The 72089-nt window shown below is 46.8% G+C and overlaps 2 long non-coding RNA genes across 3 annotated transcripts; one reads left to right on the forward strand and one right to left on the reverse strand.

Annotated features, from left to right (window-relative positions):
• Nucleotides 1–11447: 11447 nt before the first annotated feature.
• LOC109284730 (uncharacterized) lies at nucleotides 11448–26842 on the reverse strand. 2 transcript variants are annotated; one of them, XR_002092305.2, is made up of 3 exons: nucleotides 26676–26842; nucleotides 19604–19742; nucleotides 11448–18785 (listed from the first exon to the last, which is right to left on the reverse strand). It is a non-coding gene; the product is annotated as an uncharacterized LOC109284730 (long non-coding RNA). The 2 variants fall into 2 exon arrangements; XR_002092304.2 differs by having other exon boundaries at nucleotides 11448–18189; nucleotides 26676–26839.
• A 7291-nt stretch (nucleotides 26843–34133) lies between these two features.
• Nucleotides 34134–35997, forward strand: LOC132244647 (uncharacterized). Its single transcript, XR_009456343.1, has 2 exons — nucleotides 34134–34365; nucleotides 35635–35997. It is a non-coding gene; the product is annotated as an uncharacterized LOC132244647 (long non-coding RNA).
• The last annotated feature ends 36092 nt before the right edge of the window (nucleotides 35998–72089 follow it).

Genomic DNA, 72089 nt, shown 5'->3' on the forward strand with positions numbered 1-72089 from the left:
ATAGAAGACTTCAGTCTCCAGAGCTGCCAATATGGTTCCTTTCAACAGCACTAAAGTTTGCACAAAGAATTAATAGAAAAATTTGAAACAGACCTCACATTCTGGTGCCACCTGTCAAACCCATCTTTGTGTGAAGCTGTTGAATAAGGCAACACTCCCCAGTTTTTGTTTTGACAGCAAGACATACTGCAGTGCTCTCTATGCAGGGCTACACCTTAAATCTATCTGGAAATGGATGGTGGTTCAGAATTTGGCAGTCTGCTTATTAAGTGGCTCCCAGCACCTTGGGATCTGCACTGTCAACCTATTGACCTATAATGACTTGAGCAGCTTTGGAGATATCTGCTTGGGAGACTCAGTCTCTCCGTGCCACACCATCAACTGTTATGGGCACCTTGGGGGTTGACATTCCCCTTTGGGACGTTTTACCCTGCTCAGAGGTCCAGAACAACCTTTTCTGCTTGAGCTTCTGGACACAAAAAGACTTTGGTAGTGAACAGGATTTAAGCAGTCATGTGACAGATGACTGGATGGCAGAGTGAGAGAAACCAGTGCAGAAATTTGGTATCTTTTATGTTCTTGTGTTTTAAAACGTAAGTCAAAGGTGCCAAGAGCTTGGTGTGGAGAGGAGCTAGTATATCCTGCATTCGGTCCAACCCCAGGAATGTAACCCAACCAGGGATGCAGCTTCCTGGAGGGGGAGACATTAACAGCACAGGAAAAATTTTGTATGGGTTGAGAAAAATAAGACTAATCCCTCTTCAAGACCTCCAACCTTCATAAAAGAGCAGCATTCAATACTTATTAGGAAGATAACAAAAAAATAGCAGGATACCTGAAGAAGGGTAGTCAATGCCTGAAAGCATGTCCAACAGCACTCCAAACTATACAGTTGGTCCAATAAAAGATATCACAAAAAATCCTTGCCTCCGGGATAACAAAGAGCTGCTGGTGGCATGCCTACACAAAACTGCACAAATTCTTCTAAATAAGCCTCTGTAATTTTTGCAAAGGAAATGGGAATGTGCTTATATCCTTAGTCCTGCTACTGACTGTTGCTGTTGCTGGAGGATGTTAAGACAAATGAGTAAACAGAAAAGCCCTGAGAGTTTCACAGTAATTTAAAATACATGAACCTTCAAAGCACTACCTGTGCCAAAGAGCAATGTCTCCTTTGTTAAATTCAGGTAGCAGCTTTCATTCTTTAATATAATTTGCACACAATTATGACTCACAGTGAATAATTTCTCTCTCTCCATCCCCCCTCCCCAATTTTTGCATGCCTGGTCATGTGGTTGAGTGAAGAATGTGCTTTTTCTTTTGCTGCATTATCTTTGTGTCTCCCCATGACAGCCATTCAACTGCAACTGCAGTGTCTTTCACCTGACCAGCATAAGAAACAAATATTTGATGTGGGGTTCCCATCTAAGAGGGTGGTTAAGCAGACTAAGCTGATTTGGTTGAAGTCTTGCTATGTGTGTGATATATGTTTGGCCTCTTATGCTTTGCATTTCCTAAAAATACTCTTTTCCCTCCAGTAAGAGAAAGTTAGGTGACTCACAGCTGCACAAACTACTCACAAGCAATCAACACAACTGCAGCAGAATTAATACTCAATGGGTGCACTATATGTGACGTCTACTGAAGAGCTAAGCAGTAAAGGCCAGCTTTGGTGCTAGCATCTTGCCCTGAGGGTCACTGGTCAGACACTGATGGTTTGCTGACATGCAATACGATTTTTAACCTCAGGCTAGATTTACCTGATCTGCTAATGTCACACTGCTTCTGCCTCTCTGAATGCTAGGAGTTTCACCAGGGCAATTCTTCTCGTGAGTGGAAGCTGGAACAGTATCCAGAAAACAGATCCCGCTATTCTGGATTGCTACAGAGCTGTTACTCATGTAGGGAGCGTGTGGCAAAATTAGCAAGTGAACTCAGCTCTCCACAATTCCAGTCATGTGCACAGCCCACAAAATGATCTTTTCTCCAAACCCAAGCATGTTTGTCACATTAGTTATCAAAAATAAAAGAGGTTTCATAGCATTATCTGCTTTTCCGTCAAACTACACAGAAACATCATACATGCATAGGCAGACAAGGTTCTTTCGGTAAATCTGATATCTTTTATTAGACCAACTAAAATAGTTGGAACAAACACCATTCTTCAGGCTGAGGATGCTTCCTATTTTAGTTGGTCTAATACAAGGGTGGGCAAAATGCGGCCCGCAGGCCAGATGCGGTCCACCAGGCCATGCTATCCGGCCTGTGGGGCCCCTAAAAAATTTAGAAAATTAAAATTTTTCTGCTCCTGGCTGCCTGACATGTGGCCCTCAATGGCTTGGCAAAACTCAGTAAGCAGCCCTCTGCCCAAAATAATTGCCCGCCCCGGTCTAATAAAAGATATCAGATTTACCCAAAGAACCTTGTCTGCCTTTGTCCTTAGACCAACACGGCTACAACCAATACCCTTCCGACACACGTACACACACTGCTCACTCCTACAGAAGTAAAAGGTAGATTCCAGGCAAGCATTAGTTTCAAGGTTGTATACTGTCGCTGAAAAGCCTCGCTAGATTTACTGCCTGGAGCTTAGTCTTGGGTGGGGTTTGTTTTCTGCATTTACTGTTCTGAGCAGAGTAATATAGGCTTTTTGGCAGACCTTAGCCAGCTCACAGTGCAGGAAACTGCAGGAAACTATGTTTTGTGTAAAGCAGATTTAATCTATTCCCTGCAGATTGAGGGAAATCCTGAGAGTCCTTCACTGTGTGGAATCCACCTCTCCAACTGTCTCCTACGGGAGTTTTATCTTCAATAAGGCTGGCTGAGTTCCTGCTAATTCAACTTTACAGAAAAAAAAATCCACTTCTACTACTGAAGAACTGCTGGTAAAATTCTCTGGCCTGTGTTAAGCATGAAATCAGATCACAATGGATCCATGTGATTGAATCCATGCATTTATGTATTTCTTTGACTCATAGAAAAGTTGGATTGGAAAGAAACTCCCTAAGTCACTGAGTCCAACCCCCTTCATGAGGCAGGATCATCCCTATCCAAACCACCCTATACAAATCCAGGGCATTTTTACACATGTAAGCACCACAGCACCAGGCACTTTGAAAAGCACCCAGCGCTGCAACGCTTGCAGTGAAGAAAATGCTTTAGTTCAAAACTGCGCTGCTGCCATATTCTCTGTGCTGACACGCATTTCGCTGCTTATACAACTGCAAGCAGTGCTGCATGGCGCATATCAGCTCCTGCGCAGATTAATCGAGTCTGCTCCAAAGTGGCGGATCTCTGGTGCATCCGAGAACTAAAAGGTACGTGTATAAATGCCTCCATTGTCTAACCTGCTAGCACAACTAGAGCCAATCCCAATGCAAACACAAGACATAACACGGTCCCATAACATGAAGTTATGTAGTAACTGCTACTTCTAACTATTTCTGCGGTACCCCACCCTAAATCCTAAACTAGTAGAATTCATGGTAAAATAAAGAAATGCAGCAAATTCAAATGCTATTATACTATTTGAAACTCCTACTTTTAAATCTGGAAACTTTTACAAAAAGTTCTGTTCCTTTTGTTTTACCCTTTACTTTCCCAGTTTTTAATCAAAACTGAGAATTCAGGATTTCATCCTACCCTCCTCACCTCTGAATGCAACTGAATGATTTCCCAAGCTACTATACTAATCTTTCCATTTCTCTTTGTCTCGTTTTGTAATGCTTCCAAACTTCCCTGATTTTTTTAGAAGAAAGTTTCAAAGGGAAACATGAAGGAAGAAAAGGAAAACATTATTCTATTACAGTTAGCAGCAAAAAGAGAAAATCCCCCAAAAAGAAAGTTTTGTTTTTTTTCTCAAAATTTGTTTAAATAGTTGAAATTTTATTAAATATATTTTCATTTGCGGACAAAAATTACTTTAAAGATTTGAAATTTTCCACTTAGCTGTTTCTCTTCTTGCCAAGCAGCTCTAGTTCACAACAGGTTTGGATGAAAGACATTGAAATTTCGGTGAAAAATACAAACAAGTTAAAAATAAGTCAATGATTTTCTCCCATTCCCCATTAGGCAACCATCTCTAGCTTTCATTTCTTACTGCCAGGTCTCTTGGAGTAGTAAGACCAGTCTTAGCCCAGACTCTCATAGGGGACTATCAGCCAGAAAGAATGGGCAACTAGTCCAGAAAAGAGGTCTTTCACTCAACTATAGATGCCAAATCAAAACTCTGTCCATTTTCAGGTTGTGAACTGGCTGGGATGCATTTACTTTCTCCTGGTTTCTGGCTGAGAAGTGCTTAAAACCTATGAAAAATGCAGGTGTCTCAGTATTTTTGAGAAACAAACACTGACAAACTCTCAGGGGGTGGATCTACACATGCACTTTGCTGCGGAGCTGATAATTAGCTCTGCAGTAAACTGTCACTATCTACACATGCACCCACATTAGGTTGAAGTAAATTAATTAACTCCACTGTAGGATAGTACTGTCTTGTCTGGGACAAGTACTATCTTACAGTGGAGTAGTTATATGCACCGAAACATGTATAGATGATGACCAGGGCTGGCTGGGGCATGAGGGTGCTACAGTGTGGGGGCTGCCTGTTGGCTAGCCCAACACTGTAGCACCCAGATGCCCCCGACAGTCCCTCTGCAGCATGTTGAGCTAGGGTAGAGCAGCCCCAGGCTGGCAGGTTGGCCCTCCACTGGGTTCCCTGCTGCTCTGCTTTGGCTCAACGTGCTATGGTTCCAGATGCATGTGTAAACACTGCAGCTGGGAGCAATAAACTCTGACACAAGTTGTGCTGGAGTTTATTGCTGAATGCTAATTGCACGTGTAATGCACCCAAGGAGAACTAGGTTGGAACTCTTACATAAGTGAATCTGGGAAAACTACACCCTGGCCACATCTACATGAGATGCTAACAGCACCGTAGCCTAATAATACTGCGCAGTAGTCGGTCACAGCACATACAGTACTAATATACTACTGCAAAGTCTTAGTAGGCTACTGTGCAGCAGTGTCACTTAAAAGGTGTTTGCCGGTGCTACTCTGCAGTAACTCTGGTTACTGCGCATTTATTTAGTACTTGATTGTGTTGTTACATCTCTGATGATATTAGGAGTGCAGACATTTACAGCAGTAAATCAGGACATCACTAAAGTCAGTAGGCTTACATGTGCGTGAAGCTGGTATGAGATCAGAATCAGGCCGAGAACCTGCTGAGCTTCATCCATCACCAGTGTACAGACACTTCTTGCACATTCCCTCCATCCATATGTAGGTACAATTGCATCCTCAACCAGATGCACATTACACTATACTCAAATATGACCCAAATTGTCAAACACATACCACACAAATACATACCAAAATGTATGCTTTTTCCTCCCTCTAAAACAGTCACTCCCCACAAAGACCTAAACCAAAGTTTACAGGAGTGTACTTAATTTTAAGGGGGAAAATGCATTACAGATGGGAAAGAAAAAAAATCACATTCTTTCCTGTCATTCCTGTGAGAGATATTTATCTATGGGAAAAGCTTTACACACTCTACGAAAGGGGAAAAAAAGTGATATTTTCATAACATTTGGGAGGAAATGCATCTTAGTGGAAAATAGCTAAAGAAAAATAATAGCAGGCAGTGAGTTGAAGGAACTGTATTCACATTGACATAGCGCAACAATAGAAGCTAATGCGAGTCATTTGTAGAAGGAAAAGTGAATAGCTGTGGCATATTTGCAAAGAATATATGGCAGGTTACCAAAGGCAAAGCTCCAAGGAATACCAGCTGGGGCATGAGAAGGGAGCTATCAAAGGAGGAGGGAGGTATAACAGCATCATGGAATGGTTGGCACCATTTCCTTAAAGTGGTTCATGAAATGAGACATAGCTGCTAGGAGACAGTAAATCAAGGTGTTGGCGTCACTAGCTATGGCTCATGGCAGCTGGCCAAGGAGTATACAAAACAGAAATGCATTAGTAAGTAAAATTTCTGTATGTGTGCGTACGTGTGCATATGCATGCATGTGTTGTTTTTATCATGCCTGAAGCTTGCAAAATCCACATAATAAATTAGAGCTTATTAAGAGCTAGTTTCTCACTTCGAACTGGGGGGAGACTTCTTTAATGTTATGCTTAAAAAAAATGAAATGATATTTCAAGCTGCTCTTCCTAAGTAGAATGCATTCCATGAATGGAAAATGACATCCTGCCTGCATTGCACATTGACCTTATTACTGCAAGTCTAGGGCAGGCTATAGTTTTGTACCTCAGCCTTGCATCTTAGCAACATGCAGGGTCAAAAAGCTTAGTAAATAGGAAGGCATCCAAAATACCATAGTAACATACCATTTATCCTGATGTTTGCGAAAGGTTAATTTTCATGTTTGGATCTTTTACCACTTTGAAAACAGCCGCTGGAATAAAAAAGCATTGCCCTACATGATAATAATGAAAAAAAAAGGACAAAATCTATTTCTAACTAGATGCAGGTTTTAAACAAAGCCAAATAAATTGAATGTATTTTAATGCCCTCAGAAAGAATGACATTTGAATTCTTTACTATCCTTTTTTGCAGTGAGGTTTTTCTAAAGATACTGTAAGTTATGTGAGAATACAGAAGGGGAAGAAAGTCTCCCCAGTTGCATTTGTGGCAGTCAGAACAGACTGATACCAGGCTCTTTAATATGCAAATCGTGGAGCTGTTCGTTCACATTTCTTCTGTCTACACTGTTCTGCTCAGTGGAGGTCTTAGTTTACCATTATAATGCATGCATAAAGTTCTATTATGAGGTATTGAATTCTTTAAAAGGCTGTATGACCTTGTGCAAACTAAGTCACCTCTTTGCTTCAGCTTATTCCACCTGTGAAACAGTGATGCTGACATCTATGCTCCTTTGTGAGTAAAGCTGTTCAAGTCTCATAGTTTGTGTCATCTGCAAAATTTTCCCGGGTTCTCCTGAGCCCTTAAAGGGGCAGACAGTAGGGCTGTGCGAAATTTTGGCAGCCGTTTCATTTCAGAGGTGTTTCAGCCCATTTTGGTGCCCGAAACACCGAATCCAAAATGAAATGAAAGGCTCCGAAGCATCTCCAAAACTAAACAAAACCATCTGAAACGTTTCAGAATGTTTTGGATGTTTTGGAATGTTTCAGAGGCAGGCTTGCGGGGAAACAGAAACTCAGAAGAGGGAGAGGGAGGAGAGGGGGGCAAGGACTGCTCTGATATTGACATCTGTAGCTGGTCAGTGTCTGCAATCTGTCCCTGAGGTTCCTTCCAATCCCGGTGCTCTGGAGGAGGGATGGAGAAACAGCATATAAGGCTCTGTGTGAAGCCTTTCTCTGCCTTTTGTGAGCTGTCTGGAAGCAACAATGTGTGGAAGGTATTGGCTGGCTGCAGTGGCTGGCTTCCCAGTAGTCAGTCTCTTGCTAGTCTCTCTTCTTGGAAAGGATTGGATACACCTTTTCATGGGCAACTGGTGTCACTTTAGTCAGGAGGGACACATGCCTCCCCCAGTGACTAGTCAGCAACCTGTGGGAGGGAGGGTCCCCCGACAGCTGATTGCAAGGCAGCCGATCACTATGGCCACTTCAGCCTGAGGAAGCATTTGCAGTTAGTGTGTGTGCTCTTCCTGGATGGAAGGAATAGTAAAAAAGCCAGAGGCTGGCATGCAATGCAGGCAAGAAAGCCACTGCGTAAAAATGTAAATTGAGGTGTCAGGGGGTGAGGGACAGGTTGGGAGGGGGGGAAAGGGGATGTAGCAGGTAAAAGTGGAGAGGTACCTGGGGAGTGAGATGTTGGGCAAATTATAGTGTGTCATAAATCCAATGTCTATATTGAGTCCATGAGTTTCTGTATCTAGGAGTTTGATAAAGTGAAGTTCATAGGCTTGTCTGTGAAAAGTGGTTTGTAAATTCCCTTTGAGTACCAGGCCTGAGAGACTGGAGACAGAGTGGCTTTCTTGTGAGAAATGTGCCCCTGCAGGTAGTTGGGTATTCTTGTCCGTAATAGATTTCTGGTGTTCATTCATTCTGGTGCGCAGCTGTTGCTTGGTGTCTCCTACATATTTTCCATCAGGGCATTTGGTGCACTGGATAAAATATATAACGTTTCTGGAGGTGCAGCTGTAAGATCCAGGAGTGGTGATGGTTCTGTTGTGGGATGTAGTAATTGTGGGGGTACTGGAGATATGTTGGCTGGTTTTGCATTTCTTGTCATGGCATGGTCTGGATCCAATCAGTGTGTTTTGGGCTGTAGGAAGTTTGCTTCTGGTGATGAGTTTAGCGAGGTTTGGTGCTTGTTTGAATTTGCAAACGACTTTTCACAGACAAGCCTATGAATTTCACTTCATCAACCTCCTGGATACAAAAACTCATGGACTCAATATAGACTTTGGATTTATGACACACTATAACCTGCCTGACATCTGACTCCCCAGGTACCTCTTCACTTTTACCTGGTACATCCCCCTTCCCACCCTCCCAACCTGTCCCCTCACCCCCTGACACCTCAATTTACATTTTCACTGACTGGCTTTCTTGCCTGCATTGCATGCCAGCCTCTGGCTTCTTTACTATTCCTTCCATCCAGGAAGAGCACATACCGACTACAGATGCTTCCTAAGACTGACAAAGGGTTTTTAAACCTGAAAACTTCCCAAGATATATTTCTCCAACTATTCAGTTGATCTAATAAAAGATATCAGAGGTACCCTCTATTGGTCCATGCTGGGGCCAGGACCCAAAGTGGGGGTCAAAGGACCAGGGGCCCACCGCGAGGAATGCCCAGTGCAAGAGACTCGGGATTCCAACTGGACTGAAGACAGGGCCCAGCACCTAAGGGGGAACCAAAAGTCCCAGAGAGAGGACCACAGCTAGAGAAGTGAAAGATGCAATATGCAAAGCATGGGTCACAGTGTAGGCAAGGTACAGAGCTGTGGAATGGATGTTGCCCCAAGAAACCTAAATGGGCAGCCTCCTGCCTAGGAAACATCTGAATCAATTTTTTGTTAAGGCATGGTAGGAAAAAGAGATGTGGGCAGTTGGCCCAGAAACAGGTGGGAGGGCGGAGATCTAACCAGCACCAGGAAGGCCCCCTGTTACAAGCTACCATCTCTGCTGGTTTCATCCTTCTCTGCCTACACACACACAAGTGTCATGAGTTTGCTTTGAACAGTTTGAGGTGCAGTTTCACAGAAACCCCTGCATCTATCTCCTTGAAACCTGGCAGGCTTCACGAGTCAGGGTTTGTTTTTTGATTTTTTTTTAAAGAGCCGTGAGCTAGGGTGGGTAGGACAGCAATGGGAGGGGGGGCAGCTAGGAGAGTGGGTGAAGGTCAGGGGGCTCGTGGAAGAGCCCCCCCATGCAGTGTGGGGCAATGGCGGGGAGGGGGGACAGAGGGGATGGCTTCCTGCTTGGCAGCAGCCAGTGAGTGGGAGCTTTGTTTTTCAAAGAGCTGGGAGCTGGGGCTAGGCGGGGCTGGGAGAGCGGGCGTGGGGGATGGAGCCTGTGTGATTCAGAGATTCGGCTGATTTGGCAGCAACCGACTCTCCAAATCAGATTCAGCCAAATTGATTCAGGACAGTGATTCGAATCACCAAATTGAATCACTATCCCCTGAATCGGCCGAATCTGAATCCGAAGCAAATACTAGCCACTTTGCACAGGCCTAATAGCTGTTTCACAAAGCCTTGCAGACAGTTGTGTTACAGTCCCTTGAGGAATCTGTGGATGCCTGCTACCAAACTCTCTTCTTCTGCTTTCATAAGTGCCTGTCCAGTGGTTTCCTGCTGCAACACCTTCCCATTTTACCTTTTAAAGTGCCATATGGAAGCCCACTCTCCCTTCAACCCAGACCTGTGAGCCACCTAGTCATCACTACTCGCTGCATCTCCCTGCCACATGCCTCCAGGACATGAAGCAGCCACACTGACCCTGAAACAATGTTCCCCTTTGTGAAGAATGTATGGCAGAGGACCTCATCCTTCCTGCCAGAGGCAACAGACTATTACAGGTCACCCCCCCATACTGCACATAAAATGCTATATAGGAGATGGAGCCATTGAGTGACAAATTTATTTGTAATTGGAGAAAGCAAGCTAACTGGCATGAGGATGATGGAATGGGAATGAACTGAAAGACAGGCTGAAGGGAAAATTTTGTCCATCTGTAAGGCCTCTCTGTGCCACTGGGTGGGACAAAGGGTGCTAAGAGGACAAAATGGTGACATGTGGGTGGTAAAAGCTGCTCTGTATTCTGGATTGCTTCAAATTTGGTGCTGGGAAGATGTGCACTGCTGCTTGCTTCCCACCACCACAACCCCTCAAATGGCCACAAAGGCACGCAGCAGCACTGCGCTCCAACCATGGGGCTGGAAAGCAGGGATCCCTACATGCCTCTCTCCTACTGTGTAGAATAGGGTGGGAGTGGCAGGCTCTGATACACTGGAATGTACAGGTATTTTAGGATATTCTTCATTTCCCAAGGAGCATTTTTGAAGTGCTTCTTTGGCTGTGCACATCTGTACCCTCACTGTTCTGAGTGCTGCAAGGCACTCAGAGCACTTCAAACAGCACACCTGTCCAGGAGAGCGCAGTACCTACTGGCACTGTGTTCAGTCATGTATGCGGCTAGACTTCTTTGCATTACAGTAAGATGAGCTGCTATATGATTCTTTCTCTGTAAACTGTAGAACTTCTCTGTCCTTCTAGATACACAGAGGGTGTTGCATAAACCCTTCCTGTGCTGCAGCTTCAGTTCAATATGGCACAGAATCTGACCCTGAGACAACAGTTATCCGATGTAAAATAACAAATAAATAAAATAAATAACCCATCTCTCAACACCTCATCACATCAGCAGCAAGGGGGCGGATTTTATAGTCCATGACTTCAACTGTACATACACAGTATGTCTTACCACTTCTTAAAGAGCTTTTGACTATAGCTCTGTTGTGTTTTTTGGGTTGGTTTTTTTTAAAGTTTCATTAAGGTCTAAAACAATGCAACAACTGGTTTAGAACCGATAAAAAAGAATTGAGTCTCCCCATTTGTAGTAATTATGGATGCAGTTCAGTATAATGTGATAATTAGTCTCCAGGAAATCATTCCTCAAGTTCATACTGTGATATAGCGTGAAATAAATCTGAGCCAACCATACAGTTCTAATTCTAGTGTGTGGCAGTCAACTGGTACGTTAATTCAATTAAAACAAGCTTGTTGGTAAGAACAGAAGTTTTAATGGTGGGGGGAGAAGGAGGGGTAAATTCCATCAATATTAGTGGAATCCACTCCACATCCGCAGCTCTCTAAATTACAGATACAAGATCTTTGTTCAAATTACTGACAAGGTTACCAGCTGGGACTTTACACTCAATTCAATTATTTTATATTGTACCTTCAGGCTCCATTCCAAAGTGACTCTTAAAGAATAATCAGACTTACTCAATAGGCAATCAAAATGAAATTACTTTATGTAAGTACAACAAGGTTACAGACTTGGTTGCAGTCTATAAGTTATGTATTTCTGATCTTCAAGCCTTTAAAATTTATACTCTGAGGCCCTAAGATGTACAGCCTATAGCAGCCAAGTAGAATTGCCTTACATTTCCAGTTTAACCCTTTAATTAGCACCATGGGGTGCATCCAGATAAGCGTGCACATGAAGCTTGCAGCACTGCAGACCCGTCTGCGGCACTGCAAACCACATGCACCGCATATGCAGACGTTTGCTGCACTGCTAATATGCAGCACAGAGAGGGGTTTTGCCACTGGGAGATCCCGATGTCAAAAAAACTCATGCTAGAAAAAAGTGGGGTAGTGCACCTAGTGGTAGCATGCACTGCCCTGAAACCAGAGCCCCAGCCTCCCCTACCCCACCCATAGTAACTTGCCGCACACTAGGGTGCGCATGGAGGGACATTCCCCAGGGACAACTACCAACAGCACAAATATGTTGTTCCCGGGGAATGCACAGTCCCACTTGTCTGCACGTGCCCACAGTGCCTCTGGAAAGCAGGTGGAAGCGAGTAATGAACACAAAGTAAAAAACTATTACATGGCAGTTGGAAAGCACAATCTACACCACACTAACTCCTAGAAGACCCGCATAGTGAAACCCTGCTGTGTTAGGTACTGCACAACAGCATTACCAGCCCACCAATTGCTTTGCAAGTGTTAATGTCATTGCTACTTGAAGTCCCAACTGCTGGAGTCCCAAGAATACATAAGAAATTCTGCTTATAAAATTATCTTCCTAGGCGTCATGGTTGTGGGAAAAGGCATGAAATTGTGACCCCAATACATTCCATAAGTGCAAAAACCAGCAAGCAAATAAAAATAGTGTTCAAGTTAATAAAGTTTTAAAATAATATGATATGGGGACTTGACATTATTTAACATTTGAGGTTGGCAATATAGTAGAAGCAGATAACAAGAGAATTCCTTGAATTTGCAAGGGTCTTTTTTATAAGCTCTATGTAACTAATACGTTTGGGACCATTCTCCTTCTCTAAGAGGCTTTCAGTATTAAACTATGGGCGTCTCAGTGTTGCTAATTCTTTCCATTTAATCACAAGTCTTGGTGTATTTTGTACTTTTCTACTACAGTCTCCTACAGCAGGGGTGGGCAGCCTATCCCCTGAGGGCTGGGTTTGCCCACAAGGAGTTTGGATATGGCCTGGGGCAACTGGAGGGTCTGTGGCCTTTTGTTCAGTATTTGAACAAGAGGCTTAAACATAGAAGGTGAATAAAAACAACCCCCACATCTATTTTTTTTAAACCTCATGATTTTAAAAACTATGTTATGATTTTTTGGGGCCTGACTCATCGTTTTTGAATGCCAGAGTTTGGAAATAAGAACATAAGGCCATACTGGGTCAGGCTAATGGTCCATTTAGACCACTGTACTGTCTCTGACTTCTTCCAAATTGAAGAGTCCTAGCCTTTTTAATCTCTCATGGTATGATAACTACTCCATGCCCCTGATCATTTTGGTTACGATCACTTAGCCCTACTCTTTGTTTTTTTATGTTTTAACCAGCTCTCAGTCCACAAAAGAACCTTCTTTCCAATTCTGTGGCAATATAGTTTTTTAAAAGCCTTTGGTGAGACACTTTGTTGAATGCTTTCTGGAAGTCCAGAGATATTATGTGAATTGGATCCCCCTTGTCCATGTGCTTGTTAAAACACTCAGAGAACTCCAGCAGATTTGTGAGGTAGGATTTCCCTTTACAAAAATTATGTTGACTTTTCCCCAGAAGATCACATTTGTCCATGTGACTGCTGATTTTATTCTTTACTAGAGATTCTACAAAACTTGTCAGGGATGGAAGTGAGACTCTCTGGCCTGTAGTTCCCAGGATCACCTCTGGAGCTCTTTTTGAAGATGGGTATGATGTCACCCGTCCTCTATAACAGAGGCCATTTGTAACACTAAAGTTACGTGCTGTTGTCAGCAGTTCTGCAATTTCAGCTTTGAGTTCTTTCAAACCTCTCAGGTGAACGCCATCTGGTCCTGATGACTTATTAGTATTTAATTTATTGATTTGTTCTAAAACTTCTTCTGCTGTCATTTCAGTGTGGTTCAACTCTTTAGACCCATCTACCAGAAAGGATTAACCTGGCATGGGCATTTCCCCAGTAATCTTTTGCGGTAAATACCAGTGCAAAGAATTAGTTTAGCTTCTCTGCTGTAGCCTTATCATCTCTGAATGCACCTTTTACACCTTGGTCATGTAATAATGGTCCCATGTATTGTCTTTTTGGCTTCCTGTTTCCTCTACTTTAAAATGTTTTCATTATTAACTTTAGCATCGTTTGCTAAAAGCTTCACAAATTCTTTTTTGGCCTGTCTTATTTTGGTTTTACACTAGACCTGCCAGAGCTTGTGAACTTTGATGTTTTCCTCATTTGGGCACACCTTCCATTTTTTAAAGGATGTCTTTTTGCCTTGAATGGCCTTTTTTACCCTGGTCTTACACCATGAAGGGTTTTATTGATTTCCTTGGTACCCTTCTTGATTTGTGGTATGTACTTTTCCTAAGCCTCTAAGGCCTCTGGTACATGTTATGTTTCTGGTGTTATTAAGGAGTGGCCTTAATTCACAGAATTTATGGCACCATAAAATCACAAACGTCTCAAATATATTACTTGAAAAATATGTAATATCCTTGTGGCTGGTTTGTATAGTGCCACAACTTGAACATATGGCATGCCCCAGGGCTTGAGCCTGGGATCATGAGCCTTGGCTCCCCCTGCACCAGCAATATGGTGTGACTAGGATCTGATTCTTTATCCCACAAATGCACCTCCTGGCATGCACCTCTGGCATGGCAGGAGATGCGATTGTTGGGATTGGGAATCAGATTCCATTGTGCCTGTAAGTGAATGTCTGTCAGGTGCCTAATATGGTATTTTAAAACGGCTTCCAAGCTGTCCGCAGGCTTTTTACATTTTTGACTGTTTGTTTAAACTTCTTTCTAACTAACTTCCTCATTTTTGTCTAATATCCTTTCCCTTAAGTTATATATTGCCACAGTGGCCTTTTTTTTAAAGCTTACTCCCTTCTACTAGAATACTGAATATGATTGTGTATTTCCTATATTCTGATATCCAATAGTCTGATACCAAACCTACTGAAGTACATGGTAAAGCTGTTGCTAACTACAGGGTTTTCAATAATTTTCTCAAAGAAATCACCCTGAATAAGTTTCTGTGATAAAAAGATGCCTCTCTCAGTTCTGATCCTCAGAGGAAACTTACACAACACTTCCCAGAGACGAGCCTATGAACTCCATTTCATCAACCTCCTGGATACTAAAAATCATGGACTAAATATGGACATTGGATTTTTGACACATTATAATCTGCCTGACAACTGACTCCCCAGCCCAGCCCCTGGCTTCTTTACTTTTCATTCCATCCATGAAGAGCACGCACCAACTGCTGAAACTTCCTTAGCCTGACGAAGGGTTACTGAACCCGAAAGCTTGCTTAATAACTATTCTCCAACTATTTGGGTTGGTCTAATAAAAGATATCAGATTCACCCAAGGAAACCTTGTCTGCCTATCTCCACACCTATGGCATTATGTTACAAACAAAACATTTCTGATTTGATTTTTTATATCAAACCAAGTGCTATTCACAGACAGCGGAGGAGGGAAAGCCTCAAGGCTTGAATTCACTCTGTGAAATTTAGAGGCAATAAAGAAACATGAGAAAGAAAAGGTAATATGAGACTAGGAGGTAATACACTGATAGTAGCAACACTTGAGTCTGAACTGGATAAAAACTAATACAATAACCTGTCTGGATGTGCTTAATTCTAAACAGCTTCCAAAACCCCACTTCCCATCCCACTTATTTTAAAGTTAATGTTCATTTTTTCTAAGGGCAGTTATTGCAAGGAACAGCATGACCTAAAACATTATCTTCCTAGCCTTGACATACCTGGTTATTGGAAAGATGGCAAGATTAAATGAAGTACATTGATGTGGCGTTGGTGACTAATGTAGCTTTGTAGCTGTATGCCAGCTCAGGTTCTACCCTTTTTATCATATCTGTATCAGCCTGTGCTTGAGCCCAAGGCATCCCATTCTGCTGTGCATGCGCTAACCTGCCGCGAAGCTTTTGCTGTTCCCAACAGGAAGAAGAGTGTTTGGAAGACCATGGGTTGGGCCAAACAGGAGGCCGGCTTCTCGGCACAGAGGCACAGCATTGCCTTGAGCCACTCCCAGTAAAGCCTGATACCCATAGCTATGGCTAGGAAACATATGATCTGAGACAGCAGTTCCCAAACTGTAGGTCGTGACCCTAAATGGGGTTGCAACATCTGCAGAAGAAGTTCTGGGGGTGAGGAGTTGTGGGTTGGGAGTGAGGGGCCATGCTGAGGAAATGGGGCCCTAAATGGGGTCATGTCGAGGAAAAATTTGGGAAGCACTGATCTAAGAGCTGTTAAGGGTGGCTCACCAGGCAATTTACACTGAGAATAAAAAGGCATTTAGCCAGGCTGAGAAAACAGAACTTTTTACTTTTTATTCAAAGCAACACACTCAGCCATTCTCCATGAGACCCTATGAGACACTGAAGATTAGTAAGTCCTTGTGAAGTTCCTCATTCTGTGATTTCGTAGCCCAGGAACATGTCTATTGAAAATGCATCGGTTCCCACTCTGGATCAGAATTTCACCGGTGATTTCTTTGGCTAAAATGGGTCATACTAAAATCCTGAGTCTGAACAACTCCGGTCTATTATAGAAGAACTGAAAATCTGGCAACCTTCCCAATATCCAGATCCCAAACAAAGCACAGACTTCTGTTCTAATGCAGGGCTCCCATGAAGTTGCCTCGTAAAGCTGTGGCACATTATACCCTGCCTAACATCTGACTCCCCAGGTATCTCTCCACTATTTACCAACTACATTCCTTCCCCCTCCCCCTCAAACCTGTCTCTCCCACACTGACTCCTCAACTTATATCTTCACTGACTGCCTTTCCTGCATACATACCAGCCTCTGGCTGCTTCACTATTCCTTTCATCCAGGAAGCACGTGCACACACCAGCTGCAGATGCTTCCTCAGCCCGAAGAAGGATATTTAAACCCAAAAGCTTGCTAAGAAGAATTTTTCCAACTATTTGAGTTGGTCTAATAAAAGATATCAAATTTCCCCAAAGAACCTTGTCTGCTCATAAAGCTATACTTTTCAGGTCTGTCAGAACCAGAGACAGGCATTCCTCTGCTGATGACATGTCTTCTTCCTGCCAGTCTGAAGTGCAAAATATATACAGAAATACAATTAAGTGCTTAAGATCATTACAGCTTCCACTGGCTTTCATCTGAAGACACTTCTTTTGGTTTAGGTGGCTCCATCTCTGGAAGAGACAGATCCAAGGTGCAAAGCCTGATCCAAGGCCCACCAAACATGGAGCATGTTGGGACTGAGGATGTTGGTTTGGGCCCACTTTTAACTGTTGTAGGCATAGCCTAGGCTACGGGTTTTGAGTCAAGAGCATGCAAACATCACACCTAATGGACATGATGAATGCATTAAACAGACAGGACAAAATCTAAAGCTTGTGAGCTTTCAAGTGTCTTGCTCCAGGGAGATTGCGGTCCTGGCAGTTTTTGCTGCAGCTCTTTACAGGAATGTAAACAGTTCTATTTGCAATGTCTATGTTATGTCTTCAGTTTGGTATAATTTCCTAAACAGTATTGCTGCCAAGAGCACAAAGTGTGAAGCTCTCGTAGAGGAGTGGCTCTGTTTGCAGGAGCTGAGCAGGCTCCACTGGAGGCCAGGATCCTGAAGCTCTCAGGGCTCAAGTGCTAGGGGACACACAATTACCTTTTTCTGTTTTTTATTTCCACTGCAAATTATGCAACAAATGAGGTGGTGGCTTTTTAGACTGCTGATTTTAGATGCATCCTAGGCTATCAGAAACTTCCTCTAATGAGCATCACTATGCATGCTCTATTAGTCATTTATTCACATGGGAGTGTCTGCCTGCCTTGCTAGGACACACTTCATGGGGCATTCCTCTCCATCGGCTTTGGCTGCTGAGTAAGGCAGAGCAAAACTAGCAGGTTTGCTCCATAGCGCTTGACACAGATAACTTGCTCTGATTCTCTCCTGCCTTGTACTTTGTCTCATCATTTGCACCTATGCAAGAGGAATAGAAAATGCTATTAATATCATTTTGCATTTTTCCTTCTTTCAGTGCCATGTCCTTTTGTTCAAATTTGAGTCCAATAATAGGCACATACTATTGCTCCATCTGAAGCCTTAGTGAGGTCTTTATTGGTGCATGGTTCTTTCAGATGTGGGCAGGCCAGTAGTTTTTTTTTTTATAGTCTGAAGGTTTCCTCCACCTTTGCACATTGTGAGGATCTGGCTGAGACTTAGGCAGCTGGGTCTGCAGATAGGAGGCAAATAGGAGGTCACCAGGGCAGGGGCACAGGTTACCAAGCCGCTGAAAATCAGGTTGGGATGGCCCCACTGATTGGTGCAGTTCTTTAGCATGGGAGCCATCTATCAGGGCTGTTTGGATGGATGAGAGGAGGCTTTGTTGAGTATTTCCCCAAATGAAGTTCTTAGTCTTCACGGTAGAAGGTGGCAATGGGTCCAGTGCAGAGGGTTCATCATTACAAGATGGGGCATCTGCCTTCTGGTTCTTGGCTTCTGTGTCTAAGAGGGCTGGAACAGAGATGCCCACACAAGTCAGGTGCTGTAGGTGAAGGGTGACTAGCAAGGGGGGCTTCGTAGCACTCAAACGTTTACTACAAATTAGAGGGGCTGGCTGTATAGTCAGCAGTGGGCCTGGACAACCCCTGATGCCAGGCCAGGAAATGAGGGGGGCATTTCTTTCCTCAGGCAGATCCAGGCAAAATGCCTGGACTCCCCACAGTACAGACTGAGGCCCTTGACATGACAATGAGCCTTCTTCTCTAGGGGGAGCCTTTTCCTAGCCATGTCTAACTGCATGGCCTCCACTGGGGTGGTGTTGGCTCTTTCGGGGACCTAGTTGGCCCCAAGGGCTGAGATTCGCCTAACCCTCCTGTTGTCGCTTGGACAGATGGGCATCAATATGGATACTAAGGTCTGGAAAGCTTGTTCTGAAGTATAGATCTTATACAGGGCTGCCAAAAATTTTAGCCGTGGCCTGGATAAAGCCTTCAGTGTTGTCAAGGAGAGGGTCTGCTGATTCCAAAAGTAGGGAACCCAAGGTCTGGGCATTGCCACTCAATAGACTGATGATCAATCCCACCTTGGCTGTATATGATGGATAGGTTCTGGGACAGAGACAAAAAGCATGGCAGCACTGATTAATGAACCTGCAAAAGCAGTAAAGGGCTCTGTCGAATATGGCAGGCAGTGGGACCTAGGGTTTGGGGTGAGCCGAGTGGGTTGGCTCCCCAAGTGGGCATGGAAGTGGGGTACATTGGGTTTGCAGAGTTATACTCTGGGCTTGCTGCCTCTTTAAAGCAGCCATCAGCTCACCCCCAGAAACCCGCCCTGGTGATAGATCCACACCCCTGTGCCATTGCAGGTCTGTGAGATACACATTGCTGTGAGGGTTTGGCTGGGACATAGGCGGCCAGACTTGTGGGTAGGTCCTGGAGGACAACTAGGAGGTCAGCAGGGCAGAGGCACAGGTTAGTTGAGTGCTGGGTTGGGGTCTGGGTTGGTGGAGCAGAGAGCGTGGGACCAAGTTCCAGGAGAGCCGAAAGGGGGCAGCCAAGAGGTGTAGTCCAAGACATAAGCTGGTGCCAGGAGCCAAGGGTCAGAAAACTGGTGTTGAGTTCCAGAGAGAATCTGAGGTCAGGGTCAAAGAAGCCAAGCCAGATCAGGATGCCAGGATAACCAGAGAAAGCAGATCTAACACTGAGTTTCAGGGGAGATCCAAAGCCAAAGCTGGGGTCAGAAGTCAGGAGAACCAGAGAGAGCTGTGAATGTGAGGCTTGTCAGAAAAGACTGTGTCAAGGTGTGCCTGCAGCCTCAAGTTGCAAGTATGTTTAAAAGGGTGAGTGGTGCTTTCAGCAGCCAATCTGGTTGCAGGGAACTGGGTCAGTCACATTAGCCAGGACTGGGGGCAGGTGTGGTAACTCACGTTCTTGGCCCAGTCAGAGTCCCTGACATGGTATTTATGTCATTCGAGTATACCCACAGTTGCACATTAACTTTAGCCTTATCTGACCCTGTTCAGAGATGGTTCGAACTTCTCCATGGTGGCCAGTCAAGCTGTGTGCCTGCAGGGAGACATAAGACAGTTTTGACATTTGTCCTAACTCCCTCTTGGGTCATCTGTAGCCATGATTGCCACATTTTTATTTATGTGGCTGTCAGTGTTTCATTTAGCAGCTGTGTTGTAGAGAGGAAACTTCTCTGTGATTTTAGTCCACTGGGAGATGCAATGTGGCCATGTAGTAGGTACCTCTTATCTTTCATCTGCTGAATGACTTCTATTTTGCTTGCTACAGTTCACCAGATATATGACAGGGCAATTCTGACAAGTAAGTGGAGGCTATTGACATCAATTGGTTTAAAACTGTTTTCCACCAGCCCAAGGGGAGCACACTGCCTGACACTACACTTGACTACCAGGGTAAGGGTGATCATATGTCTATAATTGGTAAAGATCTTGTGAAGGAACAGCTTGAGAGACTGGACATTCACAAGTCAGGTGACCCGGATGGAATGCACCCAAGAGCGCTAAAAGAGTTGGCTGACATCACAGCACGACCAATGGCAAGGATCTTTGAGAACTCGTGGGGCTCGGAAGAGGTTCCTGAAGATTGGAAAAGGGCCAATGTGGGGCCTATCTTCAAGAAAGGAAGGAAAGAAGATCCAGGGAACTATAGGCCAATCAGTTTGACTTCAATGCCTGGAAAGTTCTTGGGAAAGAAAAAAAAAAAAAAAAAAAATCAATGAAACCATCAACAGCAGGCTAACAGAAAGCAACATTCTGAGAGATAGCCAACATGGTAGGTCTTTCCTGACCAACCTCATTTCCTTCTATGACCAGATGACACATCACTTGGACAAAGGAGAAGAGGTTGATGTCATATATCTAGATTTCAAAAAGGCCTTTGACTTGGTCTCCCATGATGTCCTCATGGTAAAATGGTGGAACTGCAGCCTCGACAACCTTATGATCCGATAGCTGGGGAACTGGCTCCATGGTCAGACCCAGAGAGTGATAGTTGATGGAACAAGTCAACACGGTGCACGGTGACACCTTTCAGCAGGCACTGGAGAAAAGATTGTAAATGCCTGATGAAGGGTTTGTGCCCAAAAGCTTGCAATTAAAGATTTTTTTTTTTTTGCAAAAATCTTCTTGGTTTAATAAATGATATCTCCTCTACAGATCAGTAATGTACCTGAAACTTTCATACGGAATAGTGTCTAACTTCTTCGCATGTGCTGATCTTTCCCAAACTGCAAATGCATATTCAGCTGCTGAATAACAAAGCACAAGCACAGTAGTTTGTAACTTTGTTGGATTGGTCCATCATGTGGAGTTGATAGGCTTCTTTAATATGTTGTTTCAGGAACAAACTTTGTACTTCATCATTTCTACATGTGCTTTATATGAAAGTGTACAGTCTGGTGTCCCTCTGTGGCGAAGTGGGGCTCCCTGTCTAGCCACAGTGCTAGGTTCCCCACTTGCCTTTGGACATGCCACCCACCTGACCTCGCCTGCCATGCCTTCTTCTTAATTAATATGATATGAATTAAGTGGGAGGCTGCCCATTTTATGCCCCGATGCCAGGGGGCGCTATCTGTGGCTCCGAACCTCCCCTACACCACAGCCCATGCCTCACAGATGGCATCCAGATGTTAGTCACATGAGCCCCACATGGGCTCCAGAATCCTCCTGTCAGAACCCCGCTTTGATCCCTCCACTCAGGTGGCCTACTCTGTCATCATTCAGGCTGCCAAGCTCCCTGTAGCTATTCCCCTCTTGGGTGTGGTCCCCTCGGGACCTTTGGCCACACAGGCCCTGGCCTCACCTCCAAGGCCAGGCAGGACCCCAGGCCCCCAGCTCTGGGCGTCCCTCGTGGTGGGCCCCTGGCCCTTTTGACCTCTCTGGTCCTGGCCCCAGCACTGACCAGTCGAGGGGGCACTCTACTTCCGGCCTCACTAGCCCCACACTCTCTCTGGGTCCACCTTCCTGGATGTGGGAGCTGGGGTGACTCATACCACGACTGGTGCTCCAGGGTCTCACAGGGGACTCTCACTCCCTTCGTGGAGCAGCAGGTCATGGTGCTACCCTAAGATCTTACATTCAACCCACACACAGCTTCCCAGCAGTGGATGACTTACCGGGGTCAGGATTCGCCTCTCCCACTCTGGGGCTGAGCCCCCTTCACTTGGCCTCTGGCCCAAACCTCAGCCTCAGGCATCTGAAGACCTACCTGGGCATACTCCCTTTACTTGGGGCTCCATACTGCCCCCTCACTTGGGGCTCTAGATTTCTACCCACTTCACTCAGGGCTCCACACCGCCCCCTTCACTCAGGGCCACAGGGCTTTCCTTCCCAGCAGGCTCAGGTGGCCACTGCCATGCCTGGCCCCCACTCTTCTCCTTGGGGTTTGCACCCCCACGGGGCTTAGGTGGCCACAGCCATGCCTGGCCCCAACTGCCTTCTTGGGGTCTCTCACCCCACAGGGCTCAGGTAGCTGTAGCCATGCCTGGCCCCAACTGCCTCCGGTATGACACAAACCCACCCGAAGGTGAGGGCTAGGGTTAAGGCACTCCTATCTGCCTTTCACCGGGATGATAACTGGCTTGGCATTTCCTGGGGGCTCCTGTGCCACTGAGAGCCCCACCAGGCCACCCACTCCTGGCAGGGTGCAGTTTTAGGTCATGCCCAGGACCATGAGCCTCTTAACCATCCCCTACAGCTCCTGCCCTTACCTCCAGGATGATACACAAAGCCTCACTGCCTTCCCAGCCAGCAGGGAACTGAGTTCTTTATATAGGCAGCCAGAGATCTAAAATGGCTGCCTTAATCAAGCACCTGCTGGCTGCTTTGCTTCGGTCTTAAAGTGGCTGGCACCAACAGTGCCCTGCCACACACCGTCCCCCTTTAAATGGTACTTAGGGGGTTTCTCCTGCTGCTCCTCCAAAGCAGGCTCCCACCGGAGCCTGTGGGAGCCCCCAGGTGGCGAGCACCCTCAAAGGTGCTCTGCCACACCCTTCCAATTAGATAGGCTTAGGGTAGCAGGCAAGAACTATTCCATTCCAGGTTAGATTGGGTTGAAAGTAGAAAAGATTCACCTGTGTTTTATTTGGACTTGCATGCAGTTGATTGTTGATGTAACAGTCTGACAACCCATTTAGCGGTGATACCTGTGTGGCCTGGACCTAGGCCAAGATCTTAGTTTGGATGGTGGTACACAAATCATCTGCATAAATAAAACTTTTTGTGCCTGAGCATTTACATGAATGGCAGCACTTTGCATGCATTTTGCATGTAAAGGTGCAGCACACAAGTAGGCCTGTAACCTCTGTGGATCCATATTCTCAGAGCTAAAGTGAGCAGGGTACGGGGCCCAGGTCAAATCAGCCCATGCAGGGCTCCGCCCCCACTCCGATCCGGGCCCTGGATCCGATGAAGCTGCCACTGCTGCTCCGCCCCACTCCATAGTCACTTGATCCCCACCCTCCCCTCTGACCTAACAGTGAATGTTTGTTAGGTTGGATGGGGGGAGGGATGGCAGGGCACCAGTGGTGCCTGCCACTTTAAGGGCTAGATCAGGCAGCCAGCAGGTGTTTGACTACAGTGGCCATTTTAGAACTCTGGCCACCTGTATAAACAAGAGCAGTTTGCTGCTGGGAGCCAGGCAAGAAACACTGCCTGGCTGAGCTGCTGCATGGGAACATATTACAGGTAGGAGCAGGATGCTCTGGTCCTGGGCATGACCTAAAACTGCACCCTGCCTGGAATGGATGGTCTGGTGGGGCTCCCAGTGGTGCAGGAACCCCAGGAAAATGCCAGGCCAGTTACCACCCTGGTGAAAGGCAGGTAGGGGTGCCTTAACCCCAGCCCTCATCTTCGGGTGGGTTATATGATCCATCTAATCCAGGGAAGGTCAGGTAAGTTTCTTGAAGTGCCTGAGCCTCCTGGGGTGAGTGACCCTGTGGGGCCAGGCACGCTTTGTGAAGCACCTAAGCTGGGAATGGGGGACCCCAATCCCTGAGTGCAGGCAGAAGGCTTAGACTGAACCTGAGGGACCCAACTGGTCAATGCTGGGGCCAGGACCAAGATAGGGGTCAAAAGGGCCAGGGGCCCACCACACAGGATACACATATAGAGCAGAGAAGCTCGAGGTCCTGACTGGCCTGAGACGGGGCCAGGGCTTAAAGGGAAGCTGAAGGTCCCAGGGAAGGGGCCACAGCTAATGGGCAAAGGGGATGGTTGAATTGGCTGCCTGAGATGCCATCTGAGACGCTTGGGCTGTGATGTAGGGGTAGAATGAAGCCGCGAATATCCCTCCAATATTGGGGTGTATAATGGGCAGCCTCCCAACTAATTATCACATCAATATTATTACATCAAGGTGCAGCAGGTGAGTGAGGTGGGTGGCTGACCTGTAGATAGGGGGCAGGCTGGTGCTTGCACCGGGCATGAAAGCTTGCCCCTGTCACAGGGGGGAGGGGGACTGTCAGAAGTGCCAAGAGTTACAGCAGGGAACTGCACATCTGTCAGTGCCCGCACTGCCTCTGTCTAACAAGTGCTGCTGTCTTTTATCAATAGCTGAGAACGGCCAAGGTGAAAATGACCTTTGGAGAGCAGAAGTAGGGCATTTCCAGTTATGGATCACATTCTGCCTGTTGGGCTACTGGCATTCGGGTTTGTTGACTTTGCAAGGGCTCATCTGTTAATCCAAGTGGTGGCTTGCAGGTGCGTAGATGAGGATGGGCAGGTGGGCTTTACTAATAAATGTCTTATGTAGCACTCCAGAGCCATGCTTCCAAATTTGTATCTTACAACACTGACAGAGCAGTGCTTGTGGTGACTTTGGAGAGAAGGTTGGGATTTTAAATCAGAATGGAGCTTGGGATGTCACTCTGACCCAGTGTTGTGAGTGACATACTAGGTAAATCAATATTTTCTTTCCACAAACAGTCATCTTAAAAGGAGAGGAAGGGTTAATTTATAGTTAAAGCAAGGGTAGTCAGGAATTTTGGCTTCCATTCCCAGCTCCAGGGCATCACTGGGGCTAGCAGGGGATTGAGACTCTGGAGTCCTCTGGATTATAGTCAAGCCCAGCTCAGTTTCACTTTCTGACCTTGGTTAAACCACCCCTTGTATGTAGCCTTACCCATCTGTGAATGCCTTGCACAGCATTTATATGGTATGATAATCAGGGATCCTGGCTTTCACTGATAAAAAATTGCAAATTCTCTGATAAAGCCACCAAAATCTATGATTAAAATGAAAGGCCCCTCATTCCTTTCTCCACAGCCCCCTGGCTCTGCTGGTGCCCCTCACTTCCCACAGACCCCTGGCCCTGTTCATGCCCCTCACTCTCCCCCACAGCCCCCTGGCCCTGTTGGTGCTCCCCCAGCCCTGCTGGAGGGGGGCCCCAGCTGCCCAGTTTACAGGGTCAGGGACCCGGGTCCACAGTCCCCTGCCCCTAGCAAGAGGTGGAGGCTGTTGCAGTGGAGCAGAGCATGGAGCCTGGCTCCCCCCCCCCCCCCCCCCCCCCCCCGGCAGCTGCTTGCCTGCTGCAGGCTCAGGTCGTGGGGTGGCACCCTGCCACTGTATGCATTTGTAGGGGGGTGGGAGGACCTGCTGCCCTCCCCCAAGGCCTCTACAACCCAGCAGGTGTGACCTGGTGCTACAGGGCACAGCAGGGCTGCGCAGGAAAGCTGTTTGCTGCTGCGAGCTCCACACTGCCCTGGCAATGAGTCCCCTGTGCATGCGGCGGTAGCAAGGGGTACTACCCCATGCCACCACCCTTGCTGCTGCCATGCACACAGGGGATGCCTCACCAGGGCAGTGCAGAGCCCGCAGCAGCAACAAGTTTCCCTGAGCAGCCCCTCTGTGTCCTGCAGCACTGGGCCACACCCCCTAGGCTATGGAGGCCCTGGGAGAGGGCAGCAGGACAGGGAACCCAAGCCTGCAGCGGGCAGTCCATGCCTACCCCTGTCCCGTGCATAGATCTGGGGGGTGTGGGTCCCCCCTACCCTCCCAGGAGTGAGCACAGTGGCAGGGAGCTGACCCCACCAACCTGCCCCCCAGATGAGCCACCTGCGGCCCCATCCCACTACCCACTGGGGCCCTGGGGTGGTACATTGCAACCCCATGCCCCAAACCCCATGCACTACCTGGCTGCGCAGCAGCCTCAGCCCCAGCCTCAGCCCTGCCCAATTCCCTGCCTCCCTCCCTATGGGGGCCTCAATCCCTCCCCACCACACTTACCTATGGGAGCTGCTCTCCAGGCTGCCCGGCAGCCACGTCCATATACATGCACATAGCAACCCCCGCCTGACCGCCCCCGTCCCGTTCCTTCCCAGTCTCCTGCAGCCTGGAACTCTGCCCATCTGCAGAGAGCTCTTTGCAAAAATGCAAAATCCATGGGTTTCTCGGGCAAAATGAGAGATCTGCATTTTCCTTCAGCAAAGGGGAAAATCCATGGTTTTCTCCATTTTTTCTGTGAGAAGAGGAAAACCCGAATCCTGATAATAATCAAATTACTTTTCTCACAAGAGTTTGTGTGAGGCTCTGTTAACTGAAATGCACAAAGTGCTTAAACATTTGCTAATAAAAGCTGTCTTCTAAATGCAAAGTTAGTAATTTACAAGTAAAAAAATCTGTAAAAAATATGCTGAGACTTTTGTATTTGTTTGCAAGAGTTAAATGCAGGCAGCCTGCTTCTGTAAATGAAGAGATGTGCTTGCTGCTGGATAAACAACACTCTCTGAGCCAAATCACGTTATTCATGTGCACAACAGTAATGCAATTCCCAAGGGGAGCAGAGACATTCCTACTCATTTGGAATGAGCCCTTGCTGCTCTGAAACATGTAAAGCATAAATCCTGCAAAGTACCTTTAAACTCCCTAGCACTTTGCAAATTGCTGCTGCTGTAGTAGCTAGGTGTAGAAGGTGCTTCCCTACAAAGCCTTGGAGAGTCTGGCTCTTTATGGGAGAAAAACAAATAGCACTTACATGAGTGATGGTGGATGCTGCTGTTGGAGGCAAGATGGGGCATGCATGGTGGGAGGGTGTGAATTCCTGGGCAGTCAGAAGGGGAAAACAAATCATGCAGTGGGCAGAAGTGTGCTGTCTCACACAGCTCCAGAGTGCAGTTTACAGTACAACTGGGAATCAGAAGAGTGAAAAAAATATCCCAGTGTGCTCCAAGAGCAGTGTTGCTCCTCAGGCACTTAACAGCACGACCCTTGGCTGCACATTCATAGGGTGTGTGTAAGTTATGCAGCAGGAGGTCAACTGGAAAGGGGAGAGAGTAATAACTGCCATTTCCCCTATAATCAAGGAGCACAAGTGGCTTAGAGGGAGAAGGGAACTACTGTACTTACTTGAATCCAAGATGAGTTTTTTTTCCACCAGTTAGCTTGGGGCTAAAGCCTGTGCTGAGCCACCACCAACCCTGGGCCAGAATGGTTCATTTGCTAGGGGATGGAGCATGTGCCTGGGGGAAACACAGGGGAGACTTCAAGGTTGGGGGAGAGAACGTGCAGCCTACTCCCCCAACAAATTTATAATTTTCCATGTAAGGAATCCAATTGTCTTAAATTCAAAGTCATCTTGGATTTGGGTAAATACAGTATATACAGGATGGAGATGGTTGGTTTATGCAAATACATACACTCTGGTCCTCATTCTCATCTCTCCTGGAGTGGTGTAACTTCACTAACTATAGAAGTCTTGATTTATACCACTGCAAAAGTTTACTCAGACTTCTGGGTTTTCCAGTTTCCACAAGTCTAAAATGGCCTCTTTTTAACAACGTTCTCTGAATTCTCTCCTTTGCACCATAGCTACTTGCACAAAACAAAAGTTAATGGCAGCAAACTGTTAAAACAATAGTTTTGTTTTCCGTTTTAAATCTACCCATCCATAATCAACACAAGCTGAGCTAGCAGGGGAATAGGAACACACAAGAAATGGCAATGAATGCGCACAGAAAGCCTGCGATTTCTCTTTCTCCTCAACCCGCCCCTTCTAGGCAAAACTCTTTCAGTATGGAGGCAGCTGATTCTAGCAGCCAAGGCTATACAGTTTACAATTCCACTCCATTGCTCTCATGAAAACAAAAATATGCAGGAAGAATATTTTGGCTTTGTTAATTAGCAGCCTGTGCATCCTCACCCTTGTCATCAATTCAAGAGCTGTGTATCAACCACTCTTTTGGGAGGGGTTCTGTTACTGCTTTCCTATCCATCCAACTTGGAGCCCAGGCACCTCCTTTTCAGTCATTTAGGAAAAAGAGTGCCTGTGAACCAGAGCAAGGCCTCAATACCTGGGTGTTCCTTGAGAGATTGAAATACTTCTCCACACAGACCCAGCATGTAACCCAAATTATAGGGCAGTGTGTAAAGCGTTCTGTAAAGTCTGTAAAGAAATTCCCCTCCTCTTATACCATAGAGAAGTATCAAATCCCAAATTCACTTGCTGCAAAAGTGTTGCCTCTGGTAGCAGTAGCTCCTGCACACCAAGAGTGGCAGAGTACTACAAAGACAGACAGCCGAACTACCTGCAGTTCTCTTGACTGCTCTTTACTACGTTACATCACTGCCCTGTGCAGTGAAGCCATGTGGAGCAAAGCTATGCGGGAAATGAGTACTCAGCCTAGAATCCTGATCGCCTATCCGCAAAGAGGATCAGCAGGACCCCTGGCAGCTGAGAAGAATGGGATGAGCACTGGAAAGGGATTTCAGACCTTCATTTCATATCACTGGCCTCACCACCAAAGGTCCTCCACCTTTCTCTCTGGAGCTGGGGAGGGGAAGGTATATCACACTTGGGAAGAGGAACCATCCCTGGAGGTTTCAAAACAAGATATGCAGCCTTGGAGGGTGTTGCTGAATTCACAAGTTACTCCTGTTTATTAGGAGGACCTAAAACAGGAACCAGGCTTGTAAACAAGCCGATGAAGCATTTCTCCCATCTGCTACGTAAATATATTAAAGCTCTTGGATGACGCAGCTAGATTTAGCACTTACTGATTAATAAATTAGATGCAAATCATGCACAATTCACTTGCTTATATACATTAAATTTGGAGGCATGTAAACTTCATTTTGTATGCAGTTTTATTATTTATTTTATTCCCTAATTCTGGGAAAGGACCTTAAAGTAACTTCACTGGTAAGCCTTCAATACGGACTTCAAGCTGAACACTGAAACTAAACAGAAATGGCAAGAATTTCTCAAACTAAGTGTGTATCATTTTAAACTTCAAAGTCCCCTGCTATCCCCCCCCACCCCCCAAAATAGACTGGAACAAAAGAAAAAGACAGGAGGCTTTCTAAAAGTGTTTTCATTTGCAGTTGTTCTTACTGGAACAGTCTGTTTTTTAAATGGTGAGGCTTTTTCTTTGTTAAAGCTGAGAAAAATTTCAATCCAAGAAAAAAATTGCCACAAAAATGTATCGACAAGATTTTTGACCAGTCACACTGAACATGAAACTGTCTGGGAGATTAAGCAATTAAACTGATAGGCTTTTGATGTACAAGTTGCAGGACCCTTTGGAAACTATTGTGACTCAGTGAAAACACAATTAACATAAAAATAAATGGAGAAGCTGCAAAATCTCTGAATCCCTTTTAATGAGTAGAGAATATGGATTTTTTCTGCCAGCCAAGGCTACTTACCACTCTGAGTTGGTTTTCCACTCTGCTGCCTTCACATAAACAGAATCCTGCAAAATAATGGGAAGCATAATTAGTGGGCTGCTTTCCTTCATTTCTTTATTAATTTACCCAAATGGTTGTGTTTAAGAGAGGACATCTTTGAGCCCCAATTTAGATTCCTCAGGTGCAGTAGAAAGAGGTAATCTTTGTTACACGGGTGTGCAAAGTGGGCCCTACTGAATTTGGATTCGGCCCAAATCAGGGACAGTGATTCGATTTGTTGATTCGGATCACTGTCCCTGATTCAATTCAGCTGAATCTGAATCTGAAGATTTGATGCTGATTTGGAGAATCAGCAATTCAGGCATAGACACAGTTTTAAATGTTTTTTCTACAAACCTTGAGGTTCCAGCGCGGCTTATGAACGCTGCAATGCTAGGGTGCATGGAGCATCCCACAGGAGTACGGCGGGGAGAGAGGGGGCCCTCCACGTGCTCGGTGGCGATCTTGGAAGTGGACCAGAAGTACTTGCAGTCCAATTCCGGGTCTGCCGGGGAGCGTGCAGCCCCCCCCCCCCCCCCCCCCCCCGCTTGGCATTCAGCTGTAGGGGGACCGTGGGTGCCCCCCCCGACCCAGAAGGCACCGGTCGTTGAGCCAGGGGAGTATGGGGGGGGCCCCCCTGCATGGTCCCCAGTGGATCTGGAAGTGGACTGAAAGTGCTCCTGTGGGATGCTCCATGCCCCCCAGCATCGCAGCATTCCCAAGCCTCCTGTTACCTAGAGGTGTATGGAAAAAACATTTAAAGTTGTGTCTATGTCCGAATTGCTGAATTGTTCTGAATCTCTCCGAATTGATTCAGAGGGTTCCAATTCAATTTGGAGAGATTAAGGGTCTCCTGATTAAATTCGGATTTGGAGGTTCGGCCACTGAATTGGGCTAAATCTCTGCTGAATCGAATCAGGGACCAAAGCTTCATGCAGCCCTACTTTGTTAGTGTAGCAAGTAAAGAGCTCTCCCCAACAGGCAACAATGGCCCCCAAATACAGATGAGTATCATATTAGCCCTAATAGCATCACTGTTCTATTACATTCTTGGTGTCTGTGCGACACTAGTGAAACAAACAACTTGGCTGCCCCAAAAAGTCAAAGTAGCAGTCTAGAATGAATGCTGCCTGACTCAGGACCACTAGAAGTACAAAAACTGTTCGACTACCTGTTGCCAGGCCAGATGGGAACTGGGTTTGGGTTTGTTGGGTTAATAGGCCAAGCCCTAAAACAAGATATTCCATTTATATAGAAGAACACTTGAGATACAACTGAAGACACGGCTCTCCATAGCACACATAGCCCATTTGCTCCTGGAACAGTTAGAGAGAAAACTTTAATTTAAGCTTTAACTTCTTTTAAATTTTAATTTCTTCGATGAGCTCTGCTCTGCAGGGCGCTGGGTGGGACAGTACGAGAAGGCTATGTTATCAGTGTCATGCTTCAGATCTCTCTGAGAAGCTGTAATGCACATAATACTGCTTCTAAACTATCCCTGGCATCAAATGATCCTGTCAACCACACCTGTACAAGTGACTACCCTGTTGCAATTTCTGATTAATTAGCTGCCTAACAATGTGAGGATTCTAGTGCCAAAGAATGCTCCTACCAAAGATGAAGCAAGTGAACTTGCAGAAGGTGAAGAAGAGTTTCAGATCCTGGTTCAACTTCAGCAAAGCCACCAAAATCCTGGAGTCTGTGAGGAGACCCTCCTCTTGCAGTACACGGGCTGTAGTGAGACGCACCATGGTCCAGTGTACAGAGCATTAAATTAGCATTTAAAGAAATGTGTGTGTGTGGGGGGGGGGAGTTAAAATTATCCTCAAATGTGTGTGTGCAGCAGCAAGCACAAAAGAACCCAGCTTTTGGCCAGAGCTTTTAGTACTATGCACACTGCTTACTAATTACCAGGGCCAGGGGGGTGAAGATCATAAAACCATAGAATCATAGAAAATTAGGGTTGAGCCCTCAAGAGATCATTTAGTCCAACTCCCCGCTCAAAGCAGGACTATTCCCAACTATATCATCCCAGCCAAGGTTTGGTCTACCCAGGTCGTGAAAACCTCTAAGGCCGGGTACAGACAGTATACTTTTACTGGTTGTAACAGGGGGCCTGCTCGGGGCCGACTTCCCAGTGGCCTGCCCACCTGTTTCTGGGCTAACCGCCCGCCTTGCCTTGTTGGTAATTATTCAATTGATCTAGTTAAGCAGGAGGCTACCCATTTCCTGCCCCGATGCCCGGGGGCGCTATCTGCGGCTCCGTTCCTCCCCTACACTGCAGCCCAAGCCTCACAGACGGCATCCAGATGCTGTCACAGTCACCGGCCCCTGCACTGGGCCCCAGAATGCTGCTATCGAGCCCCGCCTGCACGCCTGCCCTCAGGCGGCCTATTCCACCTTCACGCCGGGCAGCACAGCTCCCTGAACCGCGCCCGCTTCCGCTTCGGGTGTGGGCCCCGCCCCGGACCTTGGGCTACTAGCCCTGGCCCACCTCCAGGCCAGTCGGGACTCCGGGCCCTCAGCTCTTGGGCGTCCCTCGCGGTGGGCCCCCGGCCCTTCCAGTCCTGGCCCCAGCGTGGACCAGTCAGGGGAAGTCCAGACAGGCGCAAGTCTATGGCCTCACTCTCTTTCTAAGGGGAGGCCCTCCCACAAGGGGTAACCCACACGGTTATGGGGGCTCGGGGTTAAGGCGCCCCGACCCGCCTTTTACTGGGGTGATCGCTGGCCTGGCATTTCCTGGGGGCTCCCGCGCCACTGAGAGCCCCACCAGGCCACCCACTCCCGGCAGGGTGCAGTTTCAGGTCATGCCCAGGACCAGGAGCCTCCTATCCTTCCCCTACAGCTCCTCCCTTGCCTCCACACGATACCAGCAGCCCTCGAGCCAGGCAGTGTTGTTACCTGGCCTCCAGCAGCAGAACTGCCCTGTTTATATGGGCAGCCCCAGATTCAAAATGGCTGCCCTCATCAGGCACCTGCCAGCTGCCAGCTCCGGGCCCTTGAAGCGGCAGCACCCGCAGTGCCCTGCCACGCTGGTGTAAGCGATTGGAAATCAGGCTATAACTGTAGCAGAACAGAAGTTTGGCTCGCAGAGAATGGTTTTAATATGGTGGAAGCTAAGATGTGGGCCTGTCGGCCCCCGCCCCCACCTCACCACAGGATGAATGTGGGTTTTGTTCTCTCCCGATCTAAATTACACCACTTACAGAAAACTGCGCAACTAAGATCAATTCTGCCTTGGGCTTTTTGAATGTCTGTACCCAGCCTAAGGACAGAGATTCCACAACCTCTCTGGGCAGCCTGTTTCAGTGCTTTGCTACCCTCCTTGTGAGACAGTTTTTTCTTAATATCTAACCTAAACTTCCCCATGCTGCAACTTGAGGCCATTACTCCTTGCTCTGTTATCTGCCAGCACTGAAAACAGTCTGGCTCCATCCTCTTTGGAACCACTATTAAATTCCCCTCCACCCTTGGTATTCTCTTCTGCAGACTAAATAAGCCCTATTTCCTCAGCCTTTCTTCATAAGTCATGTTCCTCAGCCCCCTAAACATTTTCCACTGGACTTTCTCCAATTTGTCCACAACCTTCTGTACTGACACTGATCTAGAGTTGGGGGGGAGGGGGGATTTCTCACTTGGAAGCTGATGCTTGTATTTTTTGTTGTGTTAAAGTTTGAACTAAAGGACTTTGGAGGTTTTCAAAACCCAGCTAGACAAAGCTTTGGCTGGGATGATCTAGTTGGGGATGGTTCTGCTTTGAGCAGGGGACTGGACTAGATGTGACCTCTTGAGATCCCTTCCAACTCGAACTTCCTATGACTCTATGACTGGATTGTGGATGTAGGGGACAAGGAGACCGCCGAGAAGGGTGCCTAGGGCACCCCAGGTCCTAAACCCTTCAAGGAGGGTCAAGTAGCATAAGGGGCCTAAGGCCAAGAGGGCCAAGAATCTGTCATGAGCCCCAAAAAGCTTGGAGGCCACAAGAAGCGCCTAGGGGGAGTGCTGCTGTCAGCTGAAAGACTGCGGCATGTGGCAGAAAAGACTGAGGGCATAAGCCCAGAGGATTAAAAGGGCAAGACCGGGGCCAAGGGGCCCAGGGGCCACAAAGGTTGGAAACTGGGCTGAGGGGCCCAGAGACCACGAAGGGTGAGACCAGAATTGAGGCCTGGGGTCTCAAGGGTCTGGGACAGTGGACCTCAGGTGGAGGGAGCCAGACAGAAAATGGACCCAGGCCAGCAGGCGTCAGCCCCGACAAGGATCTAAAGCCTGAAATGAACCCCCACCCTGACCTCCAGGAGCAGCCTCCCAGTCCAATTATAATACCAAGGCATGGCAGGAAAGACAAAAGGGTGGGACCCTGAGAAGCCAGAGGGGGCAGGATCTAGGCGGCTGCTAGGGGATGACTTGGCCACCCCAGGGTGTTGACCTGTTACAACTATAATTATGATTATTTCCCTCCCTTGTGGAAGCACCAAGAGACCCTTAAAATCTTAATCTTTTTGGAAGAACTGTTCAAGAGAGGCCTTTCCCATGTATTTCCCAAAACAGGTAAGACCAAAAGTCTCACAAAAGAGCCTTTTTTATACAATTTGCAACCACATTGTGCAGGTCAGGGCTTAAGGTAGGGAAGGCAAAGGGGGTTGCAGAACACAGCAATTCTTCTTGTGCTGAAGACAGAGGGGAGTTCCCCTTTCGTTGGTTAAGCAGTGATCCCTTCCACTCCAGCTTCTCTTTCTCTCCCTGGCTCAATGGCAGTGCCCCCTCCTCCTTGGCTGCTATGTCAAGTGTCTTTTCCACCTCCTGCAGTCCTTGGGGCAGATCTGCTAGGTACGGAGGTCTCTGATATGATCTGGAGAAGCTCCCAGGTTTTGGGTGTTTCTCCAAATCAAAACTTTTAAAACTTGAAACCTTTTGATGTTTGCTGATCATTAATCTTTGCCAAGATAAGACGTAATGGAATATGCTTTGCTGAACCCACATCAGACAGGCAGCAGAAACAGGTAGGACCGCGTCTTAGGCAGTCTTTATTCATTGCAATGAAGGCACTTGGGTAGAAGAGAATCACTTAGATAAAAATAAAAGTCTTAGTGCAATAGGTTTTTGTTTGTGCCAGCACATCATGTTGCTCTTGTGTTACTGCCACCTGCTTTCATTCATTTTGGTGTGCTGCTTGCACCCGCCACTACAGCCAGGGGTCAGAAACACTTATCCGTCCACAGAGCAATTTACCTTATTTATAACTATAATATTCATGTGACAACTTTCACTCTGGCTCTTGCAAATACGGGGGCCTATTACCAGTATTCCCCCCATGATCTGGGGAATCTGCCATTCACAAGGTAAGGGTTTTAAAAAAATATTCCATTATGACTTCAGACTGCATCCATTTTATCCCTCAAATTGCTTTGCAATCCTCTTATTTGTAAACAAAGGGGATTTTTGTGTAACAATGTGTTGGTTACAAATAAAGGCAACTTTGAAATGTGAAATAAAAAAAAATGACATGTTTTTCATTCAAATAGAACCAGAGAGGAAACAGCAATTTCTTATCTATTTTTTGTCCCTTTCTCTATAAATAAACTGAGATGAAGGAAGGGGTTATATGGAATAACAGAGGCTGCTGATACATGAAAGTGCAGGCTCACAGCCACTTTGCAGCAGTGGGTAGAGAGCAATCCATTGGTTTAGTGCAACACAGCATGATTCAATGGCTATGACCTGAAAGTGGGAATCAAGAGATGCTAGTTCTATTCCTGGCTCTGCAATTGACTTGTTAGTGATCCTGGGGGAGTCTCTTAGGGCAAAATATCCAAAGCAGCTACTGATTTTGGCTGCACAGTTTTTCAGTGCCCAGATTGAGGTGCCTGGGGCCTATTTTGAACAGATGTTGAACAACAACAGATCTGGCTGGAGTGCAGTACCTCTGAAAATCAGACTCCATATATCTCAAGTGGGGTGCTCAGTACACCAGAAAAACAATTCAGCTTTGGCTTCTAGATACATAAAATGCGGGCAATGATGCCTACTTCTTTGCTTTGCGGGATAAATCATGACTCTTAGTCTCTTACATAAAATGCGGGCAATGATGCCTACTTCTTTGCTTTGCGGGATAAATCATGACTTGTGGGCCAGCATTACAGTTGTTAATTCAACATAGCCAGGTGTCCATACCTGCACTGTGGACCTGCACTGGGACACCAGGGATGGTTGGGGATTGTGCTATTTTCTTTATACAGGCAGTCCTCAACTTATAGCATTTTGACTTACAGCGATTCGTACTTGCGGCACTCCACCATTTACACCCATGTTATTACTTACGGCACAGGATCCTCACGCTTATGGCGCTCCAGGGAAATTTAAAATGAGAAAAAGAGGGCAGCAAAACAAACATCCCTGGATCAGTTTCTCAAAAAGCCATCAAGCGGCCCTAAGTCTCCCCAAAATCTTCCCAAAGAAGCCCTTCTGAATTCCATGACCCTGATGACAGTGTTCCTTCACCTTCTGATTAAATACAATTTCATGTGATTATTTACTGTATTGCCTTGTTTAATCGATTTGTATACAGTACACTTTAGAAAGCATTGTACTGTACAGTGTATATCATTTATAGTTGATTAAATAGTTGATTTAAATATGGTGTTTATGGTCATTTCTATAAGAAGTTGGGCATCAGGCCCTTGGTCAGGAACGTAACCCCCTATTATAACACTGTTTCTATGGGAAAATCAGATTTGACTTGCACGGTTTTGACTTACAGCACCTTTTCCAGGAACATAACCCGCCGTAAGTGCGAGGACTGCCTGTATTGTTGTTTGCTGCAACCAGGGATGTGTACACATTGCTAGCTTCTGTTAAACCAGGGCCAGAATAAGTTAAGACTCTGTCAGGCAGTAGTGCTGCAGAAGCAGGCCAGCAGCTCTGCAATCCACCTCCGCCCCTGGAAAACAAATACGTTTTTCAGGCCTTGTGCAGTCTTGCCTGGAAACTGGGTTGATTTGTTATTGTACCCTCCCCTTTCATTCTAGAAGACCTGCGCAAAAATAAGCCACCTGGGGAGCTGCCATTATACTCTCCATGGTGAGGAGAAAGAGGCTGCCCCCATCCAGATTTTTCATGCAGTGGGTGCCAAAATGGTTCTTGCAAACCCTGAGGCCTCAGGGGTTATTCTCAGTGATTGGGAAGACTGACTTCCAGCAAGAAACCCTGATATGATCCTTGTCCAAGGATAGCTTCTTCTCCTGCACATTTGGATATGGACTTCTATACTTTTTAATGAATCAGGTCCTGTGTTCCATGCCAGGCATTTGGCCATATGCCCATCTCTCTTATACAAACCATTAGAGCTGCTTTAATCTGCTTTCCTACAGTCCCTACACTGCAAAATGTGTATACCAAAAAGAGAGGGAGGGAAAGGAGAAAAGACAGCAAAGCAAAGAGTGAGTTCACTTCTCCAAGTCTAGCCTGACAGTTATATCAGGGCACAGTGAGTTTTGCAAACCTAACCCCTTAACCTCAAATGCTGGGATTAGAGGGGGGCTGTTTTCCCCCTCTCAATTGCGTAAATGAGGAAGCTGTTGACTTGCAGAGTACTGGAAAGACATATGTGCTTCATTATCTGGATTCCTTGTATTGTTTCAGCTTGTCGTTGCTGGCTGGGAACATGCAGCCTTGAGCTGTTCCCATTTTTAAAATGCACTTTTTTCTGCCCCGGATTATTGCCAAGTGGAGATTTAAGTACACTATTACTTTTATGGGGGACTATTAAGAGTTATTAGATCCCATTAGAGCAAACTATGCTCTTTACCAAAAAAAAAAAAAATAGAAAGATCTTTTTCTATATTTCTGAACAACCATTTATGTTCATTTAAACCTGGAGGAATGTTCACATCAACTCAACTCCAGTTAACTAATATTTTAGATAAATGAAGGTGTTTGGGTTTTTTTTTAAATGTCCTAACAGTCTCCATTAAAGATCATATTTCACTTGCATAATTTTACTGTAAATCTGAGTTATCTTTAATGCCAGGTGTGCTGGGTGTTCTGGTGTGGCAACATAACCAGGCTTGGTAGGGAGGATCAGAAATGACTCCCGGCATGGTCCATACACAGCAATTCTCCCCTTACATGATTCACTAGGTCCCCTCACTCATGTTTTAATGAGCTCGTCAAATTGCTTGGAATGTCAACCTGAGCCTTTACATTGGCTTCAGTGGGAGCTGGATCAGGCCTGTTTTTCCAGCAGGAGGATCATTTTTTACCATGGTAGAATGTGCCAGCACTAACAAAAGTACCTAGGTGGCTGCAACTGTTTTCAAGGCAGGATGAAGCAGTTTGAATCAAATGAGAGCCTCTGCTCACCCCGCAATCTTTTCTCAGTTCAGACCTAAACATCATAGCTTGCTCCTTTCGCTTTAATAAGCTAAACCAAAAACCAGATCTGGATGCCCCTGAGTTTTGGAGGAATTTGGATCTCTGCCTGCTTTGTGCTTTGCAGCCTGCACTTAGATCTTCTTCCAACATGTTGGCCATGCCTAGTGTTTCTCAAGTCAGTTTTAAAGGAAAGAAAGCATATGTCTCAAAGGAGCAACGAATTCTCCATTCTGACACCAGTTTTTATGAATAACCTCTGGAAGAGGAAAGCCCCTGCAGCAACCCCTCCCTTTCCCTCCAACTCCAACAGTACTGTCCCCTGCAACCAGCGGTGCCATTGGCCCAGCCTAAAATGGGTCTGAGGTGGATTGAACTGTAATTTGGATACTCTGTGTTGGGAACAGTATTATAAATCTTCCTGAGGAACTTTTTTTTTGGGACACAGTATGAGATGACTAAACGCTGCCACAGGAGGGAGAAAAACAAACAGGAAAGAATTAAAAGGGCCTGGGATATGGCTGTAAAGCAAAAGGCATAAATCAGTCAGCTCTTCCCCTCCCTGGGCTCTCTTGCAGCCAGCAAGAGGAGGCTTTGGCTTGAAAGGCAGAGCACACTCATGCTCCATCATATTACAACAGCAGAGCATCACTTGGCAGGATGATGCAGGATCTACCTCAAGAAAACCTGGGAGGAAGGGCTGCATGCTTGCACTGGGTAGCTAGGTGGGAGGGGTCCTGGCCCAGGGAGGTAGTTATGTGGGGAAGCATGTTTAATATGGATGGATTAACAGTTTCTCAAAGCAGAAAACAAACCCAGAATTACAAATAATTGTTTAAAAATATATATATCTCAAGAAAACTACCTGTGGGGAGTTTGTGTAGGAAGGAATCCAACTCATTTATTCCCCCTCCCTTTGAAAGATTGGCTTAATAAAGCATTCAGGCACATGAAAAGGCAAAGAGCAGAGCTCTCACGCACACTGCTTGGCTTTCGTTCCTGCGTTCCTTCTTTCTTTCTTTCTTTCTGTTATTATTCTTGTTAGCTCACTCACTCACCCCAAGTCACCATAGCTGAGACTTGAACTCAGATCTCCTATGTCATAGGCAAGAACACTGCCACACAGCCACTTCTTAAAGTCATGTGTTGAGAGAGGCAGTTGGAAGAAGAGGATGGCTTCGCCCGCTCTCTTAACTGAGTCTTTGCATGCTCGAATTCTGAAATTTTTGGGCCTGTCTAGACTAGGAAAAAGCCCCTTTTTTTCCAAGTGAGATAGCTCCAGGTATAGACACTTTAAAAGGGGAAGGGAGCTGCCATTTGAGAGCACACACCAGCTGTTAGTATCTCACTGGTAGGTCTGCTTTGTCGTGTAGTGATACAAATGAAGTAAGTTCCTCTAACTTTAACCCTGGATCAAACAGGGTTAAAGTTGCAGTGGTTTTGCTATGCTTGCAACAGTCAGATACTACCAGTTCAAATGATACCTATCAGTATCATGTGATATGGGCACAATTGTGACACCTCCATCTATACCTCCATCTAGCTAATTTGATGTGACAGAACACTTGGACAACAGCGTAGGCATAGAGCAGCACATTCTTCTTCAATGCTGAGACATGGCGTTAGAGCTGGGAGAGCTTGACTAAGCTAATTTGATTGGAAAAAGCACTTTTTCATATTTTACATGAGGCCTGAGAAGTTTTGGTGCAAGTTCAGTGCTGGGGAAAGATTGCCACCCTTGGATTCTGAGGGCTTCCCTGAAGAGAAGACAGCATAACTAGTTCAGAGACAGCAGGAGCCCGTTTCCACACACTGTTTCAGCACAGACATGGAGGAAACCAAGAGGGGGAGGTTCAGTCTTTTTGGATCACTCAGTTTTCAATGTGCCCATCTACCTACCTATCTGGCTGTTATCTTTATAGCATCCAAGCACCCCTGTACTGAGAAGCTGAGGAAGAATTAGTATGGCTATAGGTGGTCCCAAACCTACTGGTGACTACTTAACTTTAATTCTGTTTGAATCTTAGACTGGGTACACATATTCAAATAATCTGCAAGAATTCTCTCAGGTTTGTTCACTTGGTAGAAAAACTTACCTGGAGCTGCACGTACAGACATTTGAGGGCTGAGGGCCTGAAGAGTGGAGAGTTTGTAGTGCTGAGCCTCTGCAGCCGGGGGGTGGGGGTTGTGCACACATCTGTGTGCTCTACAGACTCCCTTAATCTGCCTGGTGACAGATAGAAGCAGTGCATAGGGCAGCTCTGATAGGCTGACCATGGGAAGACTGGGTCAGTCAGTGTTTCCCTCCAGCACAATGTGGGGATTGTGAAGAGGGCATGTTCTGCTCCCTGCTGGAGAAGCAGAGCCCAGCAACTGACACAATATTGTCTCACCAAGGGGTTGAGGTATGCTGTAGGACAGTGGTTTTCAACCTTTTTACATTTGCAGAGCCCTAAAAAATTTTGAATGGAGGTGTGGATCCTTTTGGAAATTGCAAATGGAGGTACAGACCCCATTTGAATTTTAAACATGGGTATTCATATGCTTTTGATTGATCATAGTCATCTTTCATGGACCTGTTAGCCATAGTCTGCAGACCCCCAGGGGTCCATGGACCACAGGTTGAAAAAACACTGCTGTAGGACTATGTTCTTCCCTGAGAGAAGCCACAAAATACACCTATATTCTCTGGAGAAATTCTCCCGGGAGCAGTTGTTGTTCCTAGGTTATTTTCTCTTGGAGTGGCCAGCCATTTTTACTCTGGGAGAAAAAGCTTGAACTTCTGTATACTCATGATTTCTCCTGTTCTCCCAGGAGAAACTGAATGTCTCTATGAAGTCTTAGTTTCATGTAGGAGTGTCAAACGAATGCCCCACAGAGCTGTGTCATATGGTCCACAGGGCTCTTAGAGGAGCTAGGATTTTGAGAGTGGGATGACCAGAGGCGGGGCCCACTGCCGAAATCCCACTGGGGATGCATTTTGATGGTGAGGAGTGAGTGATGGCTGTCTTAACCCTCATGTCTCTTTGATGCTGCTTGGCCTGCTACTGCTGCTCCCCTTGCTACTAGAGGTTTTTATAGATTGAGCCTGCAATGAGCCCTGCAATCTGTATCTGGCCTAGGAGGCCAAACCAGCTTGACCCACCCTCCTTTAATCCATAGACATGTTATCCCCATAGTCAGATATAGTGCAAAAGAATTACCCTTCCACCCACTGCTCATTTTAGTTATGAAGTTACCTTCGGAAAACTGACAAAATGCAAAATGACTAATGAATGGCTTGTCTTATGTGAGGGATTTTTGCTAGTTAGTTTTGTTTTGTGCATGTGTGTTTGTAATTAAACTATTTAATACTAAATTTTAAAAGAACTTAAAATAAAAAACTGGCTTCCTTTACAGCAGTTCTTGGCTTTCCTTTAGAACAGAGAAGTTTGCTTTCAAAGGAGCTTCTTTATTTCTGATGAAGCTCCCAAATATCTGCTGTCTCATGCATATCACTTTCTCTGATGCTCTCTAGCTGGCTAGCAAGTATCTTTACTTCTCCTTTCCAGCTCTTCATTACATAAAGTCTGTCAGTTTGCATTGTGTGTGTTATGCAAACCTTATTGCTTTAGTGAGTTTGGCTTTATATCTTTATTACTGTAGCATAGGCCAATGCATCTACCTAAACAGATAATTGTTCTTATTAAAGTGGCCAAGTCACAGTCTGAAGTAAAGTATAACCCACATGTGTGTTGTATATCTTCTATGTGTGCTACGTGTTACCACAAAACATAGGGGGCTGTTGCTATTCTTTGCTCGTGAGCTTTGCTCTTCAATATAAACAGGAGTAAGACTTGCTCTTAGTAAGTTCTCTGGTCTAGTATGCAGCATTGACTAAGACAGTCCAGAACATAGTGTCCTTACATAGGACACTTATTCAGAGGAACTGGGTTTTGGCCTACACCTTCATTCAGTTGCCTTAATCAAGCATGGATTCATGTTTTTCACGCTAATACTATATAATGGGCACTGTGGGTTGCTAAGCCCTATGTAGTACAAGAAGACTCCAAAGAGCCTACATCTAAACAGGAAAGAGAGGACAGCTCAGGAACTCATTATTGTAAAATAGATGATTAATAGTGAAGTGCCTTTATGGCCCATTAGCTGTTAGGGGCTTAGGAATTCAAGACCATTCTAAGTATAGGAGTGGGGTGCCATATGAAAGATTAAAAAGGGGATAGCAAAGTTTCACACAAAAAGGAGGGCAGCTTGGGAAGAGCAAAGGCAATGGCGGCAAGAAAAAGGGTGGGATGTAGGCAAGGCCAGAGAGCACTGAGCATAATTATAGGAATCTGGAACTGGAATGTCAAACAAAGGAGAAAAATAAAAGACTGACTTGGTCTGATGGTCTGGGGAAGGGCCAACTTGTGGGGTGAGAAGGAGGTAGAGGAGTATCACGAGGCTTGGAAAAGATGAGGGGTGAGGTAGAAATCAGCAAAAGCAACTTCTTTCCTTGTATTTTTGTAGTGCATAGAAGGCAGGAGTAAAGGTGGATACAAGAAACTGATGATAAAATCTCAACAAAACACAGAGATAGACTTGTCTTTGAAGCAGCTGATAACACTAAGACAAACTGCTCAGCAAGTTCTCAAAATTATCCATCTACCCACCCATCCATCCACATTCAAATTTCCAATTTTACAACTCTGAAAAAATTCATTCCTCCTGTCCAGTGTGTATGCTGAGAGGAACAACAGTTGGGCAAACTAATGCAACTAGGAACTGCAGGTCATTAGACTGGAGCACAACCCAGGAATCTATCCCAGTGTTAATTGGGGTGGGTTTTTCTTTTCCAGGGAGTGGAATGGAAAATTGCAGTGAGAAAATCCAATAAGGATCTGAAATTCAAAGCCGAGGAAATTTGCAATGGGAAATCTAGTTGAGACAGCTGTGCTGAGGGTGATCTAACTCAGGGCTGATTAAGCAACTTCCATGATGTAATACTTTGCTTTGATGGGCAATAAAAATGAGTTTGTTGGTCTAGTCCTACTCCTGACACCTGCTAAATCTGCAGCTTTTGAGGCAGAGTTTTCAAGGCCAGCGTTGCACTGGATACGTACAAATTACAGACGGGTCTAATTGTTGAGAACAAAGCAGAGCCTGCACAGAAGCCATCTTTGCTGAGTCCCTGACCAATTTTTCAGAATGCGTTTCTATGCATGCTCTAGGACACTGTTAGAAAACCCATAGGACTCATAAATTATCATGCATCCAGCATCTACCATATAATACCAATTATGCTTAGGATAGTAGGAAGATTCACTTCTGACCTCAGCTACATCCTTCCCTTATCCCCTCTTGCTCATGTGCAGATGTTGTTTTCTTTTCCCCCCAAAAAATGAGAGAAAAAAAAAGAAATTAAACTACAATATTAAACTACAAAATCTTTCTCTGTCTGAGAGGCCACAGGAAGGACTGCCCTAGCTGTGTAGAGAACACTGACTGCACCACAGCACTCTTGCACCAACAACTGATTTACTCAGAGGAGTTGACGATGCCACCAAACAACTGCTATACAACCTAGTAACAACAATGAACAGGTATTATGGGCCTTCTGTCAGAAATGAGAGCAGGCACCTCTCTACTGCTTAGATTGTAGGCAGCCGGAGGCTGACGTGGCCCCACAGCAAAAACCGAAGCTGCCAGGGGATCCGCTCTAATTTATGGCAGCCTCTCTCAGGCTCCCTGTGGTCTGTGCTTAAATCAGCTGAGAATCTCTATAGCACTTAGTGCTATGGCAAACTCCTCTGGCCCCTGACTGGCCCTTTCCTAAGATGATTTTGACTCATCCGCTACACCGGAAGCTGAAAGAGAGAGAGTTAAAGCCACATGGCAAGACTGACCCTGCGTTTGGGGAATGCTCCTCTAGCTGTTTATGGTGTCTGTATGGCTGCTATGTGCCCCTGGAGAAGTATAGAAGCAACAGTCAGGATTGGCCCCCCACCCATGTGTAACACAGGAGTTGTGTATTGTGTTTTTGTGCATGTTCCTTTTTTTAGGTGGGCAAGATGGCCCGTGTGTTTTGGCCATGTGCTCAGCACATGGCAAGCTGGGGGTCGTATCTGGAAAAAATATGTAAAAACCTCTGGTTGTATTGACCAGGGAAAGTAGAGGATTCCTCAGGCTGATTGGTTGGGAGAGGAACTGGACTATGGTGCACCCTGACTGGACAAGGCCAGGGTGATGTCATGCAAAGGGATATAAGGGGAGCTAGACTGGTTTGAGAGAAGCTTCCAGGGGCTGCTGAAGAGTGAAGTCTCCTCCAAGGGAAAAAGAGTTGCAGATAGCAAAAAGGGAAGCTCAGGTAGAGGAGGGAGAGAATTGTCCCCTTTCCTGGTTCAAGATAATCATAGTCCCCCAGCATCCCAGCATGCTTTGGAGCCCTGGGCTAGGCTGGAATGTGCTGTCTGCTCCAGAGAGCAGGGCTGGTTCCACCCCTCTGCTCCCTAGCTGGCGCAGTGGGGGCTGGCTGACAAGGGTGGGGGAAAGCCTGGCTGGGGATACAGCGCAGTCTACAGGGGAGATTTCCCCCTCACCCCCAGGCAAACCCCACCTGGGATCTGGGGCCAGGGAGGGGGTTAAACATGCCTTCCCCTGCTGGCTGTGACTGTGGACTACAAATCCCAGAGGCACCTGGAAGCAGGAAAAGGAAGTGATGAGCAACCTTGCAGAGTCCTGCTGCTGTAATTCTGGACGGTAAACCCCAGAGCTCTTGGGGGTAGCAGGAAGAGGAAGTGAATGTGCAGGTAGAGAGCTGTGCTCTAGCACACCCCAGCTTCTAACCTGAGCCACTGTAGCCATGTGGCTGCATTTCCTGAATCAAAGGTAAATGTTTGTTCACTTCTGTTGTAAAGACTGAATTGATTCAGCCTTGGGCTTTCTAACTGTCTGTACTTAGCCCTTGTGTTTGGGAGCTTCTCTCTCCTCCTTTTCTTCCCGTTTTTCTCTTTTCGGGTTTTAAGGGATTAATACTGGGAGAAAGAATATTGGTTCCTTGGGTTTGCTGGCCAGGATTTAGGCCTGGCAGCTTAAACAGGGTTGGAATCTGGGAGTTTCTAATTCTGCCAGTTTGGGCTGGGGTTGAGGCTTGCAACTTTCTGCTCCCAATGGAGCTGTGACCCAAATCACCTGCAGCCCAGGGCTAGAGGGTAGGCCTGGTCTTTGCCCTTGTTCCTTTTGATAGTCCTTTGTTTTAGTCACCTGCGTGGTTGGACTGGCTGTAGCCATTAATCCACATGGTTCCTTTGGAGTTTTTCTGCAGTTTTCATTTCAGCAATCACTCCCCACACATGTATACAGCCTCTCTGCGGGAGCAAAGTTTGCCATGCCACTATCCCTCTGAGAGCACCGAGGGACCCCTTGCACCACTGAAGGACCCACATTCTCTAGCCACTTCCCCTGGTGCAGCGCAACCTATAGACTATGTTGCGTAGTTAGTAGTATTTCACATTGCTTATGGTGTTTTCTTTTTTTTTTTTTAATTAAATCTTTTTTTGGTTACACTGTTTGTGAGGATGGGGTTTTTGTTTATGCAGGACACCCTAGTAATTAATTTAGTGTTTCCAGATTTCTAGGAGGAGGCTTGAGCCACAGTAAAGTATATTTAGTATCCCAAAAATTGAACCCGGCCCTTGTTGCTGCTGGCCAGTGCCCAGCAGAAGGGTTACACATCTGGGTGAAAATGCTGTCTTCTCTTCATAGCATATTTGAGGAAGTAAGCTACAACTTACTGTACAGAGGGGATCCAGAAGCTCCACATTGTTTTAAAGGAAGGAATGAGGCGGGGCAGCAGCCATGTGGGAATAATGCCAAGATGACTCCTAGCACTCCAGGAAGTAGCCTTGTTATCCTTCACAAGGAAACATCAGACCAGGAACCCTTCTTGGTATAGCAGCTGAATTCTAACTGACGCCTAACGCTAGTTGAGTAGGCCAACACGTTCTACCATTTGTGCCCATGAGTCCAAAATGGCTGCTCAGAGCAGGCCTGGCTTTATGATTTAGGTTGTCGTCAGTGATGTATGCTTTTGGAGTGACCCATCCTCTTCCTACTAACTCCTTTCCCCAATCCCAAGTTCTCTCTATCTCTCATTTCTACTCCTCAAGAAAATGGCTCCATACCTTCCACTGATGCCTCTTACCCTGCAACTAACTCTATGCTAAATGTGAGAGAGTTTGACACCCTTTCTGTTCCCCCACAGAAGGGTTTCTAGTGGCCTGTCCAGACCATGCTACCTCCTGCTTTGCATGACTGGACTGGTATAGCCACATTCTTGCAATACCCATGTTTCTCCCTTGTCTTGACAAAGGTCAATTATTTTGTACTTCAGCCTTTCTATGAAATGAAAAACAACTGGCTATAACAAGGCTGGCTGGCTGGCTGCTACTAGCTTCCACCACGGGCCCTTAAGTGCAGGACAGAACTCAACAAAGTTTTTTTGGAAAATGAGGAGAGAGTTAATAAACTCCCTAGACCTGGGCACATAAATATGTTGTCACACTTGCCCAGAAGGGATCAGCTTTTTTAAAAAATAAACCCACAAAGCCCCCCCCCTCAAAAAACCCAAGTCATTTTAAAATGGCAGAGATTAATTTTCTGACTTCAAAGCAGTATTAATGCAGGGCTTGGCTAAGGTTTCCTGTGCAAGTAGTTTCCCCCCGAGCAATGATTTCAGAATCTGCCTTGTTTTAAAGCTGGCATTTGCTGCAGCTGCAGACCTGGAGTACTTTCGATCCCCTCCGAGTGCTGGAACGCTATCCAACAATTAAACTGCAACCCAGAAACAATCAAACATCTGTTTGGAGACAGGCTGCTCAGTGACTGACATCCTCCTGCCAGCACAAATGCTCTGGCTGCTGAGTGATTCCCGTCCTCTGTGTGTGTACGTGCATTTGATTTGTATGCATGTATGAAGTTAAACATTGCGTATGTTGGTTGATATGTGTTTCTGTGTGAGTGCACTGTGTGTGTTGCAGAGTGCACGCTTATGAACACGGTGGTTAACGTGTGTGCATTTGGGTATGTATTTTTTTATATGTAAGCTGTGATGTGTGTTGGTGTGCCAGGGCATGTGTGGAAGGGTATGTATATATACTGATATGTGTTTGTGTATATCTGTCATAATGTGTGTGTGTCTGTGGGAGAATATATGAGTATGTATTAGTACATCTGAGTGTGTATTTTTTGTTGACGGTTTAAATGGGCCAGACCATGTATATGGGTGTGTACATTTAGAAGGCTGTGTGTGGTTGCCTTGCATGAGAAGAGTTATGCCTTTTTAACTCTTGGACTGATAGACACAGCACTTTGCATTAGTCAAGTTCTGCTTTTAGACCAATCTGTTTCCGGGGCCATGGGGCAATGCCTTGCTCTCAGGAAGGGAAATAAGCTGCTGGAAGCTGACAACTCAGCAAAAGCCAGTTTTGTCCCTGGTGTAAACCTGGTATCTCCATCTCATAAAAACTCTGCTTTAGAGAAGTCCATGGGGACTGCACAACTGCAACTGAGCAGGATTTGGCTTGGGGGTCTTGGGGGTGGAGTGATGGTAAATGGTGATGGTAAATTGGTCCTACAAGACCAATTTCTCTCCCTTCCTAGAAGCACTCTACTGATTCCATGCAGATACCTGCTTCTGCTCTATTTTATTTATAGATACAAAGTAACCATAAGTCAGGTCAGACCAGGCCTGTTATGACAGTAGATGGTACTACCTGCAGCTGTCAATGCTGAGAGCTAGACGGTAGGAAATAGCCTAGCAACCTCTATGGTGCCATGGCTTTGGGCAGAGGAACAATCTGCGGGAGGGAGGTGGGGTGGAACGGATGGTACTAATCCTTATCCCTGGTGGAGGAAATGTCACCAAAAGGCAGATGCCATGGCAGAGTGGACTGGGCTCTCCAGCCTTGGTTGGCAACCAGTTTAGGAGTGGAGCCCCGAAGAGTGGACGGATTGAAGATCTTCTTTGTACTGGCAACTCCTGCAGCCAAGCTGGCTCCAAATGTACTGGCTTCTGCCTTTTCCTTTGGGATCAACCAGCTAGGCCAAGAAGGGGACATTGATATATGAGCAACTCAAGCATCTCCAATCAACTGTCCAGGACATTGCAGCCAAAACTGAATGGAGAGGACACTCCATCTTTACTACTTGTATGGGCACAACACAGAAGGGGGCAGTCATGGGTTATAAGCTCAACTCAATTGGCATACAGTAGAGCCATGGGTCACCTTTGCCAGTGGGAGGAACCAATTGTGTTCCACTGGTCAGCTACCACCTGCCTTAAGGTGGGCAGCCCCCAGCCAGTAAGGTGCTGACCCAACACGGTTTGCCTGCCTCATTTGGTGCATAAGAGTAGACCAGAAGTTGAAAATTAAATACCAGGCAACAAAACAAGAAACTTTAAAACCTTCTGGCTGGGAAATTGAAATATCAGAACCATGTGTCCTGGTATGAATGACAATTTGTAAATGATGGACAATGTCCAAAAGATTGCGTTGATTGATCAAGAGCTGCAAAAACTTAACATTGACATTGCAGGCTTTCAGGAGACAAGATTTGCTAACTTGGGTTCCATTCATGAGGCCAACTACACCTTTTTCCGGGAAGGCAGGAGTGCAGAAAATACTCGCCTACATGGGGTTGGATTCACAGCTTGCAACAGGTTGGTCAAAACCACTGAGACCCCCACTGAGACATCAGATCGCATCATTTCACTCCAACAACAATCAACTTAACATTTTGTTAACATCATTAGCACCTATGCACCAACTTTACAGGCAAGTTCAGATGATAAAGATAACTAAAATGCTATGCACCAAGTCATTGAACACCCACCATCAAATGAAAGTTTTCTCCTCCTAGGGGACTTTAATGTTTGAGTAGGCGTATATCATAACCTGCCTGGGACATCATGGGTTTAGGAAAATAAATGAAAATGGCCAACATCTTCTTGAACTTGGTACCTTAAATCACTTGTGTACCACTAACACCTACTTGGCGGGCAAAGAGAGTCAAAAAGTATTATGAAGACACCCACAATCTGGCCACTGGCATCAATTAGACTTTGTGATCACCAGGAGAAAAGATCTGCCCAGTGTACTACACACCCACACTTACCACAGTGCAGATTCTGAAACAGACCAGCCCCTTATTGTCAGCAAAGTGAACGTGATACCAAAGAAGCTGCATAGAGCCAAGCACAAGAGTCAGCCAAGAATTAAAATACATAGCACAAAAGTCCAAAGCAAGTGCCTCCATTTTTAAAGGACCTTTGAGCTAACTATGTCTATGAAAGCAAAAACTACAAATGCTGAAGGAACTTGTGGACTAAGAGCAGTCATTCAGGAAACAGTCACAGAAGTATTTGGGGAAAAGAAATTGTCAATTGAATACTGGTTTGAGGTAGGGGTGCACCGAGAAAGAGATTTTTTTTTTTTTTTTTTGGCTGATACCCATGGCTGATTATTAACCAGCCATATCAGCCGATACGGATCTGACAGCCAATATGCAGCCGGGCAGCTTGGAGAGCGGTGCCTGGCCAGCAAGTCTGTGGGGTAGAAGGAGCATGGGAGAGGGAAGGGGCATGTACGGGGTACATTGAGGCTCCCACAGTGAGGGAGGGAATGGGTTTGGGGCAGGGGCATATGCTGCCCAGCCAGGCCAAGGCATGGGATGGAGCTGTGGGTGGCTTGTCTAAGGGGTGTGGGGGATGCCTCCCACCGCTGCACGCACCCCCAGGTGATGCATGGGGGGTATGTGCCCTTGGATTAGTGCACAGGGCAAGGGAAGGCTGCTTGCTGCAGACTCAGGGCCAGGGACTGCGCCAGACTCCTCCTGGTGGTGGGGGGCTGAGCCAGGGCTGTGCTTGGGGGTGGATGACAGCAGTGCTGGGAGAGGAGGCTATGGGGGGGGCTGTAGCCACCCCAAAATTCCCCATAACCCACCCCCTCCCAGTGCCACAGCCCGCCCCACCCATCTTGAGTGCAGCCCCAACCCAGCCCCACTGCCAGAAAGAAGTCGGCACCCCAGCCCACAGCAGGCAGCCCATTCTTACCCCACACACAAATTGGGGGACACATGCCCTCCATGCCTCCCCCAGGGGTGTGCAATGGCCGGGAGCTGGACCCATTCCCCTCCTCTTCCCTCCCCCCAGACAAACTGCTCATGGCTCTTTCCTGTGCCCCACCCTGCCCTGGCTGGGCAGCGCCTGCTCCTGCCCAAGCCCCCACCACACTCCCTCCCTCACCATGGGGGCCACAATCTGCCCCCTACTTGCCCCTTCCCTCCTCCATGCCCCTTCCCCTACACAGACTTACGGTCTGGATGCTGCTTTCCAAGCTGCCAGGCTGCATTCCTGGCTGTGTGCATGCTGCAGCTGCATGCACACATGTGGCACTTATCGGCAATGTTATCGGTTATACTGGCCAAAAAAAGCCGATTGCCAATAATGTCAATTTTCCTTTTTTCAGTACTGATGGGATATGGACTGTTGTGTCAGTGCACTTCTAGTTTGAGGCACACTAGGAACAGATGCTGCCACTTGTTGCGGCCAAGAACGCAGCCTACCTGAAACACAACAAGAATCCAACAGAAATTTCCAAGGCTAAGCTAAAGCATGCCAGGGCAATGTACGGAAAACAGCCAAATACTGCACAAACCAGTACTGGACTGACGTATGTCAAGAGATGCAATTCGCCCAGGACAAAGAAAATCTGTGAGTTATGCATGACAGCCTGAAGAAAGCTCTTGGCCCAACTGTCACTAATGTTGCTCCCCTCAAGTCTCAAGATGACAAAGTAAAAATCACTGACAAGAACAAACAGATGTCATGCTAGGTTGAACATCAATGCCTGCTGGGTGTGGAAGATGGGCATCCTCTGCTGGAGGGCAAATAGAGAGCACCCCCAAGCCCAAAATCTGGAAAAGCTTTACCATGAAACAGATATTTCAGAAGAGGCAGTGGATCAGCTTCCAGTTCTAAGCATACTGGCACAGTTAGACAAAGAACCTAAAGCCAAAGAACTTAGCAAGGCCACAGACTCTTGCAAGCAGAAAAGCACCAGGGGAGGATGGCATCCCAGCTGATGTTCTCTAGTGTGGGAAGGCTAACCTGCTACCACATCTTCATCAACTCCTAGTGTGCTGCTGGAAGGAAAGTCAAGTACCCACAACATGAATAGACATGTGTGATGTTAACATCATCACTCTCTACAAGAACAAGGGAGACAAGGGTAGTAATATACATATACATATGCTAAGGGTAGCTTGGATATAGCTTACATCATAGAAGAAGTCAGATATTATTACAACCCAGAAGAAGTCAGACAGTCATAGAAGAAAAATAAGAGATTATATATAGTTATTAATATTATTAGTTATAGTTGCATGCATACTAAAGACAACACAGAAGAAGTTAGATAAGAGATTCAGATTATTAAACACAACACAGAAGTCAGACAGTCATAGAAGAAGAAGAGATTATTTTAGTTACACACACAACAGTAAACACAACACAGAAGAAGAAATTAGTTAGTCATACATCAGAGAAGAAGACGACATATATTATTAGTTAGTTACACACACAGACACATTTTCCAGCACAGGAAAGATTAATACGAAGTGTGCTGGAAAGGCAGGTGCCAGGTCTTCTGGCAGGGGAAGGAGAGGGGCTAGAGTGGGTAGGGGGAGAGCTAGAGCTGCAAGTCCACCCCCCACCCCCAAACATAGATGCATCCTCTTTCCTGGCAGCCATGAGTCTTCTGCTGCCAGTGGAAGCAAGGAGGTGGGAACAGTACCTGCACCGCCTCCCATGACTCCAGAAATAGGCACCAGCAGCAGAATGATAGTTTCCTCCACCCCAGTTTCATCTCCCGGCGTGAGCTCCCACTGTCAGAGGAGGAGCTAGATCTGGAACCAGGGGACCCAAGTGCCCTAGCTAAAGAAATTCTGGGGACCGAGTGGGGATCTGAGTTTGTGTTCCACACCCCTCAAAGATCGTTTAGACCCAGGTCTCCTTCTCAGGAACACACCTCAGAGGAGGTCGTGGAGGCAACTGAGGCACCTCCTCCTGTTGTTGCGCCTCTGCCTGCTGAGGTGGGGGATAAGGCAGGATCCCCACCCTCAACCCAGAAGCAGGGCAGCAATGTAGTGTGGGAGATCAGCTGAGGCAAGGAGGTGAAACACTTTACCACTACAGCGATGCTGCTGCATCTGAGGGGGCAGCACCCCCTTGCCCTTCTTCCTCCTCAGTCTGGCACCAGTGGGAGTGTGCCCAAAGGGAAGTCCCCAGCTCAGTCCAAATCCCTTGTTCCCCCAAAGCAGATGCAGGCCACCTTGGAGCTGTGAGGAAAAGCCTCAGACAAAGTGGGGGGCATGTTGCAAGGGTGAGCGAGGTCACCCACAGCATTGGGGAGATGCTTGCTCTGGATGACCAGCCCTTCTCCTTAGTTAAGCGGCCAGGGTTCAGGTGGCTCATAGCGCTCATGGCCCCATCCTACCAAGTGCCTGCACACACCACCATTAGCAGAATGGTGGTGCCCTCCCTGTATGAGGCATGCAGGGAGTACATGAGGGAGGAGCTGCACAAGGCAGGGCCACAGGTAGCCTTGCACTTCACCTCCAACATCTGGAGCAGCCAGGGTGGAGATCACACCTACCTCTCCCTCATAGGGCACTGGTGCAAGCAGTCAGGCTATCGGTGGGTCTTCCTTCATGCCAAGGTAATGGATGAGTCCCACATGGCAAGGGAGATCATGGTGGCCATGAATCGCATGGTGCAGGAGTGGCTCGTTGGGCAGGGCGAGCTCACCTGTGAGTTCATGGTCACCAACAATGGTGCCAATATGGTCAAGGCTGTCCGTGATGCCAACTTTGCTGGCATCTGCTGTATGGCACACAAGCTGCACCTCATAGTCTGGGATGCCTTGGAGTGGGACAGGGCTGCCGGTGATGGTGCCATCACTACCACCCAGCTGATTTCAAAATGCAGAAGAGTGGCAGGCTACTTTCACTGGAGCATGAAGCTGGGCAAGATGCTGTGGGAGAAACAGGCAGAGCTGAGCATCCCACAGCACAAAATCATGCAGGATGTGGACACTCAGTAGAACTCCACATACTTGATGCTGGAAAGGCTTGGGGAGCAACAGAAGGCCATACAGGAGATGGGTTTGCTCGGGGAGATTGGGATCAGCGGCCCCCTTAGAGCTGAGCGGGATACCATCTCCCAGATCCTGGTGGTCCTCAAGCCCTTCCTTGAGGCTACCAAGACCCTCAGCGCTGGTAATGCCCTCCTTAGCCAGGTGATCCCTGTAGTGAGAGAACTTAAGAACCAAATGGAGAAGTTCCAGGGGATTAGTGTTCCTGGCTGGTGCAAGCCACTGTCACCAGACATGCAGGCACTGGTGAGACAGTTGAAGGAGGGCATCAGAAAACGGCTGGATCCCTTGCGGTCTAGTACAGTTCACATGCTGGCAGCCATGTACGACCTGAGGGTAAAGGGGAGCATGTACACTGGCAGCACCAGAATCCTTGATCACTGGATGGAGGTGCTAGGCAACAGAGTCAGGGAGGCAGAAGGGCAGTGGTGAGGGGATGTGAAAGAGGAGGATTCACTTTCCTGTGCCAGCACTCCCAGCACCTGCACCAGCCAGTCTCTTCCATGCCAGCCAGTGCCAATGTGGGCCAAGGTCATGGCTTCAATACTGGGGTCCAGATGCACCAGACCCCAGCCTTGGGCAGGTAGTGCCAAGGCTTCAGTGGCTACCTATCTTACCATGGAGCAACCCCTTGGCCTACTGGGCAACCTACAGCCAGATGTGGCAGGATCTGGCCACAGTTGCCTGGGAACACCTGTCCTGCCCACTGACCAGTGTTCTGAGTGAGAGGGTGTTCAGCATTGCTGGGGATGATGTGACACCCCGCTGCACCTGCTTGGATCCTGGTTTGGTGGAGCAGCTGGTGTTCCTCAAGGTGAACCTCCTGCTGCTGGAGTTCCCCAAGCTCCATCTGCAGACAGAGTGAGTGTCATCCTCGTCACTCCATCCGCACCTATTTCCATTTTATTTTTTAAAACCAGTTAATGCCCTGCTGTCAGTGCTGGAGGGGGCACTCACTGCATCACCAACCAGCAGGGGAAGAACATGTCTCTGCTGAGCTCCCATGCCAGGACAAACTTGGAGGTATGGGCCAGGGCTTTGGGGAAGGAAGAGGCCCCAGGTCCTGGGCATGACTACTAAAACTGCAGCCTGTCAGGGTCAGGGAGGCCTGGTAGGACTGCTGGCAGTGTGACAGCCCCAGAAAATGCCAGGACCGAGGATCCCCCTGGGAAAGGCGGGTGGGAGGCACCATAACCTCCAGTCACCACATTCACATACACAGAGTCCTGGCTGGGGAAAGCCCAGACCCATCACATCTTTGACAGGCCTGAAGCTTGCTGGTTGCAGTGGAGTTGTGAGGCTCCAGGTGAGCTCAGCTTAGCTGCCTGGGATGCCAGCTTTTGGGTTGAAAAACCCTTTGGAAGGCTGAGGAAGCACCTGCAGCTGGTGTGCGTGCTCTTCCTGGATGGAAGGAATAGTAAAGAAGCCAGAGGCTGGCATGCAATGCAGGCAAGAAAGCCAGTCAGTGAAAATGGGAATGGAGGTATCACGGGGTGAGAGAGACAGGCTGGGGTAGGGGAGGAAGGGGGATGTAGCAGGTAAAAGTGGAGAGGTACCTAGGGAGTCAGATGTTCGGCAGGTTGTAGTCTGTCATAAATCCAGTATCTATATTGAGTCCACGAGTTTCTGTACCTAGGAGGTTGATGAAGTGAAGTTCATAGGCCCAGCTGTGAAAAGTGGTTTGTAAATTCCCTTTCAGGATTAGGCCTGAGAGACTGGAGACAGGGTGGTGTTTTTTTGTGAGAAATGTGCCTCCACAGGTAGTTGGGTATTCTTGTTTTTTATAGATTCTGGTGTGCAGTGTGGGGGTACTGGAGATATGTTGGCAGGTTTTGTGTTTTGAGCTGTAGGAAGTTGGCTTCTTGTGATGAGTTTAGCAAGGTTTGGTTCTTGTTTGAATTTACAAAACCACTTTTCACAGCTGGGCCTATGACCTTCACTTCACTTGTAGAATCATTAATAAAGAATAAAATCAGCAGTCACATGGACAAATGTGATCTTCTGGGGAAGAGTCAACATAATTTTATAAAGGAAAATCTTGCCTCACAAATCTGCTGGAGTTCTTTTAGTATATTTTCAAGTACATGGACAACAGGGATCCAGTTGACATAATATATCTGGACTTTCAGGAAGCATTTGACAAAGTCCCTCACCAAAGACTTTTTAAAAAACTGGATTACCATGGGATTGGAGAGAAGGCTCTTTTGTGGACTGAGAGCTAGATAAAAGACAGCAAGCAAATGGTAGGGCTAAAGGTCTCTTTTCAGGATAGAGGGAGGTCAAAAGTGGGGTCCTGCAGGGATCTATGCTAGCCCAATTTTGTTCAACAGTTTTATCAGTGACTTGGAAATGTGAGTACACAGTGAAATATCTCCAAGTTTGCAGATGATACCAAATGATTTCAGATAGTCAAGTCCCAAGCTGATGGAGAAAAGCTGCAGAAAGATTTCAGCAAGCTGAATGAGCTTGGGTAAAAAATGTCAAATGAATTTCAATGCTTACAAGTGCAGTAATGTAAGTGGGGGGAAAATAACCCCAACTATACATACAAAATGTTGGGTTCTGAATGAGTTGTTATGACTCAGGAAAGAGACCTTGGGGGTCACTGTAGATGTCTCTAAAAATGTCAGCTCAATGTGCAGTGGTGACCAAAAAAGCCAATAAAATGTTGAGCATCATTAAGAAGGGAATTAAAACAAAACTGCACAGTAAAGCATCACCATCTACATGTGCTTACACTTACTGTGCAGCAAATTAGTCTATTGCACAGTTAGCAACTACTTATAAATACAGGTAGTAAACTAAGTGTGCAGTAGATACTACACAGTAATACATGTGTAGACGCTGGCCAGGAGCAAATTTGCTCTCTGTCCCTAGTCCTGGCACTGCTCAGCTCCCCTGCTTCCCCCAGGAGCTGAGAGCTGATCAGCCCCAGGACTGGGGAGCTGTCTGACCCTGTCCTGGCTCCTAGTGTGGAGCTGGCTGCTCTGGGGAGCAAGTGGGGGAAGGAGGGGCTGGGAATCCATTTTTTTTCATTACCTATCTTTACTATCCCCTGACTGCAGGACTTAATCATTCTCACACTTGTCTCTCCCATACATTTTTATTTTATGTAGCAGAAAATAAAAGCTTTTCCTCTCCTGTCTGTGGGACTCAGCTTCTGGCTTCTTGACCTGTGTAGGCCAGGTGACCTGAATTCAGGATGACCCTTGAAAAGCATTTGTATATTGTAGCTGTTCCCCACCATGTCTGCTCAGGAGCCTTGCCAGTCAGGCTTGCCTGCAGCTTGTGTAGATTTCCAGCTACTGGGTAAGTGCACTTGAAGTTGTGACAATCAGTGCTAAATAATACCCAATGCACTGTACCCCGCAATAACAGTTGTGCTTAACTAGATGGAAACTGCTGACAGTCTTGGAGTCTATTCCAACACTGGTGGGGCCTTTGCCATCAATAGCCCACGCTTCTAGAATTCACGCCCACACACACGTTGATCATATACTTGATGACCCTAGGGCAAACCTCAGGAAAAGCTAAGTGTCTTTATCATGGGGGTGAAGTTTTGTGCTGGAGGTTGTGTGTGTATGGTACAAGCAGGCAGCTTGGTGAGTGTGGATTAAAGAAAAGTGTTGCATTTTCTCAGTTCCTGTTTGGGCTAGATAATGGCACACTGCTTTGTATTTCTTATTGTGCTTTAGGGACATTTTATTAAGGCACCCAGAAGCCTTTGGGTGTCAATCATTTAAAAGCTATCAGTTCTGCTTATAGCATTAATTAGGCTTGTACTGGGCTTACAATAACCTTGGCAGACATGTAGAACTTTTAAAGGAACTTTTTTCCCCCAACTCATTCTATTTGCACCTCTCAAGAGGTTTCCTGGTACTTATTTCCTCAACACTTTGCGACACGTCCCCTTAACTTGGCCCCCCATCACAGACTCTTAGTCATTGTAGTATAGGATCATCTCACAGTCACTAAAGGGATTTATTCTGACCACATCACTCTAAAAGTACAGAAGTGTTATCCCCACTTTACAATGCCCAGATTCAGACAAGAAATCTATGGCAGAGCCAGGAACAGAACACATCTCAGTCCAGTAGCTCAGCTAGTAGATACCTCATCCACCCTGAATCTCCTTTTAGTTACAGCTAGGACTTTGCATCATAGTTGTTACTTGGTCTATGTGCATCTGTGTCTGGGTAAGATGCTGCTCCTGTGTAATCAATCCAGCTGTTCCACTTCCTAGACTTTTGTGTGGCCTGAAATGTGTCCTGGAGTGGAGACAGTGGAAGAGAGTACCAGTTCATGCTCTCTTACCTGCACTGAAAGTTTGATCCCTAAAATGTTCTAATGTGTCACCACTACCACTGAGCATGTGGCATCACATCAACTGCTCTTTTGTTAACCCACAGTCTCTCTTACAACCTTCATCTCCAGAAATATCTGAGCCCAGTTTGAAGAAGCTCTCAGCTGCCCATCATTTTGTTCATTTGCAAAAACAGATGTGAAATAAGTTTTAGTCTCTCTGCAATTCCCATTTCATCTGTCTCTAATTTCTAACTGTCAGGCCCGGAGTCCTAAGCTGCTCCTTCAGAATTTGCTTGTAATTTGTTGCTTGAGCTCTGACCGTTATTTGAGGCTCTTTTGCTTTGTGGCTTAGTGCATTCTTCCACCTCATAACTAATCCAAACCTCAGAAATTCGCAAAGTTTTACACTTGAGATGCTTTTGGTTCATTGTTCAGCCAAACAGTGAGTAAGGTGGAAGACACGTGCTCACAAACTATGAGTATGTGAATGGCAAAAGACTAATAAGGGAGATGAGCTAAACACAAGATAGATGGACACAACCAAGAGCAAGGAGATAAAACAAAGAAATGGGAGAACTGAGACCGAATAGTGGGGAGAGTGTTGGAGAAGTGAGATCTTCAGACAGTGGAACAGCCTCTCAAACACATGGCAGAAGCTATTATATGTGAACAACCAGGGACAACTTGCCATATGATAGAAAACCAATATTCAGGTGCAAAAGTGGCCCAGTGATTCTGAACCTAGTTTCTGGGGTCAGGGAACGCACATGCATGATGCTACTTGTTCTCCCAACCACTTGCACATTCATGTTTTCCCTGATTTGCACCTGCAAACCGAGCTATTGTGGGCCTTTTCTTCCCAATAAATAGGGTCCTTCATAATCAGAGTCTGGTGGGGGAAGGACATGTGTAAGGGAGCAGCTGGCTGCTCTATATTGGTGAGGAGAGGAAGGTGCAGTCCGAGGATGGTCAGAGCTGCATTTGGAAGAGTATTTGCTGTGAAGGGTCCCTTCTAAGCTGACAGCAGCAGAGCCTTGCCTGCTGCACGCTGTCCTTTGGAGGGGCCCTTCAAATCCCCACATCTGCCATTCCAGTGCACAGCTGTGTAGGGGGCTGCACAAGAACCTTCCCTGCTCGCCCAGCTGCCCTTCCATTCCTTGTTACTCGGCAAGCAGCTATTTCACAGTCCTTACTGGAGACAATGGGACCTTTCAGGGATGAAATCAGATCCTTGACTCTGATAGGGAGGCAGCTGTGGGACACATGAAGGCTTTGCCTTGCTGTCTCTTCCTTGTCTCACAAGGCTTGGATTCAAAGGGTCACAGTGAAACATCCTAAGCCCCATCCCCCATGCCCCTCACAAAGGTCAGCGCTTCAGGGGAGATTCGAGAAAAGAAGGAACTATTGGGTAGCTGCAGACAGACTGACGGACAGACATGTGGAGGATGGGTGTACGCAGTGACAGATTAAATCAGATATTTTGAAGTTGAAATCAAATGAAAGTTGTATAAAAGGAACAAATGAAACCTAATAATGCTATGCATTTTAGCTGCATCTTTCTGTCCTGAGGAGGGCACAGTGCTTTGCAGTGTGTAGACAGAAGACTTACTTCTCTCTCCAGTGAAATGCAGCCACCTCAGGGGTAGAAGGTGGCAGCTGTTGAATAGCACTCAATAACACTGCACAGCAGTTTGGCACAAGCTCCCCAAGAGCGTGCTGGGACACTGGGTGCATTACTGCATTAGAGGAACATTGCCACCTACCACTATAGCACTTCCTGTAGCATCATCAGCTTCCCTTCAAGGCTCAGATTTTTACCATAGTAAGGTTACCGTATTTCCAGTTTCAAAAAAGAAGATACCCATCGGGGAAGGACAGGGTGGGGGAAGCAATATAATTATGCCTGTGCCCTGCCCCTGCCCCTAACTCGAGACCCACAGGCCCCAAGTCCCTCACTCCTGACCCACAGCCCCCCGGCAACTGCCTGTTCCCTGCAATCCCAACCCACAGTTCCCTGCCTGCCCCCCGATACCCCTCACTCCCAAACTGCAGCCCCTTATTCCTCCCAGCCCTGCCAGTGCCCCTCACTCCCGACCTGCAGCTCCCTGCCCCTACCAGCCCTGCTCGTGCCCCTCACTCCCAACCTGCTGCTCCCTCCAGCCCTGCAAGCGTCTCCCAGCTGCCCCACCCCTGTGAGCAAAGGCACTGGCACGGCACAGCCACGCAGCTCCCTGCTGCCCCTACCCTGCTCCCTTCGCCTCTTGGAGCAGCCCAGTGCTGGGAAATACTTTGATGCTGAGCAGAACAAAATCCCAGACATTTGTTGATATTTAAAAAAAACCACCCAGATGGAGATGGGAGGACCCACGAAGAGGACATGTCCAGGAAAACCTGGATGTATAGTAACCCTATACCATGGTAGTCATCAGACCTGATCCTGCTTAGCTTTCTAACTACTGTCACTTGAAGATCTTTGTAGTGCTCATGAAGAAATATGCTGCTAAAGCCCAAAGAGCATTGGTGGCTGCAGGGCCTTCTCCTAAGGGTAGAAAAATGGAACGAGAGGTCTGAATTCCTTCTAACTTTGGGCATTTCCTGCATCTGTTCTTCAGACCAAGGACTCTCACTCTATGCTTGTATATGGCTTAGCAGAATAGGTCTTGATCTCAGGTGGAGTCCTTAGATACTACTATAATATGACAATGGGAATGATAGTGTTAGTATCACAGGGTGTCTTTACATGTGTTCTGGAGGGGCATTTTAATTAGAGCAGCTCTTGAGTGCCACTCCAATTAAAGCGCCTGCACCGTTTTGTGTATTCAGTGTCTTGCGCTTCAAAATGGCAGCAGGGGTGCTTTAACTAAAGCTCCTTTTACAGGCTTTAGTTAAAGCTCCATTTTGCAGTGCAGGGACCCTGTGAATATACACGACACCAAGGCTGCTAGAGCATGCGAGTTAGCATGCTCCAGCAGACTGGATCAATCGAGTCTGCTCGGACACATTCTAACTAGAACGCATCAGAGCAGGCGTCAGGCACATGTATAGGTGCCCACGGACCTCAGGCCCTAGAGCCAGCAAGAGTGTTGCACAGTGCAAAGGGAATTTCTTAAGTACAGAGAGGTACCTAAGTAGTTAAGACTGCAAGCAGGGGAACCTCCCCTCAGCCCCCAACTCTATTCCACACAAAGACCATAATCATTTATAACATTTATGATAGTAACTCATCAAGAAAAGCCGGGGCAGCCACTTCCTGGTATAATGGCTTTGTCACACAAAAGCAACATACATACTTTTAATGGGAAATATTTGAATTTAGACTAAGGAAAATGTCAAAAGAACAAACCTAGCTTCCAGGAGAGAGCATGGTATGTGTGTGTGTCCTTGTAACAGCCTGCAGTAATCCTTGTTACCAAACAAAGCTCTAAGAGACTTTTGCATGTTAAAGATGTGGTACACAGAAAACAAAAGGCACAAGAGGTCTATAGTCACATGCAACACAGCTCTGAGCCTGGTGTTCCATGATTAATTTGGGCTTTATTCTTTCTTTCTTCTCAAAGAGAAAGCAGAATAAAGTCTTCTATGAAGGCCGGTGGCACCTTTATGAGCTGCTTGGTAACTAGCATGCATCTGACAGTGGAGTGATGAACAAATAATAGGAATTTCAAGCATGTGACACATAACAGATGCTTTCCTTATATGACACTTGTAAAGGTCTTGGATGCACTTCAGAGCATCCATTGATATGTTCTCCCTGTTTACAGTATTATGCTGCCCATAACTTGTAGGTCATATTTCAAAATGTATCCAGTGTAAGGACAACCCTGAGCTACATTTACTCATACTGACTTCCTGTCTTTTACCATATCAGGTTCCAGCTCCTCACACTTGTTTTCAGACTTCATATCTTTGTTTTTTCCCAATCCTGCTTCCTTAGTGATACAGTTGAGCCTGATCCTCCGTAACTCTGCAGAAACACTCTCATTAAGGTGAATGCAACAGCTCAGGTGAATAAATTTCTTCACACCTCTAAGTATATACAAAATGTGTCTCTTTGTTTGCTCTCATGTCTCCATTTCATGTCTCACTTTTTGTTTTGTTCTCATACTTGGAACACATTTATTCTTGCTCACCTTCAAATCCCTCATGTAGATAATGTATCGCCCACCTAATTACAATGTATACATTTCTCTCTGACTCTTGGGGTCGCTTTACCAAAGAGGATGTGTCTACCGCTTCTTTAGTTTCTGCGGTGGAGGTTCACATTCTTAGCATCCTCTCTTCTTTCCCTTAAGAACTTGATTAGCAGTTTAACGTGTGGAATAATATTTTTTTTGAGCAAAGGGCATCATAAATATGTGTTAATAGACCTGTATAACATAGATCAGTGGTTTTCAACCCTTTTTCATTCATGGACCCCTAAAAAATTTTGAATGGAGGCATGGGTCCCTTTGGAAATCTATTGTGTGTAAAGCAAACATAAATAGATAATTATGACAAACTGTTGTGTTAAATATAAAAATAATATCAACAACAACAACAACAATGAAACAATTCTGTGAACTCACCATTTTGTCATCAGTTCTAATGAGATGGCTGAGCTTGCCTTTTGGCAGAAAGCACGTGATAGGATAGGATAGGTAACGTTTTCAGTCTTAGATTTCCTTCAACATCCAGGTTGTTTCAGTATTTCATTTTTATTAATATTACTGAAAACCCACTTTCACATAAGTACATGGTAGTGAATGGCATCAACATGTAAATGGCCTTGTGTGTCAGAACAGGGTACTCCTTTTTTATTTTTAGTTGGAATTGGGCAAGAGGTTCCTGCTTGAATTCAAATTTCAGTCCCTTGTCACAGGATAACTTGAGCAGTTGCTCTTCTTCTTTAGCTCTTAGACAGGATCTAGAGTTGCAGTCTGCTACAAATGGATTGCATACCTACTCATTCTTATTGCCCATTTCAGGAAAGTACTAGAGAAACTGAGATTTGAGCACCCGCAAGTGTTCTGTGATTTTGTTTTTAACATCGCTGTCCAGTGTCGCAGAGCAGGGTCCCCAGGAGTGGCCATGATGCCCCAGCAGCTCTGCAACCATGCAAGCTCCACCCTGAGGGTGTCCTCTTGTCTTGCCTGCAACGTCTTGTTGGTGAAAAATTGAGAGGCTGCCCATGTGCCTTTGCTTGGACCTGGTATGCAGAACCCCGATCAAGCTCACTGGTTTTTGGGCCCTTTGCTGGGCCTCTCTTTAGTACAATGTTGCATGGGGCACCTCAGGCCTGATGGGCCAATTGTGTGGCCCCAACACCCCCTTTACCAAACCCTATGCCTCATTGGTGTTATCTGAATATTATTCCCTCTGTTGGGGGTCTCAGCCTCCTTGGCCTCCACAGCTTTAATATAGGCCTTCTAGCCTAGATCCACTGTGCTTTGAAGCACTAGCTTTCAATCTCTTGTCGCTAGGTCCCTGGCCCTTGTCTGTTGCGCCCCTCTGGCACTGGGGCTCTACACAATTGTGTGTTCCCCTCTGGGCACTAAGGAGGCCTCCTCCTCCCCTATTAGCCTCATCCCAGTCCACCAGTTTCAAACAATAACACAAACCGAACACAAACCTAAGGCCCTGGGCTATAAAATAACACTAACAATAAAGGCAGTCCTCTGCCCCTTTAAGAGGGCAAACTCCCAGCCTTAGGATAGCCCTGGGCACCATGTGAGCGGCAGCCACATGCCTCGGGCAGCTCTCTTGTGCAGGAGCTCTTTCTCCTCGCAGTTGCCAGAGAGAGGGAGTCCAGCGACCCCCAGCTTATCTGTTCCCTGGGCTCTGACTCCTTCTGGTCATCTGACTGCCTGCAGATGCGAGCTAATTACCGTATTAGCCTGTTACTCAGGCAACCTGCAGTCCTGGACCTTTGCCTAGCCTGCTGGGCTCCCTTGCTAAACTGCTTCTGCCCCTAAAGGCCAGGCACATCTTGGTACCCTGAGACAAGTATCAACTCATTTTCAGCCAAAAAGCCATCAAGGGTTTTGAATATGTCAGAGTTGTTTTCTCTTACTCAAGAAATGCCGAGTTGAAGCTTCTTGATGAAACCATCAGGTACAATCCCCTGCATACACAGGCAATCATTCACCCATGGATTCCTCCAGATTGCCATATCAGACTTTCACATGGTCACATATATTAGCTGTACTGTGAAGATGAGAAGTCAGGTCACAGTTTGAGCTAGTAAATATCCCTATACCCCACCAGACTTTTGCAGGTGGCCTCCTATCAGTTTTGTAGGACCTAACCTTTCACTAAAAATATGTGCAGTTCTTATTGTTCCAAATAAAGATTTCCATAAGTGCCTCAAGACACTGCCAATCTTACCAGTGCAAATTCCATCCAAACTGGTATGCACTCTCTCTGTGTCTCTCTCTCTTACACATGCACACGCACACACATGCCTGTTCCAGTTTGCAGACTGATATCGCTGGGTGAGTGGAGGGGCCGTAGGCCTGCAGCATTGCCAGGTCCCACATGAAGCAATGGCAGTGGCAGGATGAAGCGGGGTTGTCCACCACACTCTGTTTGCTGGTACTGGGATGCCTGCTGCTGGTGCTCAGAGAGCCTTTGGCCATGGGGGTAGGTGGGGAATTAAAGCAGGAAAAGCAGCACCAGTGGCACTTCCCCTTTGGGCAGGGCCACCATCTTTAGAGCCACCTTTTGAGGATCCCCTAGACACGCTCCTTGGAGCCCAGATTGAAAACCATTGACATAGATTAAGGTTAGACTAGAAAAAGCACAAAGTAGGGAATTTAGTGCCTACTACAGACCACCAAAAACACACTAGAGAACTGACCAACCAACTTCTTAAATAGTTATTTTTAATAAGCAAGAAAAAAATGTATCACCATGGGTAACTTCAATGGGAATAGCATCTGCCAAAACTTTGCTAGTGCTGAAATGTCCCGGGAATATCTAAACCTGCATTAATGATCTGGAAGATAGGAATACAGTTTCTTAACTCAAGATATATTGCATTCAAAATAGGGTACGGGGAAGCTCTTTATTACCCTTGAAAAGTAAAAAATAATTGATCTAACTACTTGGAGGGAAGACAGTGATCAGGAACAGTCACCATGGATTCACCAATGGCAAGTCTTGCCTGACCAACCTGATTGCCATCTATGATTCAAATTGACTGGCTCTGTGGATGCAGGGGAAAGCAGTGGATATGATACACCTTGCTTTAGCAAGCCTTTTGATATGGTCTTCCTCAGCATTCCTGCAAGCAAGCTAAGAAAATATGGGTTAGATGAACAGACTGTAAGGTGGATAGAAAGCTAGCTGGATCGTCCAGCTCAACAGGTAGTGATCAATGGCTCAATGTCTAGTTGGCAGTCTAGTTGGCAGCTGGTATCAAGTGGAGTGCCCCAGGGGTTGGTTCTGGGGCCAGTTTTGTTCAATATCTTCATTCATAATCTGGAAGATCGGATGAAGTGCACCCTCAGGGAGTTAATGGATGACACCAAGCTGGGGCGGGTAGTAGATATGCTGAAGGGTAGGGCTAAGATTCAGAGTGACCTAGGTAAATTGGAGGATTAGGCCAAAAGAAATCTCATGAGGTTCAACAAGGACAAGTGCAAAGTACTGCACTTACAACAGAAGAATCCTACACACTGCTATAGTTTGGTACCAAATGGCTCAGCAGAAGTTTTGCAGAAAAGGACCTGGGGTTTACAGGGGAGAATAAGCTGGATATGAGTCAGCAGTGTGCCCTTGTTGCCAAGAAGGCTAACAGCATACTGGACTGCACAAGTAGGAGCATTGCCAGCAGATCGTGGGAAGTGATTATTCCCCTCTTTTCAGCACTGGTGAGGCCACATGTGGAGTCCTGTGTCCAGTTTTGGGCCCCCACTACAGAAAGGATGTGGACAAGTTGGAGACAGTTCAGCAGAGGGCAGCAAAAGTGGTGAGGGGGCTGGGGCACATGACTTCTGAGGAGAGGCTGAGGGAACTGGGCATATTTAGTTTGCAGAAGAGAAGCCTGAGGGGGGATTTAATAGCAGCCTTCGACTACCTGAAGGGGGTTCCAAAGAGGATGGAGCTTGACTGTTCTCAGTGGTGGCAGATGACAGAACAAGGAGCAATGGTCTCAAGTTGCAGCAAGGGAAGTTTAGGTTAGATATTAGGAGAAACTTTCTCACTGGGAGGGTGGTGAAGCACTGGAAGGGGTTACCTAGAGAGGTGGTGGAATCTCCATCCTTGGAGGTTTTTAAGGTCCGGCTCAACAAAGCCTTGGCTGGAATGATCTAGTTGGTGCTGGTCCTGCTTTGAGCAGTGGCTTGGACTAGATGACCTCCTGAGGTCCCTTCCAACCCTAATTTTCTATGATTCTGTCATCTCAGAACTAGATACTAGTGATTGCATTATCAAGACATGATTCCATCTGTTATGTGCAAACAGAATAAAATCCAAACTGATAGCATATATACCTGGTGCTTTAAAATGCTGCTTTAAATAACAAAGAGAATAAGTCATTGACAACAGAACAATATGAATTGCTTTGTAAGGTGGATGCAGACAAACAGCAGTGATTTTAATTTGGTCGTTTGTAAGGTCCTTAAGTGATTTTTTGTAAAATAGAAACAGTGAGTCTGAAAAAGACTTAGACAGTCAAATGAACATGAGCTCCCAGGTGCAATGCTGTGGCTGAAAGGGCTAATGTGATTATGTGTATAGGTGAATGTCCATTAGGTTATTTTGACTCTTGTGCAACAGCTACAGGAAGACTGCATTCTGTCCTAGTGTCCACACTTCAAACGTGTTGATAAAGTGAAAAAGATCCACAGAAGAACCATGAGAATGATTAAAGGATTAAAAACCAGGCCATGTAATGAAGTATTTAAGGAGTTTGATCTCTTTAACTTCCCAAAGAAAAGGTTACAGGGTAGATGAAAGTTTGTAAGTATCTACCCAGGGAATAGGAATTTGATAGTAGAGGACTCTTTAGTCAAGGCACGATAAGATCCAATGATCAGAAGCTGAAGCTAGGCAGTTCAGACTTGAATTCCTTAATGATGAGGGTAACTAATCATTGGAACAACTTACCAAGGGTTTGGGTGGATTCTTCATAACTGGAGATTTTAAAATCAGGATCAAATAATCTTCCAAAAGCTAGGTTCTCATTCAAGCACCATTACTGAACTCAGAGCAGGACTTAATAAAGGGAAATATGGCCTCTGTCATACAATAGGTCATGCTGTATGATCACAACACTCCCTTCTGACCTTAACCTTATGAACTCCTTCCAGCAGTGGAGATAGGAAAACATTCTAAGTAATATATTGGAAGTAAAATTACTAGTAGGTTAAACTTTAATCCAGAACTGTCCCCTTCCTCCCAAATGTACATCCTAGGGAATTATGCGCAGAAAATTTCAAAATTATGCACTGAGTTCTGGGGGCTGCATGTAGTGGCATAGAGCTGGCCTCGCCTGGTCCACTGGCACACACCTTTGGACCAGACTGGCTGGCTCCATACAGTGCAGGAGGAAGCCACGCATCATTAAGCCTGCACATGTGGAGGCACAGAGTTGCATGCCATTGGGCTAGGCTGGCTCCCTGCCTCCACATGTGGTTTCCCACTGGAGTACTGGAAGGCCCATGTGGAGGCACGGAGCTGGCCGGCCCAACCCGATGGCGCGCAGTTCCCACCTGTAGTCCTGCAAGCCCCAAATGCTGGCATGGAGCCAGCCTGGTCTGGGTCTAAGGCGCATGTCAGAGGGCCATCCAAGCTGCCTCCATGCCACGATGTGCAGTCAGCCAGTCGCGCGCCACCAGCGGGCTCTGCCTGCTGTGGCCATGGCCCACCACCTGCTGTTGCTGCTGCTGCCACCGTCACCAACAGCAGGGGCTGTGCACTATGGGGGATGGCATGTGGCGGGGTGGCCCACACCCCCCCATACCCACCCACAAGCCCTACACAACCCCCCACTCCTGCAGGCAGGAACTCCCCTCCCCACTTACAAGCTGTCTAGTTGTGTGTCACTGCATAATTCCCCAAGGTGTACAAATGATTCATGCGCTCAAGTAGAAAAGTATGTAAGCATATGCTTCAACATAATAAGTTTTACACTAAGAGTGTGCTTTCCTCAACTATAACCAAGGTCCTGTGTTCAGCAAACATCAAATAAGTCTCCAATGTTTTACTATTACTTGGTTCTAACCGAGAAGTGGGCAAAATACAGCCTGCAGGTTGGATTTGGCCCTCCAGGCACTTTCATCCAGCCCATGGTGCCCCACAACGAATTGCACTCTGCCCAGGCCTTTCGCCCATGAGGTTGGGAGCGAGGTGCCTACACCCACCCCCAGCATACCCTGCTATGCCTTGCTCCCACGCATTGTGGGCGGAAAGGTGGGCCCTGCTAGCACGGGACAGGGCTGCTGCTGCAGCCTTCCTAGGAGTCCCACTCCCTCCAGGCAGCAAGTAGGGAAGGGGGTGAAGGGGCAGGGCTGCAGCTTGACGGGACTGCGGAATCTGGGTGGCTGCAGCGTGGAGCCCATGCCCAGGGGGGCTGCAGCAACATGGAGCATGACTGGGCAGGGTGTGGGTGTGAGGACGCCTCCCATGCTTCCCTCCCGCCATTGCATGCAGCTCTGGCAGGCAGCAGTGGGGAGGAGGGGTGCTCTGCTTGGTGCTGGTGCCTGGTGCCTAGTTTCAGCCAGCTCTGCAAGGAGTGCAGCCCTTCCCTTGTTTCCCCGGTGCTGTCCACACTTGCAGGGCACAGGAGGGAAGCCCCAGGCACTGGAGCTGGCTGGGGTGGGAAAAGCAGCCAGCTCCAGCACCTGGGGCTGCGCTTCTCACTGCAATGTGCAGCGCTGGCCAGAGCCAGGCACCAGCACCCCCACCTGCTGCTGCACCATGGAGGGAGTGTGGGTGACTGCAGGAGAGGACAGTGTGTTCCAGAGCCACACACCCACAGCCCACAAACACCACACAAGCCCCCAACATATCCTATGCCTCCCCACACACAGCCACACCTCCTCACAAACTCCCTCCGCACCCCACCACGCACACACACACTCACACAAAGGTCGGGGGCTAGGGGTGGGACTCCAGGTCCCAAGATGGCAGCCAGGTGGTGGGGCACCTGTCAAGGGGTGGGGCTACCCATGTGGCCCTTGACTGCTCACCAAACCTCATTAAGCGGCCCTCTGCACAAAATAATTGCACACCCCTGTTCTGTGTTCACTTGCTTCCCAGTTCACCCTCTCTTTGCCAAGGCCAACAAGCCAAATGGCTGTTATGCAGCTGACTTACTGCTGGAAAACAGGCCCAACATTATCTGGTATAAATGCATCCCTCACATATGGTACATTTTGGGACTGGTGTCAGATTCCAGCAACTGGACTCTAAGCCTGCCTGTAGAAACTCTATATGGTGAACCAGTCAGTACATTTTTTATTCAAAGTACCTCATCCAAACTCACTGGGTTTCAACATGCTTTGGATCAGGGTGAAAGCATGGGTGGATAGCTTGGATTTGAGTGTTGCTATACCACCCTTACATCTGGATACAGAGGAAACAGCTTAGATTGTACCTTGTAAGAGAAAATGTAGAAAATATCTAAGAAAAAATATCTAAGAAAGGAGCCTTCTGGACAACAACTGTTGCTGGGGAGCATGGGGGTCAAAGCTGCAACTTTTTTCATCTGGACTCTGAACTGGCAAAAGAATTGATCTCTGTCCAGTTTCTCTTTTTACAAAGACGGGGGTGGGGGGGTTTCATTCCCTCCCAATGTTCTCATTTTGTCGGAATCTGCTAGTGCATCTCCTGTTGCTAGCAGAGTTGGCTGACGTCTTCAAACATCTCCAGTGACATGCTGAAGAGATGATGCCAATGTCTGAGTGCTGTCTGTGGGCCTTCTTGCCTTCCTTTGGTACCTCCCTAGCAACTGCCTGGAGACTGGGAAGGAATGAGGGAGGGACAGCTTGTAGATAAGGAAATTAAAACTTCATCTAGCAATCCCTAGCTGTTTGGTTTTACAGGGTGTAGGATTTTTTCTTGTCTTGCTTTCTGGGATGGGTTGGCTGTTTAGGTTGCATCTGTCTGTTTGAGTTCAGTACGGGTTCCTATGGGGTCCTGTGTTCTCTGCGCAGGGATTTTCATTCCATTACTAATGCATCACTGACAGGCTGTAGTGATTCCAGGTCACAGATACTGTTTGTCTGGCCCTTCTTATCATATTTTTAGAATCTGTGGGTGCGCCTATATGAGACATCTACTGCAGAGTTGCCTAATTAGCTCTGCAGTAAAGTCTCAGCATCTACACGTGTGGCCCTATTAGGCTGTAGTAAACTAATGAACTCTACTGTAAGTTAGTACTTGTAAACACAAGTACTATCCTACGGTGACATACTTTAATGTGCAGCAATGCACATGTAGATGCGGACACAGCTGGCTGGGGCATGAGGGTGCTCCAGTGCTAGCCCGGACTGCAGCACCCTCATGCCCCAGCCAGCCTCTCCACAAAACACTGAGCTGGGTCAGAGCTGCCCCAGGCTGGCAGACTGACACCCCCCCCCCCCCCCCCCCCGACAGCTAGGGCTGCTCTGACCTGGCTCAACATACTGCAGTCCCAGGTGCACATGTAAATGTGGCTCCTGAGAGCAATAAACTCCAGCAAGATATGCGCCAGAGTTTATTGTGTCACATTAATTTCACATGTAGACGTATCCTGTAGTGAGGAATTAACTGGGTTGCAAAAGCTGGATAGGGGTGCTGCAGATTTCATGGCAGGTGCTTCTTTCTCCTAAATGGTAGTTTTTCCAATTTTAGCTCTATATATGCTCTTTTAGGCTAGTTGCTGCTGGCAGGGTAGTGAGTATTTCTCGTACAAAGTAAAAGCAGTAAGCAGGACTCTGCATGAATGATGGACCAAGTCACTCATGCAGAGAAGTCCATAGACAGAAATGTTCTTCACACCAAGTCTTACACTCTGATATACCCATACTTTGACCTTGTCCTTCCTTGTGCACTTCCAAGTAAGGGAAGAGGTACGCAAAGGACTTGAGAATCATTAACAGTTCATACTGACGCCTGAAGCACCACTTAACTTGCAGCTGCTACAGTCCTTCTGCTCTGGTGATAAAGAAAACACTCCTGCACCCACTGTTCAAGGACTTGTTGTGGTCAGGCCTTCTCAACACCTTGTCTTCAAGCTGTGCCTCCATTGCCTGTGTCAGGGCTGTCCAACTTCTGGACAGCTGGGGGCCACAAGCTGCATAGACCCCAGTCTTGGGGGATGCAAGGTGTAGGCCACAGACTGAGGGCTGCTCACCCTCCTCAGGCTCTCCCCCTGCCAGAGGGGGAGTCTCACATGCCCTCTCCCCCTCCCCACACGTACTCAGCAGGCAGCCCAGCTCCCCACTGTCTCCCAGGCCATACAGGCAGTCCAGCTCCTCTCTCCCCTCCCAGGCAACCCAGCTCTACTCTACCACACATGCAGCACCCCTCTCCCCTCCTGGCCACATGCCCACCTCAAGTGCAGGCAACCTTGTTTTTGCTTTTGTTGCATGCAATGCATGCACCCCCAACCTCGTCCTGCTGTGTCCCTCCCCCTATCCCCCTCCCCCTGTCCCCAGGAGTGGAAGCAGGAAATAGAAGCTGGAGGAGGGTGGTGGGCCAAGAGGTGGGGGCCATGTTGAGAGCCTGTGGGCTACGTGCTAACCGTCTGGGGGCTGCTAGTTGGACAGCCCTGGTCTATGTGACTGTCTGTGTCCCTATGCCATCTTCTCTTTTTCACTGAATATGGTACTTCTGGGTATCGTGAGACAAGAGAATAAGTTTGCTTTCTTAATCATCCTTCTGTCTAACCATGGAGTCTCAAGGCTTGCAGGATCACTTTAGTATTTTTATTTTGGGTAAGAGTCTGATTAGAGGTTCAATAGTGGGACAGCATGTGGATTGGTGGGTATTTTTGTCTCACTCCATGTCTCCCTGTATTTTCACTGGCCTGGGGCACCTTCCTGACAAGGCCGTCAGATAGTGTTACCTGCTTTCTAGGAGCTGGACCAAGACCTGGCAAACTCTTGTCATGTATGCAGCTGAACAGCTATGAGAGAAAAAGCTTGCAATACGTTTTGCTCAATCTTGCCATTACTAAGAAACCCGGGAGGCATTTAGTCCCCCAGTCAGCAGGAAGAAGGATCTAAATTTGTGCAGACAGTTTCCAAGTAACACTCCAGCGCAGCCTTTCCTTACCATCATTCACATCAGCAGTGACGGTAAGGATTGAGCAAGACAAGCAGCTCACTCCTTATCAGAAGTGAGAGGGGCTGAGAGGAGAGAGACTCGATTAAAATGCAGTACAAAGTATGCCAGTGATAGAGGGAGTGGAGAGAAAACAGGCTGAATGAGGGGTGGAGAGGGCACTAAAAGGTTTAGGGAAAGGCTTTACTTACAAGGTATTTTTGATTCCTTATGAAATATACCCTCTCTATCTGTTAGAGAAATGAACCTGGCTCATCAGAGGCTTCAAAGTTCTGTGCAATAAACTAATCTGAGATGGGCCCCAGCTTGCTGGGCCATTCAAAACCCATGTTCTGCTTTGACTTATTAGGCAGGTGGGCATCTACTCTGAACCACAGAACTGAAACTCACAGACTCCAGTTTGAGTCCATCTCCAAACCCAATAAACCCAGTACAGGTATGCAGATGAGCTGACTCAGAGGGTGTAGCACAAAGGCCCTCAGGCCCAGTGTTTTATCAGATGAAATGAAAATGTAAAGAGCATCAGAGAAATGTGGACAGCAGATTCTGAAAAACAGAGAGCAGGGACCAAGTGGTCTGGGATAGATAAATGTCTGCCAGAATTAAGGGGC

This window comes from Alligator mississippiensis, chromosome 13 (genome assembly GCF_030867095.1).
Source record: "Alligator mississippiensis isolate rAllMis1 chromosome 13, rAllMis1, whole genome shotgun sequence".
NCBI classification, from domain to species: Eukaryota; Metazoa; Chordata; order Crocodylia; family Alligatoridae; genus Alligator; species Alligator mississippiensis.